Below are 72,089 nucleotides of genomic sequence, written 5' to 3' on the forward strand. Positions count from 1 at the left end.
TCACAGATACTCTCAGAGACCATCAAAGAGACTCTCAGAGCCTCACACAGAGACACTCACAGAGACTCTCAGAGATTCAGACTCTCAGAGAGACCATCAAAGAGACTCACAGAGACCATCAAAGAGACTCATACAGAGAATCTCACAGAAACTCACACAGAGACCATCAAAGAGACTCTCACAGAGATTCTCAGAGACGCACACATAGACACTCACAGAGACTCACACAGAGACTCACACAGAGACCATCAAAGAGACTCTCACAGAGATTCTCAGAGACTCACACAGAGACACTCACCGAGACTCTCAGAGACTCAGACTCTCAGAGAGACCATCAAAGAGAATCACAGAGACCATCAAAGAGACTCACACAGAGACTCTCACAGAGACTCACACAGAGACCATCAAAGAGACTCTCACAGAGATTCTCAGAGACTCACACAGAGACACTCACAGAGACTCACACAGAGACTCACACAGAGACCATCAAAGAGACTCTCACAGAGACGCTCACAGAGACTCTCACAGAGACTCACACAGAGACTCTCACAGAGACCCATACAGAGACTCATACAGAGACTCACAGAGACTCTCAGAGAGACCATCAAAGAGACTCACACAGAGGCTCTCGGAGACTCTCACACAGACTCACACACACACTCACAGATACTCTCACAGAGACCATCAAAGAGACTCTCACAGAGACTCTCAGAGACTCACACACAGAGACTCACGCAGAGACTCACACAGCGACACACACAGCGACACACACTGAGTCACGCAGAGACTCACGCAGAGACTCGCACAGAGACGCTCGCAGAAACACACACAGAGACTCACAGAGACCATCAAAGATACTCTCACAGAGACTCTCATAGAGCCTCTCAGAGACTCGCGGAGAGACTCACACAGATAATCACACAGAGACTCACACAGACTCTCACAGACGCTCACAGAGACTCATACAGAGACTCACAGAGACACATACAGAGACTCACAGAGACACTCACAGATACTCTCAGAGACCATCAAAGAGACTCTCAGAGACTCACACAGAGACACTCACAGAGACTCTCAGAGACTCAGACTCTCAGAGAGACCATCAAAGAGACTCACAGAGACCATCAAAGAGACTCTCACAGAGACTCTCACAGAAAATCTCACACACAGACTCACGCAGAGACTCGCGCAGACTCTCACAGAGACTCACACAGAGACACTCACAGAGAACATCAAATATACTCTCACGGAGACACTCACAGAGACCCACAGACGGACATGGAGACTCACAGAGACTCACAGACGGACATGGAGACTCACAGAGAACCCATAGATGGACATGGAGACTCACAGAGACCCAGAGAACATGGAGACTCACAGAGACTCACACAGACTCTCACACTCTCAGAGACCATAAAAGAGACTCTCACAGAGACTCACACAGAGACACTCACAGAGACTCTCACAGAGACCATCAAAAAGACTCTCACAGAAACTCACACAGAGACACTCACAAAGACTCTCAGAGAATCAGAAACTGTCAGAGAGACCATCAAAGAGACTCACAGAGACCATCAAGGAGACTCTCAGAGGCTCTCGGAGACTCACAAAGAGATTATCACAGAGACTCTCACAGACACTCACAGATACTCTCACAGAGACCATCAAAGAGATTCACAGAGACTCACACAGAGACTCTCGCAGAAACACACACAGAGACTCACAGAGACCACCAAAGATACTCTCACAGAGACTCTCATAGAGCCTCTCAGAGACTTGCGCAGAGACTCACACAAAGACTCACACAGAGACTCACACAGAGACTCACACAGACTCTCACAGAGACTCACAGAGACACTCACAGAGACTCTCAGAGACCATCAAAGAGACTCTCAGAGGCTAACACAGAGACACTCACAGAGACTCTCAGAGACTCAGACTCTCAGAGAGACCATCAAAGAGACTCACAGAGACCATCAAAGAGACTCTCACAGAGGCTCTCGGAGACTCAGAGACTCTCACAGAGACTCTCACAGAAAATACCACACACAGACTCACGCAGAGACTCGCGCAGACTCTCACAGAGACTCACACAGAGACAATCACAGAGAACATCAAATATACTCTCACGGAGACACTCACAGAGACCCACAGATGGACATGGAGACTCACAGAGACTCCGAGACGGACATGGAGACTCACAGAGACCCATAGACGGACATGGAGACTCACAGAGACCCAGACGACATGGAGACTCACAGAGACTCACAGAGACTCACACAGACTCTCACACTCTCAGAGAGACCATAAAAGAGACTCTCACAGAGACTCACACAGAGACTCTCACAGAGACCATCAAAGAGACTCTCACAGACACTCACACAGAGACACTCACAAAGACTCTCAGAGACTCACAGAAACTGTCAAAGAGACCATCAAAGAGACTCACAGAGACCATCAAAGAGACTCTCACAGAGGCTCTCGGAGACTCACAAAGAGATTCTCACAGAGACTCTCACACTCACAGATACTCTCACAGAGACCATCAAAGAGATTCACAGAGACTCACACAGAGACATTCACAGAGACTCACACGTACTCACACAGACTTTCACAGAGACTCTCACAGAGACACTCACAGAGACTCACAGACGGACATGGAGACTCGCAGAGACTCACGGACGGACATGGAGACTCACAGAGACTCACAGACGGACATGGAGACTCACAGAGACCCAAACGACATGGAGACTCAGAGACCCAGACGACATGGAGTCTCAGAGACCCACAGACGGACATGGAGACTCACAGAGACCCAAACACGGACATGGAGTCACAGATACTCACAGACGAACATGGAGATTCATAGTGACTCACAGACGGACATGGAGACTCACAGAGACCCATAGACGGACATGGAGACTCACAGAGACTCACACAGACTCTCACACTCTCAGAGAGACCATAAAAGAGACTCTCACAGAGACTCACACAGAGACTCTCACAGAGACCATCAAAGAGACTCTCACAGACACTCACACAGAGACACTCACAAAGACTCTCAGAGACTCACAGAAACTGTCAAAGAGATCATCAAAGAGACTCACAGAGACCATCAAAGAGACTCTCACAGAGGCTCTCGGAGACTCACAAAGAGATTCTCACAGAGACTCTCACAGACACTCACAGATACTCTCACAGAGACCATCAAAGAGATTCACAGAGACTCACACAGAGACATTCACAGAGACTCACACGTACTCACACAGACTTTCAGAGACTCTCATAGAGAGACTCACAGACGGACATGGAGACTCGCAGAGACTCACGGACGGACATGGAGACTCACAGAGACTCACAGACGGACATGGAGACTCACAGAGACCCAAACGACATGGAGACTCAGAGACCCAGACGACATGGAGTCTCAGAGACCCACAGACGGACTTGGAGACTCACAGAGACCCAAACACGGACATGGAGTCACAGATACTCACAGACGAACATGGAGATTCATAGTGACCCACAGACGGACAAGGAGAATCACAGAGACCCACAGACGCACATGGAGACTCACAGAGATTCACAGAGACCCACAGATGGGCATGGAGACTCACACAGAGACTCTCACAGAGATTCTCAGAGACACTCTCATAGACTCTCACAGAGACACTCACAGAGACTCTCACAGAGACCATCAAAGAGACTCTCACAGAGACACTCACAGAGACTCTCACAGAGACCATCAAAGAGACTCACACAGAGACACTCTCAGAGACTTTCAGAGAGACCATCAAAGAGACCATCAAAGAGACTCACACACATACTCACACAGACTCTCACAGAGACCCACAGACGGACATGGAGACTCACAGAGGGACATGGAGACTCAAAGAGACCCAGACGACATGGAGACTCAGAGAGATTCATAGACGGACATGGAGACTCACAGAAGCAGACGACATGGAGACTCACAGAGACCCATAGACGGACATGGAGACTCACAGACACTCACAGACGGACATGGAGACTCACAGACACTCACAGACGGACATGGAGACTCACAGACACTCACAGACGGACATGGAGACTCAGAGATCCAGACGACATGGAGACTCACAGAGACTCACAGACGGACATGGAGACTCACAGAGACTCACACAGAGACTCACAGATACTCTCACAGAGACCATCAAAAAGACTCTCACAGAGACTCTCAGAGACTCACACGCAGATACTCACACAGAGACTCTCACATAGACCATCAAAGAGACAATCAAAGAGACTCACACAGAGACTCTCAGAGAGACCATCAAAGAGACTCACAGAGACCATCAAAGAGACTCTCACAGAGGCCCTCACAGAGACCCTCACACACTCACACAGACACACAGATACTCTCACAGAGACCCACAGACGGACATGGAGACTCACAGACGGACATTGAGACTCAGAGACCCAGACGACATGGAGACTCAAAGAGACCCAGACGACATGGAGACACAGAGACTCACAGACGGACATGGAGACTCACAGAGACCCAGACGACATGGAGACTCAAAGAGACCCAGACGACATGGAGACTCACAGAGACTCAGACGGACATGGAGACTCACAGAGAGTCACAGACGGACATGGAGACTCACAGAGACCCAGACGACATGGAGACACACAGAGAGTCACAGACGGACATGGAGACTCACAGAGACCCAGACGACATGGAGACTCACAGAGACCCAGACGACATGGAGACGCAAAGAGACCCAGACGACATGGAGACTCACAGAGACTCACAGACGGACATGGAGACTCACATTCACAGACGGACATGGAGACACACAGAGACCCAGAGACGGACATGGAGTCATAGATACTCACAGACGAACATGGAGATTCATAGAGACCCACAAACGGACATGGAGACTCACAGAGATTCACAGAGACCCACAGATGGACATGGAGACTCTCACAGAGACTCACACAGAGACAATCAAAGAGACTCTCACAGAGACTCTCACAGAGACTCTCACAGAGACCATCAAAGAGACTCTCACACAGACACTTACAGATACTCTCACAGAGACCATCAAATAAACTCTCACAGAGACTCACACACAGAGACTCACGCAGCGACAAACACACTCACGCAGAGACTCTCGCAGAAACACACACAGAGACCATCAAAGATACTCTCACAGATACTCTCAGAGACTCGCGGAGAGCATCAGACAGAGACTAACACAGAGACTCACACAGACTCTCACAGAGACACATACAGAGACTCAAAGAGACACTCACAGATACTTTCACAGAGACCATCAAAGAGACTCGCAGAGACTCACATACTCTCAGAGAGACCATCAAAGAGACTCACAGAGACCATCAAAGAGACTCTCAAAGAGGCTCTCGGAGACTCACACAGAGACTCTCACACACAGACTCACGCAGAGACTCGCGCAGAGACTCACACAGAGATACTTACAGAGAACATCAAAAATATACACTCACAGAGACACTCACAGAGACTCACACAGATACTCACAGACTCTCACGGAGACACTCACAGAGACCCACAGACGGACCTGGAGACTCACAGAGACCCACAGACGGACATGGAGACTCACAGAGACTCTCACACTCTCAGAGAGACCATAAGAGACTCACAGAGACCATCAAAGAGACTCTCACAGAGACTCACACAGAGACACTCACAAAGACTCTCAGAGACTCACAGAAACTCTCAGAGAGACCATCAAAGATACTCTCACAGAGACTCTCACAGACACTCACAGATACTCTCACAGAGACCATCAAAGAGATTCTCAGAGACTCAGAGACACTCACAGAGACTCTCAGAGACCATCAAAGATACTCTCACAGAGACTCACACAGAGACATTCACAGAGACTCACACGTACTCACACAGACTTTCACAGAGACTCTCACAGAGACACTCACAGAGACCCACAGACGGACAGGGAGACTCACAGACGGACATGGAGACTCACGGAGACTCAGACGGACATGGAGACCCACAGACACTCACAGACGGACATGGAGACTAACAGAGACTCACAGACGGACATGGAGACTCACAGACACTCACAGACGGACATGGAGACACAGAGACCGACAGACGGACATGGAGTCAAAGAGACTCACAGACGGACATGGAGACTCATCGAGACCCACAGACGGACATGGAGACTCACAGAGACCCACAGACGAACATGGAGACTCACAGAGACTCACAGACACCCACAGATGGACATGGAGACTCTCACAGAGACTCACACAGATACTCTCACAGAGACTCACACAGAGACTCGCGCACAGAATCATACAGAGACTCACACAAAAAGACTCGCACAGAAACTCTCACAGAAACACACAGACTCACGCAGATACTCACAGAGACTCACACACACTCACAGAGACTCTCACATAGACCATCAAAGAGACTCAGAGACTCTCAGAGACTCACATAGAGACTCTCAGAGAGACCATCAAAGAGACTAACAGAGACCATTCAAGAGACTCTCACAGAGACTCACACAGAGACAGTCACAGAGACACTCACAGAGACACTCACAGAGACTCACAGACAGACATGGAGACTCACCAAGACTCAAGAAGGTGAACGATGGACAGCCGTAGGAATTTACCGGCTCACAAACCACAACAGCCTCATCACCGGTAGCTTTATTGTGCGAGTGGCTCTGTGTGTGTTTGCGCGAGTCAAAGCTGGACTAAGGAACTCAGAGAGATGCTCCCTTGGAATTACACCCGGACACAGTGAAGAGGGTCACGCGGACGAGACAGCACACACCACAGGTTAGAGACACGACCTCCACACGGTCAAGAAAAGTCATCACGGGCTCGAGGCAAGATGCGTCCACGATGGCCGACGGGGTCAAAAATGAGCGAACAGGAGAGGGAAAGCGCCCAAGGTGGCGTCCGATGGAGGTGCGGCAATGGAATCGACTCTGTGCGTGTGCGCGTGTGTGTGCATGTGTGTGCGTGTGTGTGTGTGTACGTGTGTGTGCGTGTGTGTGCGTTTGGAGAGCGGTAGTGTAGCGGTTAGCGCGCTGCGCTATGAACCTGGCGACCCGGGTTCGATTCCCGCTCACGGCCAACACCCAGTGACGATTATCTGAACCGGTCCCGGGCCTCCCCTAGGTCGACTCAGCCTCAAATGAGTACCTGGTGCGGTGTGTAAACATTGCCACTAGGGAGACAAAGGCGGTCGGGCGTGGTGCTGGCCACCCACCCCCTCGTGTACCGTTCCGGCCTTCATAGGTGCTCGCTAACAGCACTTGCCCCTACAGTCTGTTAAGGCTATATGGGGGATCTTTGTTGTGTGTGTGTGTGTGCGTGTGTGTGCGTGTGTGTGCGTGTGTGTGCTGCTAGGTGGTTCTCAGGATCACGAGGTGGTGGTGGCGGCAGCCTGGGGGGGGGGGGGTGGGGGTGGGGGGCGTCATCCTGCGGTGCACCGATCTTTCTCAACCCGTAACCCCGCCGCTTGCACGGCAGAGAGAAGGCAGCGACTCGACTCTCGGTATTCGCGAGGAGGCCGCCGCAGACAAAGAGGGATGCAGTCAAATCGGCAAGCCGACGGCAAAAAATACCCCCAAGCTCCGCGGTCCTCTGCAATGTTGAGGTGTCGTCGGCCAATTAACGGGCGTTAAGGCGTAGGAGGAAACCGGGAAAACCCACGCATGAGAGGGGGAAACACTCTATCCCGTACAGAACAGGTGCGGCCGCTGCCTCCGCCCAGTGCCGCATTACAGGCCACGTGCATAGCCAGCACGGCCCGGGCGATGGACGACAGGCGTGATGCTGATGCTGATGATGTGATGAGTAACAGGACGGGGGGGGGGGGGGGAGGCGTTCTACTCGGTGTCCCGGGGTGTCGGGGTGCCTGGACCCGCGCTTCATCCCGGCTCTCCGACCAATCCTCACGCTCGCTCGCAGGAAACCCGTGGGTAAATGACGTTGGGAGGGAAAACCAAAAAAATACGAACAGCGCCGTGCCAAGCGCCGCCGACGACGACGACAAAGGGGATCCCAAGGCTCCAGCTGTCCGTGTGTCCCCGTGTCGACTGGCACACCCAAACAGGGCCGGTGCGGGGCCTTGACCCGCACCGGCTGTTTGCCGTGCCGTGCCGGAACCGGAACCAAACCGCGACACGCCCGCCGGCCTCGACTTAAAAAACTCAAATTAGCATCCACGACGACCCTACGAATAATGTAACAAACCTCGCGAGGGTGTGTTAGCACAGAGGAGGAGATGCAGGGCCAGCCAGGGGCGGGGCTTCTCAATCGTTCGCGAGACGTCGGTCGGGACCGCAACCCGCCGCCTGAGGAGTCTGGAGGCCCCCAGCCCCCTTGGGGCGGGGGCAATGGGCTGCCAGCCAGTTCTGGGCGATGATTACCGACAATAATCCCAATTGGGGCAAGCAACATGCGGTGTAATTTTTTCCCCCAACTTCAGGTACATTTGGAGACGCGACGGCCCGCTCCTGCGAAGTGACGGGGATGGTGAACGTCCGCTTGCGAGCAAAGCAGACGGCACGTAGTAGTAGTAGCGGTAGTAAGTTTAATAAACCCGCGGTATTAACCAGGGCGGCCGCTGGTTCCGAACACCGGGGCCGAGTCACCGTCGCGTGGTTCGATTTGTGCGGTGGGGGAAAAGGGGAAAAAAAAAAGAAACAGCTTTTTAATATTTATATATATAATCGTCTTAAACCAAACTACAAACCATTGTACAAAGTGGCCGTGAAGCAAGCGATTTGTGCTAAACCTACCTCGAGCGACTCGCACGGCAACGGGCGAGACGGCGCCCCGGGGGGCAACGCGGCGACACGAGGGTGGGGGCGGCCGCAGCGCCCCTCAACCCGCGCCTCTCAACTCGCCCCTCTCAACTCGCGCCTCTCAACTGGCGCCTCTCAACCCGCGCCTCTCAACCCGCGCCTCTCAACCCGCGCCTCTCAACCCGCGCCTCTCAACCCGCGCCTCTCAACCGGCGCCTCTCAACCCGCGCCTCTCAACCGGCGCCTCTCAACTCGCGCCTCTCAACCCGCGCCTCTCAACTCGCCCCTCTCAACTCGCGCCTCTCAACTCGCGCCTCTCAACCCGCGCCTCTCAACTCGCCCCTCTCAACTCGCGCCTCTCAACCCGCGCCTCTCAACCGGCGCCTCTCAACTCGCGCCTCTCAACCCGCGCCTCTCAACTCGCCCCTCTCAACTCGCGCCTCTCAACTCGCGCCTCTCAACCCGCGCCTCTCAACTCGCGCCTCTCAACTCGCGCCTCTCAACTCGCGCCTCTCAACCCGCGCCTCTCAACTCGTCCTTCTCAACTGGAACCTCTCAACTCGCCCTTCTCAACCCGCGCCTCTCAACTCGCGCCTCTCAACTCGCGCCTCTCAACTGGCGCCTCTCAACTCGCGCCTCTCAACTGGCGCCTCTCAACTCGCGCCTCTCAACTCGCGCCTCTCAACCCGCGCCTCTCAACCCGCGCCTCTCAACCCGCGCCTCTCAACTCGCGCCTCTCAACTCGCCCCTCTCAACTCGCCCCTCTCAACTCGCGCCTCTCAACTCGCGCCTCTCAACTCGCGCCTCTCAACTCGCGCCTCTCAACTCGCCCCTCTCAACTCGCGCCTCTCAACTCGCGCCTCTCAAGGCACGCTTCTCAACTCGCGCCTCTCAACTCGCGCCTCTCAAATCCCGCTTCTCAACTCGCCCTTCTCAACTCAAGGCAGAGGGGAACCCCCCCCCCCCCCCAGCTGTGTGGGAATCGGCCACGGGACTACGGTATCTTCCGTTTGCCGAAAAACGATCGGACCTTTGGGGGGTTTGTCGAGACGGTGCGCGTGCGTGTGTGCGTGCGTGCATGCGTGTGCATGTGCGTGCGCGTGTGTGCATGCGTGTGTGTGCTCGCGAGCTGTGTGCGTGCATGTCACCTGGCCTTGGGCATAGCTGCCGCTGTGTGGAGGGGCCGCGTGATGGTCGACGCATTGCCCTACGAACCCAGCGACCCCAGTTCGATTCCCGCTCGCGGCCAACACCAGTGCCGCAAATCTGAACCGGTCCTGGACCTCCCTCCCCTAGGCCGACTCGGCCTCCAACGAGTACCTGGTGCGGGTGTGCAAACATCGCCACTGGGGAGACAAAGGCGGCTGGGAGTAGGTGCTGGCCACCCACCCCCTCGTGCGCCGTATCGGCCTTCGTAGGTGCTACTCGCCAACAGCACTTGCTCCTAATCTGTTGAGGCTACACGGGGGATCTTTGTCTTTGTACACGTGTGTGTGTGTGTGTGCGCGCGTATTATATCATTGTTCACAAATTTGACATTTCACAAAATGTACGAGACTGCATTGGCTGTGGGTGCACCAGCAAACAAACGACAAAAGCCTCAACCCATTCTTCAACAAGCACAGCGGTGCCATGAAGAGGGTCCGTTGCCCGAAACGTCACCGATTACACACGTGCGTATTTTTTAGCTTTCGCCTCGACGCGCGGCGTCATTCACAAGAGACGCGTGGAGCGCCCGCCCGCCCGCTCGCTCGCAGCGACGAAGTCTTCCTCGCGCTCGCCAAACTCGCCATCGTCCAGATCGCGGCGATGCGTTTAAACCCCCCCCCCCGAAAAAAAATTGAGTGAAAGCTTTCAAGGCCTCGGCTTTAAAACCCAGGAGACCTCCACCGCCTCCGCTGGGCGTGAAGTGCCTCTTGTGTTCAGCAGGCGATCGCTTTCACAGTCTACCCTAGCGAGTCGGATAGGCGGCGTTGTACTCCCCCCCCCCCCCCCCCCCCATCAGCGTCCACAATGAGCACCCCCACAACCCCCGAGTGGGTGAATGTCTCCACGATTACCGTGTTCTCCCGATACGAGACGCTCCGGAAAGTTGGGACGCGCCGCCAAAGACTTGTCCCGGTGGCAATGAAAGTCGCAAAGTTCTCTGGAGGACAAAGATCCCCCCCCCCCCCGTGTAGCCTTCAAGAGTCTGGGGCAAGTGCTGCCAGCGAGCATCTGACGAAGGCCGACGCGGCATAATGCGGTGGCGTGGTCAGAATCGTGCTCGACCACCTTGGCCCCACCAGTTGCTGACGTTTACACAGCACACCAGGTACTCGTTTCTTCAGCCTATCCCACCCTGGCTGAGGTCCAATAGTCGGGCTCAGATATTCGCCACCGATGTTGGCCGTGAGTGGGAATCGAACTCGAGTCGCCGGCTTTTGCAGCGCGGTGTGCTAACCACTGCGCCACCGCTCCCCGCAGCGCACACGCACCCCTCTTACCTGTCGAGTTAAAATACACGAAGAAGCACAGGCGAGAGGACTTTTGCGATCCAGAGACCCGACCCGACCCATCAAACGCAACTGCCGCAACCCAATTTGACGATGGCCCTGACCTGGTGCGAGCCCACAGCGGGGTAAGGCCCCCCCCCCCCCCCCCCCCGTGCCAACGAGTTCCCGACTCCCCGACGCTGAACGACGGACGGGGCCAATTATCTCCCCCCATCTTCCCCCCCACCACAGGAATCAAACCGTGCTACGCCGGCCTCACAAGACGTCATCCGAATCTGGGTGCGGGGGCGCGGGGGGGGGGGGGGGCGGGGGGTCGGGGGGGAGCCAAGCAGGGCCAGGGGGTGGGGCTAACGTGCGACGCAACTGCCGAGCGCGATGACGAGCGTGTCGGGGGGGGGGGGGGGGACGCGGCGACGTGTGGAAGTGACGCGGCGTTGCTAGCAGCCGTCGCCACCAGCGCGCGAGCGCTCTGCTGTCGACCAGAGCGAAGCGAAATGTTGCCGTTGTCGTTGCTGGAAAGGTCGCGAGGAGGTCGTGAGCTTGTGAACGCGAGGGATGCGCGCCTGTCCTGTTACTTGGGGTCCTTGGTGGGAGCGTAGTAGAGCTCCATGGGTTTGTTGACCTTCCAGTATTTCTCGTTCACCTTGTCCAGAGACAGGGAGCCGTTCAGGGTCTGTGCGCGTCGACACGGCAGACACGCACACGTTAGCACGTGCACCAGGGCAAACGCACATACGCGTACGCGCAGCTGTACGTACGCGCACGCACATACACGTAGCTATACAAGAAAGATCCCCCCGTGTAGTCAGCACCGCGCCCGGCCGCCTTTGTCTCCCCCAGTGGCGATGTTTACTACACACCGCGCCAGGTACTCGTTTGAGGCTGTGTCGACCTCGGGGAGGCCCAGGACCGGTTCAGATAATCGTCACTGTTGGTGTTGGTGGCCGTGAGCGGGAATCAAACTCGGGTGGCCGGGTTCGTAGCACAGCGCGCTAACTGCTACACTACTGCTCCCCAAAGACAAAGATGTCCCGTATAGCCTTAAGCGACTGTTGGGGCAAGTGCTGTTAGCGAGCACCTATAAAGGTCAGAATGGCACACGAGGGGGTGGGTGGCCAGCACCACGCCCGGCCGCCTTTGTCTCCCCAGTGGCGATGTTTTTACACACCGCACCAGGTACTCATTTGAGGCCGAGTCGACCTAGGGGAGGCCCGTGACCGGTTCAGATAATCGTCAACGGTGTTGGCCGTGAGCGGGAATCGAACCCGGATCGCCGGGTTCTTAGAGCAGCGCGCTAACCGCTACACCACCGCTCCCCGCTAACCGCTACACCACCGCTCCCCGCTAACCGCTACACCACCGCTCCCCACAAACGCATGCACGCACCATCTCTGCCCAGAGCCTTTCCTGGCCTCAGGCGGCTCACTTCCACACTCTCTCACACACTCACACAATCACACAATCACATGACACTCTCTCTAACTCACACACACAGTGCAGGGCCTCACAGTGAACTGCCCTCCCGTGGTGGCGATATAGATGGTGTACTGCTTCTCGCTGGCGCCCTCCACCGTGCCCGCCGCCTTGCCCGCCGGCCCCACCCTCTGCTGCTCCTCCAGCGCCAGCCGCATCGCCAGGTACTTGGACAGGTGGTCCACGGTGGCATTGGCGGTCGTCTTGATGAACCTGCCGAGACGGGGGGAGGGGGTGGGGGAGGAGGGTCGAAGCGGCGGAGTCAGGGGACAGAGAGCCGGGAGATCCCCACCGAGGGCGCCGTCGTGTCGAGCTCCGAGGGCCGGCCGGGGGCAATGGCGGCTTCCGCTGCCCCGGCGCCTGCGACGCACCTGAGGGGGAGGGGGTTGATGGATCACACACGCTTGTGACACTCCCGCAACTCCGGCACCCGTCAAGGGCACCGCCTTCTGACAAGAGCGTGATGATGGCAGGACGGCAAGTGGGTTCCCTTGCGTGTCTGTGTGCGGATTTGCCATCACCTGCCCACCCACCACCGCGGCGATGTGACCGCCACATAGCGGCGAGTGGCAGTTGTTGTTGTTGTGTGTGTGTGTGTGCATGTGTGTACTTTGCGGTTTCAGGAAAGGGCGGTCCTGCACAGATGCCATATTTTCTGTCCGTCTGCTACAGCAGAGGTGTAGGGAATTCCAACAAGACCTACATCTCTGCTTTATTGACCTGGTCAAGGCCTATGATACCATCAGTAGGCCTGGGCTCTGGGTCGTTCTTCGTGCTTTTGGAGTACCTGACCCTCTGCTCACGATCATTAAGGACCTTCATGATGGTGAGCGGGCCCGGGTAAAACTACGTGGCCGGGAGTCAGAGCCATTCCCTGTACACCTTGGGGTGCGACAGGGATGTCCTCTGGCTCCCACATTATTTAACATCTATTTTGACCACGTAGTTCGCGAAGCCTTCAATAGCTGTACCGGGGGAATCTCCATATGGTACAGATATAATGGGAGGCTGATCGATGCCCGGGTGCGGTCAAGGGATGTCTCCCTATTGGTCAACCACGTTATGTATGCTGATGATTTGGTAATAGCTGGTCAGTCAGAGGAGGAGTTGGAGACGCTGCTGCTGCTGAGACTGGAGCGTGCCACTAAGAGGTGGGGCCTTACCATCAGCCCCACCAAAACTAAGCACCTGCCTGGGTATTTTGTACCATCGGACACTCCACCCCCACAACTCCCAATCGGTGATGGGGCAGTTGTGGAGAGAGTGGAGAGTTTCCCATACCTGGGCAGTGTGCTTATGACTGGCTCCAGTTTAACAGCAGAGGTCTCACTCCGAATCAGTCGAGCGGCAATATCTTTTCATCGGTTGCGTAACGCTGTGTGGAAGCTACCTGGTCTGTCGCTCCACACAAAGCTTCGGGTCTTCTCAGCAACGGTCATTCCCTCCCTTCTCTACGCTTGCGAAACGTGGACCCCCCTAATGGAACATCTTCGCCGGTTAGAAACATTTAGGCTGGCCTGCCTACGATCCATCCTGGGTTTAACCAGACTGGATTGTGTGAGGAGCTCACAAATCCTTGAAAGATCTGGGCAAGGTCCCATCGGTGAGCTCCTCCGGCGGGCAAGGCTGCGATGGCTGGGTCATGTAGCCCGCATGCCCAGCCAACGCATGCTGAAACAGCTTTTGATCGGCCGGATTGAGGGGGCTAAGCGGGCGCGGCACGGGCTAGAGAAGAGATGGAGTGATGTGGTACAGGAGGACGTGGAGCTGAGTGGACTTGCCGATGACTGGTACCAGCGGTGTCAAGATCGACCTCTGTGGAGGAGGCTCGTGAAGGATGCTACTGGGCAGTTGGAGGAAGTCGCCCTCCAACAACAACGAAGGGCGGAGGAGAGACGCTCACAACAACGAGCGGAGCGCCGGGTGGCTGAAAGCACAGCAGGTTGGCACAGTAGGGGGCACAGGTGGTGCATCAGCCAGTCATCTCGGTCATCTCAGTCAGTCGACCCGTGGCACCTGGGTCTGCCCCGTGACCTCCTGCCAGCGGGCGTTCGACACTTGACGTGGCCTCAGCGTGCACATAGCCTGGCACAAGCGTCGTGGTGACGTCACCGCCACTTAGTGGCGAATGGCGGTTGTTGTTGTTGTTGTGTGTTAGTGTGTGAGTGTGTGTGTTAGTGTGTGAGTGTGTGTGTGAGTGTGTGTGTTAGTGTGTGTGTTAGTGTGTGGCGAATGGCGGTTGTTGTTGTTGTACCTTGCACTACTATCATGTTTTTGTGTTGTTTGCTGTTGTAACGTTCTCATAGCTCATCGGATTCCGTGTGTGTGTGTGCGTGCGCGTGGACCAAGACACTCCCCACCACCCACCCACCCACTCAACCCCCCTCCCGGAGCACTTCCGCACCGCCTCACCGCGTCTGCGACTGCTCCCGGTTCTCCACGAGCGTCGGGTGAGGCCTGAACACCAGCTCGATCTCGCTGGCGCCGGGGTCCCCCGAAGGGTCCCCGCCGCCCCCGACCGCCGCCGCCGCCACCTCCAGCGACAGCGCCGCCGCCGCCGCCGCCGCCGCCGCGGCCGCGGCCGCGCCGCCACCGCCGCCCGTGCTGCCGCCGCCGCCGCCACCACCGTGGCCGTGGCCCAGGCCAACGCACACGCCGAGGGCTTGGGCAGCGGCTCCTCCTCCTCCTCCTCCTCCTCCGGTCGTGCTCCCTCCGCCACCGCCGCCACCTAGGGTCGGGTGGGTGAACGCGACATCGAAAGTCGGACTCGTGCAAGCTCCTGCACGATTAAAGGCCCCCGCCCAACGCCGACCAGAAACGCCCGGTCACGCTCGCCGGCGCACCGCGGCAAACCGCACCGCGGCAAACCGCACCTCCGACTGCGCCGCCGCCGCCGCCGCCGGCACCGCCGCCGCCGCCGCCGCCGGCGCCGTGCGACGGGGCGTGGCCGTCCGAGAGCTCCGGGCCCGAGGCGTCCGAGTCGGCGCGCGAGCGCTTGCGGCTGGGCCCGGCCTCGGGCAGCGTGGAGTGCGTGGAGGCGTTGCTGGCGTGCGAGCTGTCGCCACCGTTCTCCTCGCCGCCACTGCACGCAGGGTTCTCGGCGTCCGCCTGCTGCTTGCGCACGCGCTGGGCGCTGCGGAGAAGGGGACGGACGGAGGGAGGGAGGTCAAGGCGGCGGGGTGGTGCCGACGACGCGGCGTCGCAGCGGCCGACCGGGTGGTGCGAGAGAGCGCGTGGGAACGAACGAACGAACGAACGAACGGACGAACGAACGAACGAACGGACGAACGAACGAACGAACGGACGGGTGAGAGGGGGAGCCGGCGAGGCAACGGGGGTGAGCGAACGAAGCGCTTCCAAGAGCGAGAGGAGCGCGTCGGCAAGCCAGCGACTGGCTAAAATGAGCGAGCAAGGCGACTGAACGAGCGAGCGAGCGAACGAGCGAGCGAGCGATCACGCGAGCGGGCGAGCGACTCCGCTCGGCACGCCGCCGATGGCGGCGTGCCGAGCGGTTACGCAAGCGGACAGGCGAGCGAACCAACGGGCGAGTGAAATTGTGCGAGCGAAAGGGCGAGGGGCGGTCGAGCGAGCGGCAGTCCGCACCGGTTCTGCGCCTGCATCTTGAGCCCCTCGGCGATGGAGACGCTGAGAGCATGCTGGTTGTGGTGCTTCTGCAGGCGGTTGAGCACGCGCTCCTGGATGGCCTCGTACTCCTCGCGGCTCGGGTAGATCTTCGAGATGAGAGCGTCGAAGTTGGGGTCGGGCCGCAGCGAGCGCTTCGACACCAGCTTCTTGCGGCACGTGGGGCATTCTTTGTTCCTGCGCGGGGCAACGGGAGGAACGTAACCAAGCGTTGGGACGCCACGACGCGGAGTGGAACGGAACAAAGAGTGGAACGGAACAGTGGATGGGAACCAATAGCGGAACGGTAACGAAGGGAGGAACAGAACGAAGAGTGTGATAAAGTAAATAGCGGAATAAGAACTCCGGTTGGAGTGATGAGAAGTGGCAATATCCTCGTCGTGCTTTGCGCCAGGCTTAATAGGCGCTCGCTCACGGCACTTTCCCCAACAGTCTACTCGGTGCTACACAGGAGACCTCAGTCCGTGTGTGCGAGTGTATATATGTGTTAGCATGCCAATTGTGCCCTTTAACACGGGTACCCCTTCGCGTACGTGGGCACGCGTGCGCGTGTACTAGCTGTCCCGTGACTGCCCGTCAGCGAGCCTTCGCCACATCACGTGGCCTCAAGGTGCACCCGAGCCTGGCTCAAGCAATGTGGTGCAGTCACCACCGCATAGTGGCAAATGGCTGCTGCTGTTGTTGCTGTGCGAGAGAGTTGTGAGCGGTGAAGGTGTGGCTAGTCGTGGTGTGAGTGGTGGTGGTGGTGGTGGTGGTGTGAGAGGTGGTGGTGTGAGTGGTGGTGGTGTGAGTGGTGGTGGTGGTGTGAGTGGTGGTGTGAGTGGTGGTGGTGGTGTGAGTGGTGGTGGTGTGGTGGTGGTGTGGTGGTGGTGTGAGTGGTGGTGGTGTGGTGGTGGTGTGAGTGGTGGTGTGAGTGGTGGTGCTGTGTGTGGTGGCGGTGGTGCTGTGTGTGGTGGTGGTGATGCTGTGTGTGGTGGTGTTGTGTGTGGTGGTGCTGTGTGTGGTGGTGCTGTGTGTGATGGTGCTGTGTGTGATACTGTGATTGTTGTGGTGCTGTGTGTGGTGGTGGTGATGCTGTGTGTGATGGTGGTGGTGCTGTGTGTGATGGTGGTGGTGGTGTTGTGTGTGGTGGTGGTGATGCTGTGTGTGATGGTAGTGGTGCTGTGTGTAATGGTGGTGGTGTTGTGTGTGGTGGTGGTGGTGCTGTGTTTGGTGGTGTTGTGTGTGGTGGTGTTGTGTGTGGTGGTCCTGTGTGTGGTGGTGCTGTGTGGTGGTGGTGGTGCTGTGTGTGGTGGTGGTGCTGTGTGTGGTGGTGGTGCTGTGTGTGGTGGTGGTGTTGTGTGTGGTGGTGCTGTGTGTGGTGGTGGTGTTGTGTGTGGTGGTGCTGTGTGTGGTGGTGCTGTGTGTGGTGGTGCTGTGTGGTGGTGCTGTGTGTGGTGGTGCTGTGTGTGATGGTGGTGGTGGTTCAGTGTGGTGTGAGTGGTGGTGGTGTGAGTGGTGGTGATGTGAGTGGTGGTGGTGGTGGTACTGTGTGTGGTGGTGGTGATGCTGTGTGTGATGGTAGTGGTGCTGTGTGTGGTGGTGGTGGTGTTGTGTGTGGTGGTGGTGGAGCTGTGTGATGGTGATGCTGTGTGTGATGGTGGTGCTGTGTGATGGTGGTGGTGGTGGTGCTGTGTGTGGTGGTGGTGGTGCTGTGTGTGGTGGTGCTGTGTGTGGTGGTGGTGGTGGTGCTGTGTGTGGTGGTGTGAGTGGTGGTGTGAGTGGTGGTGGTGTGAGTGGTGGTGGTGGTGTGAGTGGTGGTGTGAGTGGTGGTGGTGGTGTGAGTGGTGGTGTGAGTGGTGGTGGTGGTGGTGTGAGTGGTGGTGTGAGTGGTGGTGTGAGTGGTGGTGTGAGTGGTGGTGTGAGTGGTGGTGGTGTGAGTGGTGGTGGTGCTGTGTGTGATGGTGCTGTGTGATGATGGTGCTGTGTGTGATGGTGCTGTGTGTGATGCTGTGATTGATGTGGTGCTGTGTGTGATGGTGGTGATGCTGTGTGTGGTGGTGGTGGTGCTGTGAGTGGTGGTGCCGTGTGGTGGTGGTGGTGTGTGTGTGGTGGTGGTGGTGGTGCTGTGTGTGGTGGTGGTGGTGCTGTGAGTGGTGGTGCTGTGTGGTGGTGTGTGTGTGGTGGTGGTGGTGGTGGTGCTGTGTGTGGTGGTGGTGGTGCTGTGTGTGGTGGTGCTGTGTGTGGTGGTGGTGGTGGTGCTGTGTGTGGTGGTGCTGTGTGTGATGGTGCTGTGTGTGATGCTGTGATTGTTGTGGTGCTGTGTGTGATGGTGGTGGAGCTGTGTGTGATGGTGGTGGTGCGTGTGGTGGTGGTGGTGCTGTGTGGTGTGAGTGGTGGTGATGTGAGTGGTGGTGTTGTGTGTGGTGGTGGTGGTGCTGTGTGTGGTGGTCGTGGTGTTGCGTGTGGTGGTGGTGGAGCTGTGTGTGATGGTCGTGATGCTGTGTGTGGTGGTGTTGTGTGTGGTGGTGGTGGTGTTGTGTGTGGTGGTGGTGGTGTTGTGTGTGGTGGTGGTGGAGCTGTGTGTGGTGGTGGTGGTGATGCTGTGTGTGGTGGTGGTGGTGGTGCTGTGTGGTGTGAGTGATGGTGGTGTGAGTGGTGGTGTTGCTGTGTGTGATGGTGGTGGTGCTTTGTGTGGTGGTGCTGTGTGTGGTGTTATGTGTGGTGGTGGTGGAGCTGTGTGTGATGGTGGTAGTGCTGTGTGTGGTGGTGGTGGTGGTACTGTGTGTGGTGGTGGTGCTGTGTGTGGTGGTACTGTGTGTGAGTGGTGGTGGTGTGAGTGGTGGTGGTGTTGTGTGTGGTGGTGGTGTTGTGTGTGGTGGTGGTGGTGTTGTGTGTGGTGGTGCTGTGTGGTGGTGGTGCTGTGTGTGATGGTGGTGGTGCTGTGTGTGGTGGTGCTGTGTGGTGGTGGTGCTGTGTGTGGTGGTGCTGTGTGGTGGTGGTGGTGCTGTGTGGTGGTGGTGGTGGTGCTGTGTGTAATGGTGGTGGTGCTTTGTGTGGTGGTGGTGGTGCTGTGTGTGGTGGTGCTGTGTGGTGGTGGTGCTGTGTGTGATGGTGGTGGTGCTGTGTGTGGTGGTGCTGTGTGTGGTGGTGGGGGTGTTGTGTGTGGTGATGGTGGTACTGTGTGTGGTGGTGGTGGTGCTACTGGTTGTGGTGGTGGTGCTGTGTGTGGTGGTGGTGGTGCTGTGTGTGGTGGTGGTGGTGCTTTGTGTGGTGGTGGTGTGGTGAGTGCGTGCTGGTGGTCGGGAGTCTGTGTGAAAGCGAGTGTGTGTGAAGGTAGGTGCTTGTAGTCTCTTGTGGGCTATACAGGGGGATCTTTACCTGTGGGTACATGTATATAGATGTTTTATTAATGCCGATTAATATAGCGTTAATTATTGTTCGACTCTTATCTTTGTTTCACGTTTTGCTCGGCGGTTTGTTTTTGGCGCGCATTTCCTTTCGTCCGCGTGCGTGCGAGTCAATACGTGCCTCCGTACAGTATCCGTATTATTTGTCTGTGCATTATTTGCGTCCTCGTGTCTGTGCGCGCGTGTTCGTGCCTGTTTGTGTGTGCGTTGTATCGCTCTAATGTGGTGTACTGTGTGCAGCAGCGCGCGATGCAGACTCGTGTGGACAACCGTACAGTGCTCAACAGCGGGGTGTACTGTAGAGTGCGGTGTACTGTAGTCTGTGACTTGTATCGCGCGCGTGTAGTGCACTACAGTGTGTACAGTGTGGCGCAGGTGGTCTGCGCGTGGAGCCGGCCATGAGTGTGTAGCTGTCAGCGCCACGAACCCGGCGATCCGAGTTCGATTCCCACTCACGGCCAACACCGGTGACGATTATCTGAACTGGTCATGGGACAAAAGCGACCGGGCATGGTGGTGGCCACCCATCCCCTCGTGTGCTGTGTCAGCCCTAAAAGGTGCTCGCTAATAGGCTATGCGGGGATCTTTGTCCTTTGGTGCCGACGGGAGTGTGTGTAAGTGGTGCAGGCTGTGTGTGTGTGTGTGTATGGGCCGTAGTGGTGCGAGTGAGGGGTGTACATGTATAGCTAGATTAGTGCGTGCGAGGGGCTAGTAGCCCCTCCACCTGGAACCTTTGTTTGCCAAGGCGCCACAGTGGAAACACAGAAATAAACTCGTGCTAGAGACCAGACGACATCATGGGGGGCAAGGTGGGGACGACCCTGCTAGGGCTGCAGCGCCTCAAACACTGGCGGAAGCAGCCACCCCTTCTGAGTGGTTGGTTGAGGTTCCATCTGTGGAGGAAACGCGAGGGGCGATCTGGAGTCTGAGACCAGGAAAAGCGCCGGGCAGAGACGCTCTCCCAAGCGAAATGCTGAGGGAGGGTGGCATCTGCGCGCAGACTGTCCTACATGACATCATCACAATTGTCTGGACCACTGGACGGCTTTCCGCAGGATTGGAAGGATGTCCCTGGTGGTCCCCCCTCTTTAAGAGGAGTCGGAGCCATTCCCCCTGTTCACCTCTTTAAGAGGGGGCACCACCAGGTGGGGACTGCACACATTGTAACAACTACAGTGGCATCTCTCTTCTTGATATGCCGGGAAAGGTCCCGACAAGGATTATTCAACATCACCTTGCCAGCCACGCTGAGAAGAGACTTGCTGAGCCACAATGTGGTTTCAGACAAGGGCTGTCCTGCACGGACGCCAAATTCTCTGTCCGTCTGCTACAGTAGAGGTGTAGGGAATTCCAACAATACCTACATCTCTGCTTTATTGACCTGGTCAAGGCCTATGATACCCTCAACAGGCCAGGGCTCTGGACTGTTATTCGTGCTTTCGGGGTGCCTAACCCTCTGCTCACAATCATTAAGGCCCTTCGTGATGGTGGGCAGGCCCGGGTAAAGCTGCGTGGGCCAGGAGTCGGAGCCATTCCCTGTACACCTTGGGGTGTGACAGGGATGCCCTCTGGCTCCCACATTATTTAACATCACCTTTGACCACGTAGCTCGAGAAGCTTTCCATGGCTGTACCGGAGGAATTTCCATCTGGTAGAGATACAATGGGAGGCTGATCGATGCCTGGGTGTGGTCGTGGGATGGCTCCCTATTGGTCAACCATGCTATACATGCTGATGATCTGGCAATTGCTGCTCACGCAGTGGAGGAGTTGGAGGCATTGCTGCTGAACCTGGAGCGTGCTACTAAGAGGTGAGGTTTTACCATCAGCCCCACCAAAACTAAGCACCTGCGCCTGGGTATTTTGTGCCATCAAACACTCCACCCCCTCAGCTCCCCACTGGTGATGGAGCAGTTGTGGAGAGAGTGGTGAGTTTGCCATACCTGGACAGTTTCCTTATGACCAGCTCCGGTTTGACAGCAGAGATCTCACTCCGAATTAGTGGGGCGGCATTATCTAATCATTGACTGCGTAACGCTGTGTGGAAGCTACCTGGTCTGTCACTCCGCACTAAACTTCGGGTCGTCTCGGCCAACAGTCATTCCCTCCCTTCTCTATGCTTGCGAAACGTGGACCCCTCTAATCGAACATCTTAAGGAAGATTCAGGCTGGCCTGCCTACGATCCATCCTGGGTTTAACCAAGCTGGATTGTGTGAGGAGCTCATAAATCCTTGAAAGATCTGGGCACATTCCCATCAGTGAGCTTCTCCAACAGGCAAGGCTGCGTTGGCTGGGCCGTGTAGCCCGCACGCCCAGCCACCGCATGCCCAAGCAGCTCCTGTTTGGCTGAATAGAGGGGGCTAAACGGGGATGACACGGGCTGGAAAAGAGATGGACTGATGCAGTACAGGAGGATGTGGAGCTGTGTGAACTTGCCCAAAGCTAGTACCAGCGGTGTCAAGATCGGCATCGATGGAGGAGGCTCGTGAAGGACGCTACTGGGCAGTTGGAGGCAGTCGCCCTCCAACAACAACCGAGGGCGGAGGAGCAACGCTCACAACAAAGAGCGGAGCGCCGGGCGGCTAAAACACAGCAAGCTGGTGCATCTGCCAGTCATCTCAGTCAGCCAACCCATGACACCTGCTGGCTTTGTCCCGTGACCTCCTGTCACGTGGTCTCAAAGTGTACCTGGCCCGTCACTGAGTGGCGAATAGCGGGTACTGGTGAGTGCGAGCGAGTGTGTGAGTGCGAGCGAGCGAGCGAGCGTGAGTGGTCACCCGCTGCGCAGGGCTGTGATAATGCACTCGGAGCAGAAGCGGTGCAGGCACTCCTTGGTCGTCATCGTGTTCTTCAGCATGTCCAGGCAGATGGGGCACATGAGCTCGCTGTGCAGGCTGCGCGGAGACACGGCGATCTCCGTGCCATCCGTCAGCGCCTCCTGCACACACGCGCAAAGGCAAAGATTCCACCCACCCCACCCCCCACCGTGCGGCCTTTAACAGACTGGCGGGGCAAGAGGTGTCGGCGAGAACCAATGAAAGCCGCTTTCTAGCACAGTGAGATAACCACTACACTGCCACCCATGGACACAAACATACGTGTGCACACAGAGGCTCAGGGTGTGCATGAATGAACGAGAGAGCGAATGGCTGAGCGAGTGGGCGAGTAAGCGAGCGGGCGGACGAGTGGGCGAGTAAGCGAGCGGGCGGACGAGTGGGCGAGTAAGCGAGCGGGCGGACGAGCGACTGAGCGAGCAGTGCACCTGGGGCGTGCGGTGCAGCTCGTAGAGGCTGAGCTCCCAGGTCTTGTTGGACGGGACGATGCCGTTGCCTTGAGCTGCCTGAGCCATCGCTGCCGGCATCAACACCATAGGTGACGACGGGGGGAGGTCACGCCAGGACACTCAGGAACCCTGCGCAGCAGACACACAAGACAAAGCCCGCCCGTATAGCTTCAGCAAAAGGTTGGGGCAAGTGCTGTTAGCGAGCACCCACGAAGGCCGGCAAAGGCGTAAGTGGGGGTGGGTGGCCGGCACCACAGGCGGCCATCTTTGCCTCTGTAGTGGCGATGTTTACACATGGCACCGGGTACTCGTCTGCAGCTGAATGAACCCAGGGGAGGTCCAGGACCGGTTCAGATCATCGTCACTGACATTGGACGTGAGCGGGAACAGGATCTGGGTCACTGGGCTCGAAGCGCCGCGTGCTAACCACTACACTGCCGTTCCACGCAAAACCCACGTGCAGAACAGCACAAGCACAATGCAGCGTCGAAATCACTCATCGGCTACAAGATCCACCACGTTCTCGCCCCTAACCTCTCTCCTCTCATCCCGCTGCGGTTGCTGCTTTTTTTATTTTCCTTCCTCGATTTATATTTGCACAATTTTGCTGCTACATTATTTCTTTGGCAATTTTTCGTGAACCCGGGTCACACTCGCAAATGAGCCTACCCTGGCGCCTCGGGTTCTCACATTGGTGAAACAAAATCAGCTTGAAGACTGCCAATGAGTGTGCGAAAACTTGAAGTTGTCATTGATCTACAGCTCTTGTTGCCTTCTCACAATGTCAACTCCATGATAAAAGTTTTGTTGAGTTAGATCGTTTAAATTCAATTGGGTCGTTAAACCCACCACCACCCAACACGGCCAATTAGTAGTGAGGTTTGCCGTGTAAACAAAACATCAATTCGTTACTAGTACAGCAAAACACCGGCGTGTTGGAGAGCAAATTCACAATGTTGACAATCTGAAGTTACTACTTCAGCACACCAGTGCATTTGAGAGTGAACCCACAACATTTACAATTCGAGTATGTTGTTTTGCTGGTGATTACAGACAGATTCATCAGGCGATAGCCAGAAATGTTAAGAAATCTTCCTGCTTCGGTCTTATATAGACTAATAAAGGCGAGCTCATCAATGTGAGCTCACCTTTATGTGGACGATTTTTGACCCCTCCCCGCTCCCCCATCGTCACACGGCGTCACAAAAAGTGAGACGACCCCCCCCTCAAATATGACGTCACAAAGCCCTGCCCCCCCCCCAAAAAAAATATATAAACATGCTTCAAATCGCTTTAAACTATTGTCATTGTAGTGCGTGTTTAATGTGGCGCTGCACTCTGATGTTGTAGGAGAAAAAAACATTTATTAAAAAGTCAATTTAATAAAGTAGAACGTGTTGCACATATGTATTTATAAAGTTGCGCATTTTGATGTGACGTCACATTTCTCAAACCCCCCCCACCCTCGTCACACATCGTCACAGATGTCTGTGCAGCAACTATTATGGTTGGGTTATTCACAGTTAACGCACGTGCATTCACGTACGTCGCGCGTTACGTTGATCTGAAAATATGCAGTGCCCAATGTTGCTGCGCCGCTGATCAACGTAGAGTGGAATGTTTAACACGTGGTAGGCTTTCGCGACCAATATTATTCATAATAACGGTTTTTGGGTTAGAGCGCGTTTATTTATAAATGTGTCGTAACCCTCCACCACCCGACACGGCCAATCAGCAAGAAAAAAAGTGTCACGTTGACAAAAGACAAATAATTCACTACTTTAGCCCACCGGTGTGTTGAAGAGTGAATCCACATTTACAGTTTGAGTACGACGTTTCGCTGGTAAATACTTCCAGCATCATCGGGCAATTTACCATTCTCATCATCGGGCAATTTACCATTCTGGCGAATTGCCCGATGATGCTGGAAGTATTTACCAGCGAAACGTCGTACTACTCAAACTGTAAATGTGGATTCACTCTTCAACACACCGGTGGGCTAAAGTAGTGAACTGTTTGTCTTTTGTCAACGTGACACTTTTTTTTTGCTGATTGGCCGTGTCGGGTGGTGGAGGGTTACGACACATTTATAGCAGCCAAACACACACACACCAAGTCCCTGCATAGGCATGCGATTAGACAGCGCATCACTTGCTAAAACCCGTCAATCTGTGATATCGACTCCCCTGGCCAAGTCCAGGCTCAAGATCTTCCCTTTGGAGCCTCTACCTGTGGACGGACGGCCTCTCTCTAAACGAAATGCACCAAGTGTTTGTGTAGTGTCCGGAGCGAGGAAGATTATGGCCGATTTCTCCCACCCTGGACACTCTCTGTTTCAGCTACTCCCCTCCGGCAGAAGGCTTCGGTCCATCAGGACCAAAACCTCACGCCATAAAAACAGTTTCTTCCCATCTGCTGCTGGCCTGTTAAACAAGGCCAAGGGCTAACACTGTTTTTAACATTTCATCTACATAACGACACCTTGCCGATATTAACTATGTTACCCTATTTGTATTTTTTATTTTTAAATTATATCTTAAAGCTATTTTATATTCGATATTTATTTAATTTTATATACTTCAGCCCCTTGGTGTTAGACTTTTAACCCTTATTATAGTAAGACTTGTTTAAAACTTATTTAAGATTTTAGATTCCCATATGTTGAATGTATGCACCATCCTGCCAAAGTAAATTCCGTGTCGGTGTGAACTTACATGGCGAATAAAACCCTTTCTGATTCTGATTCTGATTAGATGCTGTATGACATTCATACTGGAGTGTACATTGTGTCATGCGGTTTTTACTCGTCAGGGGGATGGGAGAGCTATAACCAGAGCCACAAAGCCAGTTAACGATCATCTTTGCTTCTTTCGGTAAAGTCACGTAGAAGGGAAACAACATTTTCTTGCTGTGCTCTTCACACCTGATGATGATCGCTTGTGTTGCAGCAGTCAAAACGTCGTGAGAATTTTACCGTTTTATATTTTTATTATTTTATTGTTTCCCTTTCTACGTGGTGGTGACTTTACCGAAAGAACCAAGAATATGAATCCCCGCAGTCACGAAAGCTTTAAACCAGATGATGTTCAGTTATAAATTGTTTTATCGGTCACGATCCATCCACTGCTGGATGTAGGCCTCGCTAAGTCATCCACCACAGCACCCCCCCCCCCCGGCCCCCAATGCATAGCAACAATCCAGCCACCAAAAACGAATTCTAATTAAATTCATCGTTGATGCCGGGTTGGCAGTGGTGCATACAAACACCAATATCAAACACTCAGCACATTTGTCAATAACGCCGTGCGTGGCACTTAAAGAAAATAACATATACAAAGACGACAATTGAGATAATGGTCCTTCTTAAGACCACACAATTAACACCACGTTATTTACGGCCTATGGAGGCCCATTGCCAGAAACGTCGCCTCTGTTCTTACCGAAGGCCATTGTGTTTTCAGACGAATGTGGTGGAGGTTTTGTTGGTTGTTGCCGTTTGCCAATTGTAATCGAGGTGCTCCGACATGTCCACGTGCCGGGCAGGAGAGGCAGGGGCTGCACCGAGCCCCAATCCATCCTCTTTCTCAGGAGGTTCGTGCACTGTAGGGCCGCGGCAAATCCCACCCGGATCTTGCGAGGCCATCGCCTCGTCAGACCTCGGGGAAGCCAAGCAGCTCTGGGCCTGGCCGATTGCCCGCGGGCGCTGTCGGCCGCTACGTGGGACTGGCTACGTGGTTGGCGAACGGCGAGCAGTGCGGCAAATTCCAATGTTTGTACCGTACCTCTATGCTCCCGCGAACAGGTGGCTTTGTCCCCTGACGCACCGACCTGGTTGAGGGCTATGAAAAGAAGATGCCCCACGTGCAGGCCCGCACAGCGTGGCAGGAGAGATCCTAATCCAGCAGTGAGCGTGGCCTGACAACAAAAAAAACACATGACGGTGGATGGACGCAAGAGGTACCAAAGTTGGAAAGTGCTCAAAGGAAGCGGACTCAGCAGCATCAACATTAACAACATCAACAACATTCATAATCAAGTGATTTGAAGCTTTCTTGACTGCAGGAATAACTCATTGGTTCTTTCGGTAAAGTAACGTAGAAAGAAAATAAAATCTCTCTGAGCCACCCCCCTCCCTCCCTCTCTCTCTTTAAGGCCTCGACACAGAGGCATTGGGTCTCTTGTGTGTCTCTGTGTTGTCTCTGTGTGTGTGTCTATGTTGTGTGTCTCTCGCTGTGTGTCTCTGTGTTGTCTCTCTGTGTGTGTCTATGTTGTGTGTCTCTCGCTGTGTCTATGTTGTGTGTCTCTCTCTGTGTCTCTCTCTGTGTGTCTATGTTGTGTGTCTCTCTCTGTGTCTATGTTGTGTGTCTCTCTCTCTGAGTCTCTGTGTTGTCTCTCTCTGTGTGTCTCTGTGTTGTCTCTTTCTGTGTGTCTATATTGTGTGTCTCTGTGTTGTCTCTCTCTCTGTGTCTATGTTGTGTGTCTCTCGCTGTGTCTATGTTGTGTGTCTCTCTCTGTGTCTCTCTCTGTGTGTCTCTGTGTCTGTGTTGTTTATCTGTTATCTCTCTCTCTGTGTCTCTGTGTTGTCTCTCTCTGTGTCTCTCTGTGTTGTCTCTCTCTGAGTCTCTGTGTTGTCTCTCTCTGTGTCTCTGTGTTGTCTCTTTCTGTGTATCTATGTTGTGTGTCTCTCTCTCTGTGTCTCTGTGTTGTCTATTTCTGTGTGTCTATATTGTGTGTCTCTGTGTTGTCTCTCTCTGTGTGTCTATGTTGTGTGTCTCTCGCTGTGTCTATGTTGTGTGTCTCTCTCTGTGTCTCTTTCTGTGTTTCTGTGTTGTCTCTCTCTGTGTCTCTGTTGTGTGTCTCTCTCTGTGTCTCTGTCTTATCTCTCTCTGTGTGTCTATGTTGTGTGTCTGTCTCTGTGTCTATGTTGTGTGTCTCTCTCTGTGTGTCTATGTTGTGTGTCTCTCTCTCTGTCTCTGTGTTGTCTCTCTCTGTGTGTCTATGTTGTGTCTCTCTCTGTGTGTCTATGTTGTGTGTCTCTCTCTGTGTGTCTATGTTGTGTGTCTCTCTCTGTGTGTCTATGTTGTGTGTCTCTCTGTGTCTCTGTTGTGAGTCTCTCTCTGTCTGTCTCTGTGTTCTCTCTCTCTCTGTGTCTCTGTGTTGTGTCTCTCTCTCTGTGTCTCTGTGTTGTCTCTCACTGTGTGTCTCTGTGTTGTGTATCTCTCTCTGTGTCTCTGTGTTGTCTCTGTGTTGTCTCTCTCTCTGTGTGTCTCTGTGTTGTCTCTCTCTGTGTGTCTCTGTGTATTTCTCTCTCTGTGTCTCTGTTGTGAGTCTCTGTCTTTGTGTTGTCTCTCTCTGTGTGTCCCTGTGTTGTCTCTCACTGTGTGTCTATGTTGTGAGTCTCTCTCTGTGTGTCTATGTTGTGTCTCTCTTTATGTCTATGTTGTGTGTCTCTCTCTGAGTCTCTGTGTTGTCTCTGTGTTGTCTCTCTCAGTGTGTCTCTGTGTTGTCTCTCTGTGTTTGTTGTGTCTCTCTCTGTGTGTCTATGTTGCGTGTCTCTCTCTGTGTGTCTATGTTGTGTGTCTCTGTGTTGTCTCTCTGTGTTTATGTTGTGTCTCTCTCTGTGTGTCTATGTTGTGTGTCTCTCTCTGTGTGTCTATGTTGTGTGTCTCTGTGTTGTCTCTGTGTGTATGTTGTGTGTCTCTCTCTCTGTGTCTATGTTGTGTGTCTCTCTATGTGTGTCTCTGTTTTGTCTCTGAGTGTCTATGTTGTGTGTCTCTCTCTGTGTGTCTCTGTGTTGTCTCTCTCTGTGTGTCTCTGTGCTGTCTCTCTCTGTGTGTCTGTGTTGTGTCTCTCTCTGTGTGTCTCTGTGTCTGTGTTGTTTATCTGTGTTATCTCTCTCTCTGTGTCTCTGTGTTGTCTCTCTCTGTGTCTCTCTGTGTTGTCTCTCTCTGTGTGTCTCTGTGTTGTCTCTCTCTGTGTTTCTCTGTGTTGTCCCTCTCTGTCTATGTTGTGTCTCTGTGTCTCTCTCTGCGTGTCTCTGTGATGTGTGTCTCTCTCTGTGTCTATGTTGTGTGTCTCTCTGTGTGTCTCTGTGTTCTCTCTCTCTCTGTGTCTGTGTTGTCTCTCTCTGTGCGTCTCTGTGTTGTCTCTCTCTGTGTCTATGTTGTGTGTCTCTCTGTGTTGTCTCTCTGTGTGTCTGTGTTGTCTCTCTCTGTGCGTCTCTGTGTTGTCTCTCTCTGTGTGTCTATGTTGTGTGTCTCTCTCTGTGTCTCTATGTGTCTGTGTGTCTATGTTGTGTATATCTGTGTGTGTGTTTCTCTCTGTGTGTCTCTGTGTTGTCTCTCTCTGTGTCTGTGTTGTCTCTCTCTGTGTGTCTCTGTGTTGTCTCTCTCGGTGTCTCTGTGTTGCCTCTCTCTGTGTCTCTCTGTGTTGTCTCTCTGTGTGTGTCTATGTTGTGTGTCTGTGTGTCTCTGTGTGTCTCTGTGTCTATCTCTGTGTCTGTGTTGTCTCTCTCTGTGTCTTTGGGTTGTCTCTCTCTGTGTGTCTATGTTGTGTCTCTGTGTGTCTATGTTGTGTGTCTCTCTGTGTGTGTCTGTGTTGTCTCTCTCTGTGTGTCTATGTTGTGTGTCTCTCTCTCCGAGTCTCTGTATTGTCTCTCTGTGTCTATGTTGTATGTCTCTCTGTGTCTCTGTGTTGTCTGTGTTGTCTCTCACTGTGTGTCTATGTTGTGTGTGTCTCTCTCTCTGTGTCTCTGTGTTGTTTATCTCCGTGTGTCTCTGTGTTGTCTCTCTCTGTGTCTCTATGTTGTCTCTCTCTGTGTGTCTATGTTGTGTGTCTCTCTCTCTGTGTCTCTGTGTTGTCTATTTCTGTGTGTCTATATTGTGTGTCTCTGTGTTGTCTCTCTCTGTGTGTCTATGTTGTGTGTCTCTCGCTGTGTCTATGTTGTGTGTCTCTCTCTGTGTCTCTCTGTGTTTCTGTGTTGTCTCTCTGTGTGTCTCTGTCTTGTCTCTCTCTGTGTGTCTTTGTGTCTCTCTCTGTGTGTCTATGTTGTGTGTCTCTCTCTGTGTGTCTCTGTGTGTCTCTCTCTCTGTGTCTGTGTTGTCTCTCTGTGTCTCTGTGTTGTCTCTCTCTGTGTGTCTCTCTCTGTGTGTCTCTGTGTTGTCTCTGTGTCTGTGTGTCTCTGTGTTCTCTCTGTGTCTCTGTGTCTCTCTCTGTGTGTCTATGTTGTGTGTCTCTCTCTGTGGTCTCTCTCTGTGTGTCTATGTTGTGAGTCTCTCTCTGTGTGTCTGTGTTGTCTCTCTGTCTCTGTGTTGTCTCTCTGTCTCTGTGTTGTGTATCTCTGTCTGAGTCTGTGTTGTCTCTCTGTGTGTCTGTGTTGTCTCTCTCTCTGTGTCTCTGTGTTGTCTCTCTCTGTGTCTGTGTTGTCTCTGTGTTGTCTCTGTGTGTCTCTGTGTTGTCTCTGTTTCTGTGTTTATGTTGTGTGTCTCTCTGTGTGTCTATGTTGTGTGTCTCTCTCTGTGTGTCTATGTTGTGTGTCTCTGTCTTGTCTCTCTCTGTGTCTATGTTGTGTCTCTCTCTGTGTGTCTATGTTGTGTGTCTCTCTGTGTGTCTCTGTTTTGTCTCTGAGTGTCTATGTTGTGTGTCTCTCTCTGTGTGTCTCTGTGTTGTCTCTCTCAGTGTGTCTCTGTGTTGTCTCTCTCTGTGTTTATGTTGTGTGTCTCTCTCTGTGTGTCTATGCTGTTTGTCTCTGTGTTGTCTCTCTCTGTGTCTGTGTTGTGTGTCTCTCTCTGTGTCTGTGTTGTCTCTCTGTGCGTCTCTGTGTTGTCTCTCTGTGTCTGTGTTGTCTCTCTCTCTGTGTCTCTGTGTTGTCTCTCTGTGTGTGTCTATGTTGTGTGTCTCTGCGTGTCTATGTTGTCTGTCTCTCTCTGTGTGTCTCTATGTTGTCTCTCTCTGTGTGTCTATGTTGTGTGTCTCTCTCTGAGTCTCTGTGTTGTCTCTCTGTGTCTATGTTGTGTGTCTCTCTGTGTCTGTGTTGTCTCTCACTGTGTGTCTATGTTGTGTGTCTCTCTCTCTGTTGTCTCTCTCTGTGTCTATGTTGTGTGTTGCTGAGTCTCTGTGTTGTCTCTCTCTGTCTCTGTGTTGTCTCTCTCTGTGTGTCTCTGTGTTTTCTCTCTCTGTGTCTCTGTGTTGTCTCTGTGTCTATGTTGTGTCTCTGTGTCTCTCTCTGCGTTTCTCTGTGTTGTCTCTCTCTGTGTCTCTGTGATGTGTGTCTCTCTCTGTGTCTATGTTGTGTGTCTCTCTGTGTCTCTGTGTTGTCTCTCTCTGTGTCTGTGTTGTGTCTCTCTGTGTGTCTGTGTCTCTCTACATGTCTATGTTGTGTGTCTCTCTCTGTGTCTCTGTGTTGTCTCTGTGGTGTCTCTCTGTGTCTCTGTGTTGTGTATCTCTGTCTGAGTCTGTGTTGTCTCTCTCTGTGTCTGTGTTGTCTCTCTGTGTGTCTATGTTGTGAGTCTCTCTGTGTGTGTGTCTATGTTGTGTCTCTCTCTGTGTGTCTCTGTGTTGTCTCTCTCTGTGTGTGTCTGTGTTGTCTTTGTGTCTCTCTCTCTGTGTCTCTGTGTTGTCTCTGTGTCGTCTCTCTCTGTGTGTCTCTGTGTTGTCTCTGTGTTGTCTCTCTCTCCCTGTGTCTGTGTGTCTCTGTGTTGTTTCTCTGTGTCTCTGTGTGTCTCTCTCTGTGTGTCTATGTTGTGTCTCTCTCTGTGTGGTCTCTCTCTGTGTGTCTATGTTGTGAGTCTCTCTCTGTGTGTCTCTGTGTTGTCTCTCTCTGTGTGTCTCTCTCTGTGTCTCTGTGTTGTCTGTGTCTGTGTTGTCTCTCTCTGTCTCTCTCTGTGTGCCTCTGTGTTGTCTCTGTGTTGACTCTGTGTTGTCTCTCTCTGTCTCTGTGTCTCTGTGTTGTCTCTCTGTGTGTCTCTGTGTTGTGTGTCTCTGTCTGAGTCTCTGTGTTGTCTCTCTGTGTCTGTGTTGTCTCTCTCTGTGTGTCTGTGTTGCCTCTCTGTGTGTATATGTCGGGTGTCTCTCTCTGTGTGTCTCTCTCTCTGTCTGTGTTGTCTCTCTCTGTGTCTATGTTGTGTGTCTCTCTCTGTGTGTCTCTCTCTCTGTGTCTGTGTTGTCTCTCTCTGTGTCTGTGTTGTCTCTCTGTGTGTCTGTGTTGTCTCTCTGTGTGTCTATGTTGTGTGTCTCTCTATGTGTGTCTCTCTCTCTGTGTCTGTGTTGTCTCTATCTGTGTCTCTGTGTTGTTTCTCTCTGTGTCTCTGTGTTGTCTCCCTGTGTATCTGTGTTGTCTCTCTCTGTGTCTATGTTGTGTGTCTCTCTCTGTGTGTCTCTCTCTCTGTGTCTGTGTTGTCTCTCTGTGTGTCTCTGTGTTGTCTCTCTGTGTGTCTCTGTGTTGTCTCTCTGTGTGTCTATGTTGTGTGTCTCTATGTGTGTCTATGTTGTGTCTCTCTCTGTGTGTCTATGTGTGTGTCTCTCTCTGTGTGTCTATGTTGTGTGTCTCTCTGTGTCTCTGTTTTGTCTCTGAGTGTCTATGTTGTGTGTCTCTCTCTCTGTGTCTCTGTGTTGTCTCTCTCAGTGTGTCTGTGTTGTCTCTCTCTGTGTCTATGTTGTGTGTCTCTCTCTTTGTCTATGTTGTGTTTATGTGCGTCTCTGTGTTGTCTCTCTCTGTGTCTGTGTTGTCTCTCTCTGTGTGTCTCTGTGTTGTCTCTCTCTGTCTGTCTATGTTGTGTGTCTCTGCGTGTCTATGTTGTCTGTCTCTCTCTGTGTGTCTCTGTGTTGTCTCTCACTGTGTGCTATGTTGTGTGTCTCTCTATCTGTGTTGTCTCTCTCTCTGTGTCTATGTTGTGTGTCGCTGAGTCTCTGTGTTGTCTCTCTCTGTGTCTCTGTGTTGTCTCTCTCTGTGCGTCTCTGTGATGTGTGTCTCTCTCTGTCTATGTTGTGTGTCTCTCTGTGTGTCTCTGTGTTGTCTCTCTCTGTGTCTGTGTTGTGTGTCTCTCTGTGTGTCTCTGTGTGTCTCTCTGAATGTCTATGTTGTGTGTTTCTCTCTGTGTGTCTCTGTGTTGTCTCTCTCTGTGTGTCTCGGTGTCTCTGTGTCTCTCTGCGTGTCTCTGTGTTGTCTCTCTCTGTGTGTCTCTGTGATGTGTGTCTCTCTCTGTCTATGTTGTGTGTCTCTGTGTTGTCTCTCTCTGTCTGTGTTGTGTGTCTCTCTGTGTGTCTCTGTGTGTCTCTCTGAATGTCTATGTTGTGTGTTTCTCTCTGTGTGTCTCTGTGTTGTCTCTCTCTGTGTGGTCTGTCTCTGTGTGTCTATGTTGTGTGTCTCTCTGTGTCTCTGTGTTGTCTCTCTGTGTCTCTGTGTTGTGTATCTCTGTCTGAGTCTGTGTTGTCTCTCTCTGTGTCTGTGTTGTCTCTCTCTGTGTGTCTATGTTGTGAGTCTATCTCTGTGTGTCTATGTTGTGTCTCTCTCTGTGTGTCTCTGTGTTGTCTCTCTCTGTGTGTCTCTGTGTTGTCTCTGTGTCTCTCTCTGTCTCTGTGTTGTCTCTGTGTTGTCTCTCTCTCTGTGTGTCTCTGTGTTGTCTCTGTGTTGTCTCTTTCTCCCTGTGTCTGTGTGTCTCTGTGTTGTCTCTCTGTGTCTCTGTGTCTCTCTCTGTGTGGTCTCTCTCTGGATGTCTATGTTGTGAGTCTCTCTCTGTGTGTCTGTGTTGTCTCTCTCTGTGTGTCTCTCTTTGTGTGTCTCTGTGTCTGTGTTGTCTCTCTCTGTGTCTCTGTGTTGTCTCTCTCTGTCTGTCTATGTTGTCTCTCTCTGTGTCTATGTTGTGTGTCTCTGTGTGTGTCTCTCTCTCTGTGTCTGTGTTGTCTCTCTCTGTGTCTATGTTGTGTGTCTCTCTCTGTGTCTCTCTCTCTCTGTGTCTGTGTTGTCTCTCTCTCTGTCTCTGTGTTGTCTCTCTGTGTGTCTCTGTGTTGTCTCTGTGTGTCTATGTTGTGTGTCTCTCTGTGTGTCTATGTTGTGTGTCTCTCTCTGTGTCTCTGTGTTGTCTCTCTCTGTCTCTGTGTTGTCTCTCTCTGTGTCTATGTTGTGTGTCTCTCTCTGTGTGTCTCTCTCTGTGTCTGTGTTGTCTCTCTCTGTGTCTCTGTGTTGTCTCTCTCTCTGTGTCTCTGTGAAGTGTGTCTCTCTGTGTGTCTCTGTGTTGTCTCTCTGTGTGTCTGTGTTGACTCTGTGTGTCTGTGTTGTCTCTCTCTGTGTCTGTGTTGTCTCTCTGTGTGTCTCTGTGTTGTCTCTCTCTGTGTCTGTGTGTGTGTCTCTCTCTGTGTCTATGTTGTGTGTCTCTCTGTGTGTCTCTGTGTTGTCTCTCTCTGTGTGTCTGTGTTGTCTCTCTCTGTGCGTCTCTGTGTGTCTCTCTCTATGTGTCTATGTTGTGTGTCTCTCTCTGTGTGTGTCTCTGTGTTGTCTCTCTGTGTCTCTGTTGTCTCTCTCTGTGTGTCTATGTTGTGAGTCTCTCTCTGTGTGTCTATGTTGTGTCTCTCTCTCTGTGTGTCTCTGTGTTGTCTCTCTCTGTGTGTCTCTGTGTTGTCTCTCTCTGTGTCTGTGTTGTCTCTGTGTCTCTGTGTTGTCTCTCTCTCTGTGTTGTCTCTCTCTCTGTGTTCTCTCTCTCTCTCTGTGTGTCTCTGTGTTGTCTCTCTGTGTGTTTCTGTGTTGTGAGTCTCTCTCTGTGTGTCTATGTTGTGTCTCTCTCTGTGTGTCTATGTTGCGTGTCTCTCTCTGTGTGTCTCTGTGTTGTCTCTCTCTGTGTCTCTGTGTTGTCTCTCTCTCTGTGTCTGTGTTGTCTCTCTCTGTGTCTCTGTGTTGTCTCTCTCTGTGTGTCTATGTTGTGTGTCTCTCTCTGTGTGTCTATGTTGTGTGTCTCTCTCTGTGTGTCTATGTTGTGTGTCTCTCTCTGTGTGTCTCTGTGTGTCTCTGTGTTGTCTCTCTGTCTCTGTGTCTCTGTGTTGTCTCTGTGTGTCTCTGTATTGTCTCTCTCTGTGTGTCTCTGTGTTGTCTCTCTCTGTGTGTCTGTGTTGTCTCTCTCTGTGTGTCTCTGTGTTGTCTCTGTCTGTGTCTCTGTGTTGTCTCTGTGTTGTCTCTCTCTGTGTCTCTATGTTGCGTGTCTCTGTGTGTCTACGTGTTGTCTCTCTCTTTGTGTCTCTGTGTTGTGTCTCTGTGTTGTCTCTCTCTGTCTGTGTCTCTGTGTTGTCTCTCTCTGTGTGTGTGTTGTCTCTCTCTGTGTGTCTCTGTGTTGTCTCTCTCTGCGTGTCTCTGTGTTGTCTCTCTCTGCGTGTCTCTGTGTTGTCTCTGTCTGAGTCTCTGTGTTGTCTCTCTCTGTGTGTCTCTGTGTTGTCTCTCTCTGTGTCTCTGTGTTGTCTCTGTGTTGTCTCTCTCTGTGTCTCTGTGTTGTCTCTCTCTGTGTGTCTATGTTGTGTGTCTCTCTCTGTGTGTCTATGTTGTCTGTCTCTCTCTGTGTGTCTCTGTGTTGTCTCTCTCTGTGTGTCTATGTTGTGTGTCTCTCTCTGAGTCTCTGTGTTGTCTCTCTGTGTCTATGTTGTGTGTCTCTCTGTGTCTCTGTGTTGTCTCTCACTGTGTGTCTATGTTGTGTGTCTCTCTCTCTGTTGTCTCTCTCTGTGTCTATGTTGTGTGTTGCTGAGTCTCTGTGTTGTCTCTCTCTGTCTCTGTGTTGTCTCTCTCTGTGTGTCTCTGTGTTTTCTCTCTCTGTGTCTCTGTGTTGTCTCTGTGTCTATGTTGTGTCTCTGTGTCTCTCTCTGCGTTTCTCTGTGTTGTCTCTCTCTGTGTCTCTGTGATGTGTGTCTCTCTCTGTGTCTATGTTGTGTGTCTCTCTGTGTCTCTGTGTTGTCTCTCTCTGTGTCTGTGTTGTGTCTCTCTGTGTGTCTCTGTGTGTCTCTCTACATGTCTATGTTGTGTGTCTCTCTCTGTGTCTCTGTGTTGTCTCTGTGGTGTCTCTCTGTGTCTCTGTGTTGTGTATCTGTCTGAGTCTGTGTTGTCTCTCTCTGTGTCTGTGTTGTCTCTCTGTGTGTCTATGTTGTGAGTCTCTCTCTCTATGTGTCTATGTTGTGTCTCTCTCTGTGTGTCTCTGTGTTGTCTCTCTCTGTGTGTGTCTGTGTTGTCTTTGTGTCTCTCTCTGTGTCTCTGTGTTGTCTCTGTGTCGTCTCTCTCTGTGTGTCTCTGTGTTGTCTCTGTGTTGTCTCTCTCTCCCTGTGTCTGTGTCTCTGTGTTGTTTCTCTGTGTCTCTGTGTGTCTCTCTCTGTGTGTCTATGTTGTGTCTCTCTCTGTGGTCTCTCTCTGTGTGTCTATGTTGTGAGTCTCTGTGTTGTCTCTCTCTGTGTGTCTCTCTCTGTGTCTCTGTGTTGTCTGTGTCTGTGTTGTCTCTCTCTGTCTCTCTCTGTGTGCCTCTGTGTTGTCTCTGTGTTGTCTCTGTGTTGTCTCTCTCTGTCTCTGTGTCTCTGTGTTGTCTCTCTGTGTGTCTCTGTGTTGTGTGTCTCTGTCTGAGTCTCTGTGTTGTCTCTCTGTGTCTGTGTTGTCTCTCTCTGTGTGTCTGTGTTGCCTCTCTGTGTGTATATGTCGGGTGTCTCTCTCTGTGTGTCTCTCTCTCTGTCTGTGTTGTCTCTCTCTGTGTCTATGTTGTGTGTCTCTCTCTGTGTGTCTCTCTCTCTGTGTCTGTGTTGTCTCTCTCTGTGTCTGTGTTGTCTCTCTGTGTGTCTGTGTTGTCTCTCTGTGTGTCTATGTTGTGTGTCTCTCTATGTGTGTCTCTCTCTCTCTGTGTCTGTGTTGTCTCTATCTGTGTCTCTGTGTTGTTTCTCTCTGTGTCTCTGTGTTGTCTCCCTGTGTCTCTGTGTTGTCTCTCTCTGTGTCTATGTTGTGTGTCTCTCTCTGTGTGTCTCTCTCTCTGTGTCTGTGTTGTCTCTCTCTGTGTCTCTGTGTTGTCTCTCTGTGTGTCTCTGTGTTGTCTCTCTGTGTGTCTCTGTGTTGTCTCTCTGTGTGTCTATGTTGTGTGTCTCTATGTGTGTCTATGTTGTGTCTCTCTCTGTGTGTCTATGTGTGTGTCTCTCTCTGTGTGTCTATGTTGTGTGTCTCTCTGTGTCTCTGTTTTGTCTCTCTCTCTGTGTTGTCTCTCTCTCTCTCTGTGTGTCTCTGTGTTGTCTCTCTGTGTGTTTCTGTGTTGTGAGTCTCTCTCTGTGTGTCTATGTTGTGTCTCTCTCTGTGTGTCTATGTTGCGTGTCTCTCTCTGTGTGTCTCTGTGTTGTCTCTCTCTGTGTCTCTGTGTTGTCTCTCTCTCTGTGTCTGTGTTGTCTCTCTCTGTGTGTCTCTGTGTTGTCTCTCTCTGTGTGTCTATGTTGTGTGTCTCTCTCTGTGTGTCTATGTTGTGTGTCTCTCTCTGTGTGTCTATGTTGTGTGTCTCTCTCTGTGTGTCTCTGTGTGTCTCTGTGTTGTCTCTCTGTCTCTGTGTCTCTGTGTTGTCTCTGTGTGTCTCTGTATTGTCTCTCTCTGTGTGTCTCTGTGTTGTCTCTCTCTGTGTGTCTGTGTTGTCTCTCTCTGTGTGTCTCTGTGTTGTCTCTGTCTGTGTCTCTGTGTTGTCTCTGTGTTGTCTCTCTCTGTGTCTCTATGTTTTGTGTCTCTGTGTTGTCTCTGTCTGAGTCTCTGTGTTGTCTCTCTCTGTCTGTGTCTCTGTGTTGTCTCTCTCAGTGTGTGTGTTGTCTCTCTCTGTGTGTCTCTGTGTTGTCTCTCTCTGCGTGTCTCTGTGTTGTCTCTCTCTGCGTGTCTCTGTGTTGTCTCTGTCTGAGTCTCTGTGTTGTCTCTCTCTGTGTGTCTCTGTGTTGTCTCTCTCTGTGTCTCTGTGTTGTCTCTGTGTTGTCTCTCTCTGTGTCTGTGTTGTCTCTCTCTGTGTGTCTATGTTGTGTGTCTCTCTCTGTGTGTCTATGTTGTGTCTCTCTCTGTGTGTCTATATTGTGTCTCTCTCTGTATCTCTGTGTGTCTCTGTGTGTCTCTCTGTGCGTCTCTCTCTGCTTGTGTGCGTCTGTGTTTAGTCTCTCTCAAATTTAGTTCTACCTGACGACGGCTGCTTGTGTTGCATTCGAAACGTCGTACTATATTATTTAATTAACTTTCTTTCGACGTGACCTTACCGAAAGAACCAAAGACTCATTCATAATAAAGTTTTTTTCTTTGGGGGGTTAGATCGCGTAACCATAAATGTGTCGCTAAATCCGCCACCGCCCGACACGGCCACCGAATAGTAGGGTTTGTCACGTAAACAGAACTTGTCAATTCGTTACAAACACAGCACACACCGGTTGTGTGTTGGGACAGCAAATCCACAACGTTGACATCAACATAATTTTGACACGTAGGCTTTCGCGAACAATGTCACCCATAATACAGTTGTTTTTTTTTTTTGGGGGGGTGAGATCGTGTAAGGAACGAGACAGGAAGACTTCTCCACAAATCTGGCTGTCGCCTGATGAAGCTGGTTGTAATTACTGGCGAAACGTCGTACTTTAGATTGTAAATGTCGTGGCTTGGCTCTCCAACACACCAGTGTGCTGTACTAGTACACTATACACTACACTATACACTACTATACACTAATATACACTACACTATACACCACTACTATACACTACACTACTATACACTACACTATACACTACACTATATACTACACTATACACTACTATACACTACACTATGCACTACACTGTGCACTACACTATACACTACACTATACACTACACTATACACCACTACTATACACTACACTATACACTACTATACACTACACTATACACTACTATACACTACACTATACACTACTATACTCTACTATACACTACACTACTATACACTACACTATACTCTACTATTTACTACACAATACACTACACTACTATACACTACACTACACACTATACTCTACTATATACACTACTCTATACACTACACTACAATACACTACACTATACACTAGTGCTGTACTAGTGACGAATTGGCTACGTTCTGTGTACAAACTTTACTAATTGGCCGTGTCGGGTGGTGGCGGGTTTAACGACACAACATTTATATATTTAATACGCGACCTAACCCCGAACAAAAACCCGCCTCTATTATGCATCAACAACATCGACAACATCAACATCGACAACATCAACAACATCAACAACACCAACAATATCAACAACATCAACAACAATATCAACAACATCAACAACATCAACAACATCAACAATATCAACATCAACAACAACAACATCAACAATATCAACATCAACAACATCAACAATATCAACAACAACAACATCGACAACAAGAACAACATCAACATCGACAACAACAACAACATCAACAACAAGAACAACATCAACAATATCAACAACAATATCAACAACAACAACATCAACAACAACATCAACAATATCGACAACATCAACAACATCAACAACATCACCGATTGTTTGTTTGAAGTGGCGGTGGGGGGGGGTGACAACGACCACGGGTTGGACGACATTCCCGGCGGGAATTCCCGACTGGAATTCCCGATTGGAATTCCCGACCCCCCACCCCCTCCCCGGGTACGGCGCCCGCAGGAGACGGAGCGACGAAGCCGGCTCCTGGCACCGACGGCTCTCGTGGGGCTGTGGCACGGAGCGACGGACAATGGCTGAGAAGGAGTTGATGAGAAGGAGTTGATGGGCTGAGAACGAGTTGATGAGAAGGAGTTGATGGGCTGAGAACGAGTTGATGGGCTGAGAAGGAGTTGATGAGGAGTTGATGAGAAGGAGTTGATGGGCTGAGAAGGAGTTGATGGGCTGAGAACGAGTTGATGGGCTGAGAAGGAGTTCATGGGCTGAGAAGGAGTTGATGGGCTGAGAAGGAGTTGATGGGCTGAGAAGGAGTTGATGAGAACGAGTTGATGGGCTGAGAAGGAGTTGATGGGCTGAGGAGTTGATGGGCTGAGAAGGAGTTCATGGGCTGAGAAGGAGTTCATGGGCCGAGAACGAGTTGATGGGCTGAGGAGTTCATGGGCTGAGGAGTTCATGGGCTGAGAACGAGTTGATGGGCTGAGGAGTTCATGGGCTGAGAACGAGTTGATGGGCTGAGGAGTTGATGGGCAGAGAAGGAGTTGATGGGCTGAGAAGGAGTTGATGGGCTGAGGAGTTGATGGGCTGAGGAGTTGATGGGCTGAGAAGGAGTTCATGGGCTGAGAAAGAGTTGATGAGAACGAGTTGATGGGCTGAGGAGTTCATGGGCTGAGAAGGAGTTGATGAGAACGAGTTGATGGGCTGAGAAGGAGTTCATGGGCTGAGGAGTTGATGGGCTGAGAAGGAGTTCATGGGCTGAGAAGGAGTTCATGGGCTGAGAAGGAGTTGATGGGCTGAGAACGAGTTGATGGGCTGAGAAGGAGTTCATGGGCTGAGAAGGAGTTGATGGGCTGAGAAGGAGTTGATGGGCTGAGAAGGAGTTGATGAGAACGAGTTGATGGGCTGAGAAGGAGTTGATGGGCTGAGGAGTTGATGGGCTGAGAAGGAGTTCATGGGCTGAGAAGGAGTTCATGGGCCGAGAACGAGTTGATGGGCTGAGGAGTTCATGGGCTGAGGAGTTCATGGGCTGAGAACGAGTTGATGGGCTGAGAAGGAGTTCATGGGCTGAGAACGAGTTGATGGGCTGAGGAGTTGATGGGCAGAGAAGGAGTTGATGGGCTGAGAAGGAGTTGATGGGCTGAGAAGGAGTTGATGGGCTGAGGAGTTGATGGGCTGAGAAGGAGTTCATGGGCTGAGAAAGAGTTGATGAGAACGAGTTGATGGGCTGAGGAGTTCATGGGCTGAGAAGGAGTTGATGAGAACGAGTTGATGGGCTGAGAAGGAGCTCATGGGCTGAGGAGTTCATGGACTGAGAACGAGTTGATGGGCTGAGAACGAGTTGATGGGCTGAGGAGTTCATGGGCTGAGAACGAGTTGATGGGCTGAGAAGGAGTTCATGGGCTGAGGAGTTCATGGGCTGAGGAGTTCATGGGCTGAGAACGAGTTGATGGGCTGAGGAGTTCATGGGCTGAGAACGAGTTGATGGGCTGAGAAGGAGTTCATGGGCTGAGAACGAGTTGATGGGCTGAGGAGTTCATGGGCTGAGAAGGAGTTGATGGGCTGAGAAGGAGTTCATGGGCTGAGAACGAGTTGATGGGCTGAGAACGAGTTCATGGGCTGAGAACGAGTTGATGGGCTGAGAAGGAGTTGATGAGAAGGAGTTGATGGGCGGGGTGGAGGGACGACGGAGACGTTCGATGAAGAGGCGACAGACACCATGGCTGACGATGTTAGTGGTGCCCGCGTTAGACAAAGATCCCCCGTGTAGCCTGATCAGGCTGGAGGGGCAAGTGCTGTTAGCGAGCAGCACCTATAAAGGCCGGCACGGCACACGATGAGGGGGTGGGTGGCCAGCACCACGCCCGACCGCCTTTGTCTCCCCAGTGGCGATGTTTACACATCGCACCAGGTTCTCATTTGAGGCTGAGTCGACCTAGGGGAGGCCCAGCAGGACCGGTTCAGATAATCGCCACTGATGGTATTGGCAGTGAGCGGGAATCGAACCCGCGTGGCCAGGTTCATAGCGCAGCGTAGCGCTAACCACTACACCACCGCTCCCCGCTAGAACACACACACACTAACACACACACTAACACACACACTAACACACACTAACAACAACAACAACAACCGCCATTCGCCACTAAATGGCGGTGACGTCACCACGACGCTTGTGCCAGGCTATGTGCACCCTGAGGCCACGTGAAGTGTCGAACGCCCGCTGGCAGGAGGTCACGGGGCAGACCCAGGTGCCACGGGTCGACTGACTGAGTTGACTGGCTGATGCACCACCTGTGCCCCCTACTGTGCCAACCTGCTGTGCTTTAGCCACCCGGCGCTCCGCTCGTTGTTCTGAGCGTCGCTCCTCCGCCCTCCGTTGTTGTTGGAGGGCGACTGCCTCCAACTGCCCAGTAGCATCCTTCACGAGCCTCCTCCACAGAGGCCGATCTTGACACCGCTGGTACCAGTCATCGGCAAGTCCACTCAGCTCCACGTCCTCCTGTACCACATCACTCCATCTCTTCTGTAGCCCGTGCCGCGCCCGCTTAGCCCCCTCAATCCGGCCAAACAAAAGCTGTTTCGGCATGCGGTGGCTGGGCATGCGGGCTACATGACCCAGCCATCGCAGCCTTGCCTGCCGGAGGAGCTCACCGATGGGACCGTGCCCAGATCTTTCAAGGATTTGTGAGCTCCTCACACAATCCAGTCTGGTTAAACCCAGGATGGATCGTAGGCAGGCCAGCCTAAATGTTTCTAACCGGCAAAGATATTGCATTTCAATTAATTACCACGAAACCACGAGTTAACACACACACGCACTAACACACACACGCACTAACACACACACGCACTAACACACACACAATAACACACACACACGCACTAACACACACACACGCACTAACACACACACGCACTAACACACACGCACTAACACACACACGCACTAACACACACGCACTAACACGCACACACTAACACGCACACACACACTAACACGCACTAACACACACGCACGCACTAACACTCACGCACTAACACTCACGCACTAACACACACGCACTAACACACACGCACTAACACTCACGCACTAACACACACACACGCACGCACTAACACACACACACTAACACGCACACACACACTAACACGCACTAACACACACGCACGCACTAACACTCACGCACTAACACTCACGCACTAACACTCACGCACTAACACACACGCACTAACACACACGCACTAACACTCACGCACTAACACACAAGCACTAACACAAACACACACGCACTAACACGCACTAACACACACTAACACACACTAACACACGCACTAACACACACACGCACTAACACACACACGCACTAACACACGCACTAACACACACGCAGTAACACACACTAACACACACACGCACTAACACACACACGCACTAACACACACACGCACTAACACAAACACACACTAACACACACACTCACTCACTAACACACACACGCACTAACACACACTAACACACGCACTAACACACACTAACACACGCACTAACACACACACACTAACACACACACAATAACACACACAAACACACACACAATAACACACACAATAACACACACTAACACACACACACGCACTAACACACACACAAGCACTAACACACACGCACGCTAACACACACAAACACACACGCACTAACAAACGCACTAACACACACGCACTAACACTCACGCACTAACACACAAGCACTAATACACACTAACACACGCACTAACATACACTAACACACGCACTAACACACACTAACACACGCACTAACACACACTAACACACGCACTAACACACACACGCACTAACACACACACGCACTAACACACACGCAGTAACACACACTAACACACACACGCAGTAACACACACTAACACACACACGCACTAACACACACGCACTAACACACACACGCACTAACACACACGCACTAACACTAACACACACGCACTAACACTAACACACTCACTAACACACACACGAACTAACACACACTAACACACGCACTAACACTAACACACACACACACTAACACACACACACTAACACACACACAATAACACACACTAACACACACAATAACACACTAACACAATAACACACAATAACACACAATAACACACACACACTAACACACACACACTAACACACACTAACACACGCACTAACACACACACGCACTAACACACACACTAACACACACACTAACACACTCACGCACTAACAAACACGCACTAACAAACACACACTAACTCACACGCACTAACACACGCACTAATACACACGCACTAACACACACTAACACACGCACTAACAAAGACAAAGATCCCCCATATAGCCTGTAACAGACTCTAGGGGCAAGTGCTGTTAGCGAGCACACTAACACACTAACGCACACCCTAACGCACACACTAACACACGCACACACTAACACACGCACACACTAACACACGCACACTAACACACACACACTAACACACACAACACACACACACTATAACACACTAACACAATAACACACACACACACAATAACACACACACAATAACACATTAACACACACACACATTAACACACACACGTTAACACACACAATTAACACACACATTAACACACACAATTAACACACACACATTAACACACACACACTAACACACACACTAACACACACACACTAACACAAAATAACACACACACTAACACACACACTAACACACACACTAACACACACAATAACACACACACACACACTAACACACACTAACACAATAACACACACTAACACACACACTAACACACAATAACACACACTAACACACACACACTAACACACACACACTAACACACACACACTAACACACACAATAACACACACACTAACACACAATAACACACTAACATTAACACACACACACTAACACACACACACAAACACACTAACACACACAATAACACACACTAACACACACACTAACACACTAACACAAACACTATAACACACTAACAAAGATAAAACAAAGATCCCCCATATAGCCTTAACAGACTGTAGGGGCAAGTGCTGTTAGCGAGCACCTATGAAGGCCGGAACGGTACACGAGGGGGTGGGTGGCCAGCACCACGCCCGACCGCCTTTGTCTCCCTAGTGGCAATGTTTACACACCGCACCAGGTACTCATTTGAGGCTGAGTCGACCTAGGGGAGGCCCGGGACCGGTTCAGATAATCGTCACTGGTGTTGGCCGTGAGCGGGAATCGAACCCGGGTCGCCAGGTTCATAGCGCAGCGCGCTAACCGCTACACTACCGCTCCCCACATAACACGCTAACACACACTAACACACACACCAACACACACACCAACACACACACCAACACACACACAATAACACACACAACCACACACACACAACCACACACACAACCACACACTAACACACACTAACACAATAACACAAACACACACACTAACACACTAACACACACTCGCTCCACTACTACGTACGGCGCGCGGCGTGTCTGCAGACGGTGTTCGCGGCAAGTCTCTCTGGCTTGCTCGCGGAGCCTTACGAAGAAGGAGGCCCATCGCCCGGAACGTCGTCTATCGCGACATTGTTATATTGTGTGTCGTGTTCTAATCGGGCGTCGTGTGGAGCTACCACGACGAAGCGTGCGGCCCCTGAGGGGAGAGCCGCGCGACTGTCGAGTGACCCTGTTGTTGATGATGTTGTTGATGATGATGTTGTTGTTTATGTTGATGTTGTTGTTTTACCTCGAGACGCGACGATGAAAGCTGGGGGAGAGCGGCGAGAGGAGAGGAGAGAGAGCGGGGAGAGAGGTGAGCGCGGGGAGAGAGGGCGGAGAGAGCGGGGAGAGAGAGCGTGGAGAGAGAGCGGGGAGAGGAGAGAATGGAGAGCGGGGCGAGGTGAGAGCGAGCGAGGAGAGAGGGGAGAGAGAGAGAGGAGAGAGCGGGGAGAGAGGGCGGAGAGAGAGGAGGGCTGAGAGAGAGCTGAGAGAGAGCGAGGAGAGAGGGGAGAGAGGGCGGAGAGAGAGAGGGAGGGCGGAGAGAGAACGAGGAGAGCGGGTAGAGAGAGGTGAGAGAGAGCGGGGAGAGAGAGGAGAGAGCGTGGAGAGAGAGCTGAGAGAGGAGAGAGAGAGAGGGCTGAGAGGGCGGGGAGAGCGAGAGGGCTGAGAGAGAGCTGAGTGAGAGAGAGAGAGGAGGGCTGAGAGAGAGCTGAGATAGAGAGGGCGGAGAGAGAACGAGGAGAGCGGGTAGAGAGAGGGCTGAGAGAGAGCGGGGAGAGAGACAGCTGAGAGAGAGCTGAGAGAGGGCTGAGAGAGAGCGAGGGCGACGCGCGGCCTCCTCAGTCCGCCTCAGTCGCTCGCACGGCCCCACAGGGCCAATGGCGACTCCCCCCCTACCCCCACCATGGCACGACGATCGCCATTGGCTCGATCTCGTCACGTGGCCATCCCGCGGACTCAGTCGTAGAGCTCCCTTGCCCCCCCAGCCCCCCACCCCATAGCCCCCCTCCCCCTCTCCCCCCCTAGCCCCCTAGCCCCCACCGCCAAGCCCCCCACCCCCTAGCACCCCCCACTTCTAGCCCCCCCCCTCACTTAGACAATGGTGGTGGGGAGGGATAATGCCTTGGTTCGTGACGTCATCGACGAGCGCGGGTGACGTTTCGCGAATAATTTTTTTTCACCAAGCGATGATGTCATCACCCAGAAAAAATGTAGGGATGAGTTCGAAACGATATGACGTCACGGGAACAATTTTATTAAGAGATGACGTCATCGCCCAGCATGAATTGGGGCGAATGCGCTCGTAACGAAATGACGTCACGATTTTTTGTGCAGAGGTGACGTGGTCGCCCAACGTGATTTTGGGGGGGATGCGCTCGTAACGAGATGACGCCACACACATTTTTTTAAACATGGGATGACGTCATCACCCAACGTTATGGGGGGGGGGCGGTCGTAACAAGATGACGCCACAGTCTTCTTTGGTTCTTTCGGTAAAGTTGAAATTTATGATGCAGAAGATTTATGACGCCACAGATTTATTTTTCCATCGGATGACGTCATCGTCCAACATGATTGGGGGGTGGGCGCTCGTAACGAATTGATTCGGCGTTGCGATGACGTCATCTAGTAAAAAACAGATTTTATTTGGAACATTATTAAATTGGCTATTGACGCGCCAAGGGGCCGTCCATAAATGACGTCACACGATTTTGGACCATTTTTGACCCCCCCCCTCCCATCGTCACACGGTGTCACAAAAAGTCAGACCTCACCCTCAAATATGACGTCACAAAGCTCTGCCCCCCTCCCCCCCCCCAAAAAAAATATAAAACATGCTTCACAAATCGCTTTAAACTATTGTCATTGTAGCGCGTGTTTAATGTGGCGCTGCAGTCTAATGTTGTAGGAGAAAACATTTATTAAAAAGTATATTTAATTAAGTAGAACATATTCTTGGTTCTTTCGGTAGAGTCACGTAGCTTCTCACGACGTTTCGACTGCAGCACAAGCAATCATCATCAGGTGTGAAAACCACAGCAAGAAAATTTGAAGAAAGTGGCGGGTTTGTTTTAACGTTAGCACCACGGAGAGCGATTTGGCGCTGACGTTAAAAAAAAACCCGCCACTTTTCTTCAGTCACGAAAGCTTTAAATCAGAATTTAAGTAGAACGTGTTGTCTATATTTATTTTAAGTTGCGCATTTTGATGTGACGTCACATTTATCCCCCCCCCCCCTCCTCTTCGCGTCACACATCGTCACAAATGTCTGAACCCCACCCCCCCTAGATGCATGACGTCATTTATGGACGACTACCAATAAAAAAGTGGCTCATATAGAAAATATGAATGATGGTCGTGTGTCAGGCTCGCTTATTTCGCGGTAGGGGGCGATGATTGACGCGCCCGCTGCAGAACTCTTGCGAATGACGTCACTCGACCTTGAACGTGCACAGGGAGAGCGTGGCATGACGAGTTTGAGGCCCTGTTCGTCTTCGTGACAGCTTGGGGAGTGAGACATTCATCCAGCAGTGGAGAGACTCTGGCTGATGACGCTGATAGTGATTTAGAGGTGGGGGGGAGTGAGACATTCATCCGGCAGCGGAGAGACTCTGGCTGATGACACTGATAGTGAATTAGAGGTAGGGGGGAGTGAGACATTCATCCAGCAGTGGAGAGACTCTGGCTGATGACACTGATAGTGAATTAGAGGTAGGGGGAGTGAGACATTCATCCAACAGTTGAGAGACTCTGGCTGATGACGCTGATAGTGAATTAGAGGTAGGGGGAGTGAGACATTCATCCAGCAGTTGAGATACTCTGGCTGATGACACTGATAGTGAATTAGAGGTGGGGTGGGGAGACATTCATCCAGCAGTAGAGAGACTCTGGCTGATGACACTGATAGTGAATTAGAGGTGGGGGGAGTGAGACATTCATCCAGCAGTAGAGAGACTCTGGCTGATGACGCTGATAGTGAATTAGAGGTGGGGAGGAGACATTCATCCAGCAGTAGCGAGACTCTGGCTGATGACACTGATAGTGAATTAGAGGTGGGGGGGTAGTGAGACATTCATCCAGCAGTAGAGAGACACTGCCTGATGACGATGATAGTGAATTAGAGGTGGGGGGAGTGAGACATTAATCCAGCAGTAGAGAGACTCTGGCTGATGACACTGATAGTGAATTAGAGGTAGGGGGGAGTGAGACATTCATCCAGCAGTAGAGAGACTCTGGCTGATGACACTGATAGTGAATTAGAGGTGGGGGGAGTGAGACATTCATCCAGCAGTAGAGAGACTCTGGCTGATGACGCTGATAGTGAATTACAGGTGGGGGGAGTGAGACATTCATCCAGCAGTAGAGAGGCTCTGGCTGATGACATTTATAGTGAATTAGAGGTGGGGGGAGTGAGACATTAATCCAGCAGTGGAGAGACTCTGGCTGATGACACTGATAGTGAATTAGAGGTGGGGGGGGAGACATTCATTCAGCAGTGGAGAGACTCTTGCTGATGACACTGATAGTGAATTAGAGGTGGGGGGAGACATTCATCCAGCAGTAGAGAGACTCTGACTGATGTCACTGATAGTGAATTAGAGGTGGGGGAGTGAGACATTCATCCAGCAGTGGAGAGACTCTGGCTGATGACACTGATAGTGAATTAGAGGTGGGGGGAGACATTCATCCAGCAGTAGAGAGACTCTGACTGATGTCACTGATAGTGAATTAGAGGTGGGGGGAGTGAGACATTCATCCAGCAGTGGAAAGACTCTGGCTGATGACACTGATAGTGAATTAGAGGTGGGGGGAGTGAAACATTCATCCAGCAGTAGAGAGACTCTGGCTGATGACGCTGATAGTGAATTAGAGGTAGGGGGAGTGAGACATTCATCCAGCAGTGGAGAGACTCTGGCTGATGACGCTGATAGGGAATTAGAGGTGGGGGGGAGTGAGACATTCATCCAGCAGTAGAGAGACTCTGGCTGATGACACTGATAGTGAATTAGAGGTAGGGGGGAGTGAGACATTCATCCAGCAGTAGAGAGACTCTGGCTGATGACACTGATAGTGAATTAGAGGTGGGGGGAGTGAGACATTCATCCAGCAGTAGAGAGACTCTGGCTGATGACGCTGATAGTGAATTACAGGTGGGGGGAGTGAGACATTCATCCAGCAGTAGAGAGGCTCTGGCTGATGACATTTATAGTGAATTAGAGGTGGGGGGAGTGAGACATTCATCCAGCAGTAGAGCGACTCTGGCTGATGACACTGATAGTGAATTAGAGGTGGGGGGAGTGAGACATTAATCCAGCAGTGGAGAGACTCTGGCTGATGACACTGATAGTGAATTAGAGGTGGAGGGAGACATTCATCCAGCAGTAGAGAGACTCTGACTGATGTCACTGATAGTGAATTAGAGGTGGGGGGAGTGAGACATTCATCCAGCAGTGGAAAGACTCTGGCTGATGACACTGATAGTGAATTAGAGGTGGGGGGAGTGAAACATTCATCCAGCAGTAGAGAGACTCTGGCTGATGACGCTGATAGTGAATTAGAGGTAGGGGGAGTGAGACATTCATCCAGCAGTAGAGAGACTCTGGCCGATGACACTGATAGTGAATTAGAGGTGGGGGAGTGAGACATTCATCCAGCAGTAGAGAGACTCTGGCTGATGACACTGATAGTGAATTAGAGGTGGGAGGAGTGAGACATTCATCCAGCAGTAGAGAGACTCTGGCTGATGACGCTGATAGTGAATTAGAGGTGGAGAGGAGACATTCATCCAGCAGTAGCGAGACTCTGGCTGATGACACTGATAGTGAATTAGAGGTGGTGGGGGGAGACATTCATCCAGCAGGGGAGAGACTCTGGCTGATGACACTGATAGTGAATTAGAGGTGGGGGGATGAGACATTCATCCAGCAGTAGAGAGTCTCTGGCTGATGACACTGATAGTGAATTAGAGGTAGGGGGGAGTGAGACATTCATCCAGCAGTGGAGAGACTCTGGCTGATGACGCTGATAGGGAATTAGAGGTGGGGGGGAGTGAGACATTCATCCAGCAGTACAGAGACTCTGGCTGATGACACTGATAGTGAATTAGAGGTGGGGGGGTAGTGAGACATTCATCCAGCAGTAGAGAGACACTGCCTGATGACACTGATAGTGAATTAAAGGTGGGGGGAGTGAGACATTCATCCAGCAGTGGAGAGACTCTGGCTGATGACGCTGATAGTGAATTCGAGGTAGGGGGAGTGAGACATTCATCGAGCAGTAGAGAGACTCTGACTGATGACGATGATAGTGAATTAGAGGTGGGGGGAGTGAGACATTAATCCAGCAGTAGAGAGACTCTGGCTGATGACACTGATAGTGAATTAGAGGTAGGGGGGAGTGAGACATTCATCCAGCAGTAGAGAGACTCTGGCTGATGACACTGATAGTGAATTAGAGGTGGGGGGAGTGAGACATTCATCCAGCAGTAGAGAGACTCTGGCTGATGACGCTGATAGTGAGAAACAGGTGGGGGGAGTGAGACATTCATCCAGCAGTAGAGAGGCTCTGGCTGATGACATTTATAGTGAATTAGAGGTGGGGGGAGTGAGACATTCATCCAGCAGTAGAGCGACTCTGGCTGATGCCACTGATAGTGAATTAGAGGTGGGGGGAGTGAGACATTCATCCAGCAGTAGAGAGACTCTGGCTGATGACACTGATAGTGAATTAGAGGTGGGGGAGTGAGACATTCATCCAGCAGTAGAGAGACTCTGGCTGATGACGCTGATAGTGACTTAGAGGTGGGGGGAGTGAGGCATTCATCCAGCAGTGGAGAGACTCTGGCTGATGACACTGATAGTGAATTAGAGGTAGGGGGAGTGAGGCATTCATCCAGCAGTGGAGAGACTCTGGCTGATGACACTGATAGTGAATTAGAGGTGGGGGAAGTGAGACATTCATCCAGCACTAGAGAGACTCTGGCTGATGACGCTGATAGAGAATTAGACGTAGGGGAGTGAGACATTCATCCAGCAGTAGAGAGACTCTGGCTGATGACGCTGATAGTGACTTAGAGGTGGGGGGGAGTGAGGCATTCATCCAGCAGTGGAGAGACTCTGGCTGATGACACTGATAGTGAATTAGAGGTAGGGGGAGTGAGGCATTCATCCAGCAGTGGAGAGACTCTGGCTGATGACACTGATAGTGAATTAGAGGTAGGGGGAGTGAGGCATTCATCCAGCAGCGGAGAGACTCTGGCTGATGACAATGATAGTGAATTAGAGGTGGGGGGAGTGAGACATTCATCCAGCAGTGGAGAGACTCTGGCTGAAGACACTGATAGTGAATTAGAGGTGGGGGGAGTGAGACATTCATCCAGCAGTAGAGAGACTCTGGCTGATGACACTGATAGTGAATTAGAGGTGGGGGAGTGAGACATTCATCCAGCACTAGAGAGACTCTGGCTGATGACGCTGATAGTGAATTAGAGGTAGGGGGAGTGAGACATTCATCCAGCAGTGGAGAGACTCTGGCTGATGACGCTGATAGGGAATTAGAGGTGGGGGGGAGTGAGACATTCATCCAGCAGTAGAGAGACTCTGGCTGATGACACTGATAGTGAATTAGAGGTAGGGGGGAGTGAGACATTCATCCAGCAGTAGAGAGACTCTGGCTGATGACACTGATAGTGAATTAGAGGTGGGGGGAGTGAGACATTCATCCAGCAGTAGAGAGACTCTGGCTGATGACGCTGATAGTGAATTACAGGTGGGGGGAGTGAGACATTCATCCAGCAGTAGAGAGGCTCTGGCTGATGACATTTATAGTGAATTAGAGGTGGGGGGAGTGAGACATTCATCCAGCAGTAGAGCGACTCTGGCTGATGACACTGATAGTGAATTAGAGGTGGGGGGAGTGAGACATTAATCCAGCAGTGGAGAGACTCTGGCTGATGACACTGATAGTGAATTAGAGGTGGGGGGAGACATTCATCCAGCAGTAGAGAGACTCTGACTGATGTCACTGATAGTGAATTAGAGGTGGGGGGAGTGAGACATTTATCCAGCAGTGGAAAGACTCTGGCTGATGACACTGATAGTGAATTAGAGGTGGGGGGAGTGAAACATTCATCCAGCAGTAGAGAGACTCTGGCTGATGACGCTGATAGTGAATTAGAGGTAGGGGGAGTGAGACATTCATCCAGCAGTAGAGAGACTCTGGCCGATGACACTGATAGTGAATTAGAGGTGGGGGAGTGAGACATTCATCCAGCAGTAGAGAGACTCTGGCTGATGACACTGATAGTGAATTAGAGGTGGGGGGAGTGAGACATTCATCCAGCAGTAGAGAGACTCTGGCTGATGACGCTGATAGTGAATTAGAGGTGGAGAGGAGACATTCATCCAGCAGTAGCGAGACTCTGGCTGATGACACTGATAGTGAATTAGAGGTGGTGGGGGGAGACATTCATCCAGCAGGGGAGAGACTCTGGCTGATGACACTGATAGTGAATTAGAGGTGGGGGGATGAGACATTCATCCAGCAGTAGAGAGTCTCTGGCTGATGACACTGATAGTGAATTAGAGGTAGGGGGGAGTGAGACATTCATCCAGCAGTGGAGAGACTCTGGCTGATGACGCTGATAGGGAATTAGAGGTGGGGGGGAGTGAGACATTCATCCAGCAGTACAGAGACTCTGGCTGATGACACTGATAGTGAATTAGAGGTGGGGGGGTAGTGAGACATTCATCCAGCAGTAGAGAGACACTGCCTGATGACACTGATAGTGAATTAAAGGTGGGGGGAGTGAGACATTCATCCAGCAGTGGAGAGACTCTGGCTGATGACGCTGATAGTGAATTCGAGGTAGGGGGAGTGAGACATTCATCGAGCAGTAGAGAGACTCTGACTGATGACGATGATAGTGAATTAGAGGTGGGGGGAGTGAGACATTAATCCAGCAGTAGAGAGACTCTGGCTGATGACACTGATAGTGAATTAGAGGTAGGGGGGAGTGAGACATTCATCCAGCAGTAGAGAGACTCTGGCTGATGACACTGATAGTGAATTAGAGGTGGGGGGAGTGAGACATTCATCCAGCAGTAGAGAGACTCTGGCTGATGACGCTGATAGTGAGAAACAGGTGGGGGGAGTGAGACATTCATCCAGCAGTAGAGAGGCTCTGGCTGATGACATTTATAGTGAATTAGAGGTGGGGGGAGTGAGACATTCATCCAGCAGTAGAGCGACTCTGGCTGATGCCACTGATAGTGAATTAGAGGTGGGGGGAGTGAGACATTAATCCAGCAGTGGAGAGACTCTTGCTGATGACACTGATAGTGAATTAGAGGTAGGGGGAGTGAGACATTCATCCAGCAGTGGAGAGACTCTGGCTGATGACACTGATAGTGAATTAGACGTAGGGGAGTGAGACATTCATCCAGCAGTAGAGAGACTCTGGCTGAAGACACTGATAGTGAATTAGAGGTGGGGGGAGTGAGACATTCATCCAGCAGTAGAGAGACTCTGGCTGATGACACTGATAGTGAATTAGAGGTGGGGGAGTGAGACATTCATCCAGCAGTAGAGAGACTCTGGCTGATGACGCTGATAGTGACTTAGAGGTGGGGGGAGTGAGGCATTCATCCAGCAGTGGAGAGACTCTGGCTGATGACACTGATAGTGAATTAGAGGTAGGGGGAGTGAGGCATTCATCCAGCAGTGGAGAGACTCTGGCTGATGACACTGATAGTGAATTAGAGGTAGGGGGAGTGAGGCATTCATCCAGCAGTGGAGAGACTCTGGCTGATGACAATGATAGTGAATTAGAGGTGGGGGGAGTGAGACATTCATCCAGCAGTGGAGAGACTCTGGCTGATGACACTGATAGTGAATTAGAGGTGGGTGGAGTGAGACATTCATCCAGCAGTGGAGAGACTCTGGCTGATGACACTGATAGTGAATTAGACGTAGGGGAGTGAGACGTTCATCCAGCAGTAGAGAGACTCTGGCTGAAGACACTGATAGTGAATTAGAGGTGGGGGGAGTGAGACATTCATCCAGCAGTAGAGAGACTCTGGCTGATGACACTGATAGTGAATTAGAGGTGGGGGAGTGAGACATTCATCCAGCAGTAGAGAGACTCTGGCTGATGACACTGATAGTGAATTAGAGGTGGGGGGAGTGAGACATTCATCCAGCAGTAGAGAGACTCTGGCTGATGACGCTGATAGTGAATTAGAGGTGGAGAGGAGACATTCATCCAGCAGTAGCGAGACTCTGGCTGATGACACTGATAGTGAATTAGAGGTGGTGGGGGGAGACATTCATTCAGCAGGGGAGAGACTCTGGCTGATGACACTGATAGTGAATTAGAGGTGGGGGGATGAGACATTCATCCAGCAGTAGAGAGTCTCTGGCTGATGACACTGATAGTGAATTAGAGGTAGGGGGAGTGAGACATTCATCCAGCAGTGGAGAGACTCTGGCTGATGACGCTGATAGGGAATTAGAGGTGGGGGGGAGTGAGACATTCATCCAGCAGTACAGAGACTCTGGCTGATGACACTGATAGTGAATTAGAGGTGGGGGGGTAGTGAGACATTCATCCAGCAGTAGAGAGACACTGCCTGATGACACTGATAGTGAATTAAAGGTGGGGGGAGTGAGACATTCATCCAGCAGTGGAGAGACTCTGGCTGATGACGCTGATAGTGAATTCGAGGTAGGGGGAGTGAGACATTCATCGAGCAGTAGAGAGACTCTGACTGATGACGATGATAGTGAATTAGAGGTGGGGGGAGTGAGACATTAATCCAGCAGTAGAGAGACTCTGGCTGATGACACTGATAGTGAATTAGAGGTAGGGGGGAGTGAGACATTCATCCAGCAGTAGAGAGACTCTGGCTGATGACACTGATATTGAATTAGAGGTGGGGGGAGTGAGACATTCATCCAGCAGTAGAGAGACTCTGGCTGATGACGCTGATAGTGAGAAACAGGTGGGGGGAGTGAGACATTCATCCAGCAGTAGAGAGGCTCTGGCTGATGACATTTATAGTGAATTAGAGGTGGGGGGAGTGAGACATTCATCCAGCAGTAGAGCGACTCTGGCTGATGCCACTGATAGTGAATTAGAGGTGGGGGGAGTGAGACATTAATCCAGCAGTGGAGAGACTCTGGCTGATGACACTGATAGTGAATTAGAGGTGGGGGAGTGAGACATTCATCCAGCAGTGGAGAGACTCTGGCTGATGACACTGATAGTGAATTAGAGGTGGGGGGAGACATTCATCCAGCAGTAGAGAGACTCTGACTGATGTCACTGATAGTGAATTAGAGGTGGGGGGAGTGAGACATTCATCCAGCAGTGGAGAGACTCTGGCTGATGACACTGATAGTGAATTAGAGGTGGGGGGAGTGAAACATTCATCCAGCAGTAGAGAGACTCTGGCTGATGACGCTGATAGTGAATTAGAGGTAGGGGGAGTGAGACATTCATCCAGCAGTGGAGAGACTCTGGCTGATGACACTTATAGTGAATTAGACGTAGGGGAGTGAGACGTTCATCCAGCAGTAGAGAGACTCTGGCTGAAGACACTGATAGTGAATTAGAGGTGGGGGGAGTGAGACATTCATCCAGCAGTAGAGAGACTCTGGCTGATGACACTGATAGTGAATTAGAGGTGGGGGGAGTGAGACATTCATCCAGCAGTAGAGAGACTCTGGCTGATGACACTGATAGTGAATTAGAGGTGGGGGAGTGAGACATTCATCCAGCAGTAGAGAGACTCTGGCTGATGACACTGATAGTGAATTAGAGGTGGGGGGAGTGAGACATTCATCCAGCAGTAGAGAGACTCTGGCTGATGACGCTGATAGTGAATTAGAGGTGGAGAGGAGACATTCATCCAGCAGTAGCGAGACTCTGGCTGATGACACTGATAGTGAATTAGAGGTGGTGGGGGGAGACATTCATCCAGCAGGGGAGAGACTCTGGCTGATGACACTGATAGTGAATTAGAGGTGGGGGGATGAGACATTCATCCAGCAGTAGAGAGTCTCTGGCTGATGACACTGATAGTGAATTAGAGGTAGGGGGGAGTGAGACATTCATCCAGCAGTGGAGAGACTCTGGCTGATGACCCTGATAGGGAATTAGAGGTGGGGGGGAGTGAGACATTCATGCAGCAGTACAGAGACTCTGGCTGATGACACTGATAGTGAATTAGAGGTGGGGGGGTAGTGAGACATTCATCCAGCAGCAGAGAGACACTGCCTGATGACACTGATAGTGAATTAAAGGTGGGGGGAGTGAGACATTCATCCAGCAGTAGAGAGACTCTGGCTGATGACGCTGATAGTGAATTCGAGGTAGGGGGAGTGAGACATTCATCGAGCAGTAGAGAGACTCTGACTGATGACGATGATAGTGAATTAGAGGTGGGGGGAGTGAGACATTAATCCAGCAGTAGAGAGACTCTGGCTGATGACACTGATAGTGAATTAGAGGTAGGGGGGAGTGAGACATTCATCCAGCAGTAGAGAGACTCTGGCTGATGACACTGATATTGAATTAGAGGTGGGGGGAGTGAGACATTCATCCAGCAGTAGAGAGACTCTGGCTGATGACGCTGATGGTGAGAAACAGGTGGGGGGAGTGAGACATTCATCCAGCAGTAGAGAGGCTCTGGCTGATGACATTTATAGTGAATTAGAGGTGGGGGGAGTGAGACATTCATCCAGCAGTAGAGCGACTCTGGCTGATGCCACTGATAGTGAATTAGAGGTGGGGGGAGTGAGACATTAATCCAGCAGTGGAGAGACTCTGGCTGATGACACTGATAGTGAATTAGAGGTGGGGGGAGACATTCATCCAGCAGTAGAGAGACTCTGACTGATGTCACTGATAGTGAATTAGAGGTGGGGGGAGTGAGACATTCATCCAGCAGAGGAGAGACTCTGGCTGATGACACTGATAGTGAATTAGAGGTGGGGGGAGTGAAACATTCATCCAGCAGTAGAGAGACTCTGGCTGATGACGCTGACAGTGAATTAGAGGTAGGGGGAGTGAGACATTCATCCAGCAGAGGAGAGACTCTGGCTGATGACACTGATAGTGAATTAGACGTAGGGGAGTGAGACATTCATCCAGCAGTAGAGAGACTCTGGCTGAAGACACTGATAGTGAATTAGAGGTGGGGGGAGTGAGACATTCATCCAGCAGTAGAGAGACTCTGGCTGATGACACTGATAGTGAATTAGAGGTGGGGGAGTGAGACATTCATCCAGCAGTAGAGAGACTCTGGCTGATGACGCTGATAGTGACTTAGAGGTCGGGGGGAGTGAGGCAGTCATCCAGCAGTGGAGAGACTCTGGCTGATGACACTGATAGTGAATTAGAGGTGGGGGGGGAGACATTCATCCAGCACTAGAGAGACTCTGGCTGATGACACTGATAGTGAATTAGAGGTAGGGGGAGTGAGGCATTCATCCAGCAGTGGAGAGACTCTGGCTGATGACGCTGATAGTGAATTAGAGGTGAGGGGAGTGAGACATTCATCCAGCACTAGAGAGACTCTGGCTGATGACGCTGATAGTGAATTAGAGGTAGGGGGAGTGAGACATTCATCCAGCAGTGGAGAGACCCTGGCTGATGACACTGATAGTGAATTAGACGTAGGGGAGTGAGCCATTCATCCAGCAGTAGAGTGACTCTGGCTGATGATACTGATAGTGAATTAGAGGTAGGAAAGTGAGACATTCATCCAGCAGTGGAGAGACTCTGGCTGATGACGCTGATAGTGAATTAGAGGTGGGGGAGTGAGGCATTCATCCAGCAGTAGAGAGACTCTGGCTGATGACACTGATAGTGAATTAGAGGTAGGGGGGAGTGAGACATTCATCCAGCAGTAGAGAGACTCTGGCTGATGACACTGATAGTGAATTAGAGGTAGGGGGGAGTGAGACATTCATCCAGCAGTAGAGAGACTCTGGCTGATGACACTGATAGTGAATTAGAGGTGGGGGGAGTGAGACATTCATCCAGCAGTAGAGAGACTCTGACTGATGACACTGATAGTGAATTAGAGGTAGGGGGGAGGGAGACATTCATCCAGCAGTAGAGAGACTCTGACTGATGACGCTGATAGTGAATTAGAGGTGGGGGGGAGTGAGACATTCATCCAGCAGTGGAGAGACTCTGGCTGATGACACTGATAATGAATTAGAGGTGGGGGAGTGAGACATTCATCCAGCAGTGGAGAGACTCTGATTGATGACGCTGATAGTGAATTAGAGGTAGGGGAGTGATGCATTCATCCAGCAGTGGAGAGACTCTGACTGATGACGCTGATAGTGAATTAGAGGTGGGGGGGAGTGAGACATTCATCCAGCAGTGGAGAGACTCTGGCTGATGACACTGATAGTGAATTAGAGGTGGGGGAGTGAGACATTCATCCAGCAGTGGAGAGACTCTGGCTGATGACACTGATAGTGAATTAGAGGTGGGGGGAGACATTCATCCAGCAGTAGAGAGACTCTGACTGATGTCACTGATAGTGAATTAGAGGTGGGGGGAGTGAGACATTCATCCAGCAGTGGAGAGACTCTGGCTGATGACACTGATAGTGAATTAGAGGTGGGGGGAGTGAAACATTCATCCAGCAGTAGAGAGACTCTGGCTGATGACGCTGATAGTGAATTAGAGGTAGGGGGAGTGAGACATTCATCCAGCAGTGGAGAGACTCTGGCTGATGGCACTGATAGTGAATTAGACGTAGGGGAGTGAGACATTCATCCAGCAGTAGAGAGACTCTGACTGATGACACTGATAGTGAATTAGAGGTGGGGGGAGTGAGACATTCATCCAGCAGTAGAGAGACTCTGGCTGATGACGCTGATAGAGAATTAGACGTAGGGGAGTGAGACATTCATCCAGCAGTAGAGAGACTCTGGCTGATGACGCTGATAGTGACTTAGAGGTGGGGGGGAGTGAGGCATTCATCCAGCAGTGGAGAGACTCTGGCTGATGACACTGATAGTGAATTAGAGGTGGGGGAGTGAGACATTCATCCAGCAGTGGAGAGATTCTGGCTGATGACACTGATAGTGAATTAGAGGTGGGGGGAGTGAAACATTCATCCAGCAGTAGAGAGACTCTGACTGATGACACTGATAGTGAATTAGAGGTGGGGGAGTGAGACATTCATCCAGCAGTGGAGAGACTCTGGCTGATGACACTGATAGTGAATTAGAGGTGGGGGGAGACATTCATCCAGCAGTAGAGAGACTCTGACTGATGTCACTGATAGTGAATTAGAGGTGGGGGGAGTGAGACATTCATCCAGCAGTGGAGAGACTCTGGCTGATGACACTGATAGTGAATTAGAGGTGGGGGAAGTGAGACATTCATCCAGCACTAGAGAGACTCTGGCTGATGACGCTGATAGAGAATTAGACGTAGGGGAGTGAGACATTCATCCAGCAGTAGAGAGACTCTGGCTGATGACGCTGATAGTGACTTAGAGGTGGGGGGGAGTGAGGCATTCATCCAGCAGTGGAGAGACTCTGGCTGATGACACTGATAGTGAATTAGAGGTGGGGGAGTGAGACATTCATCCAGCAGTAGAGAGACTCTGACTGATGTCACTGATAGTGAATTAGAGGTGGGGGGAGTGAGACATTCATCCAGCAGAGGAGAGACTCTGGCTGATGACACTGATAGTGAATTAGAGGTGGGGGGAGTGAAACATTCATCCAGCAGTAGAGAGACTCTGGCTGATGACGCTGATAGTGAATTAGAGGTAGGGGGAGTGAGACATTCATCCAGCAGTGGAGAGACTCTGGCTGATGGCACTGATAGTGAATTAGACGTAGGGGAGTGAGACATTCATCCAGCAGTAGAGAGACTCTGGCTGAAGACACTGATAGTGAATTAGAGGTGGGGGGAGTGAGACATTCATCCAGCAGTAGAGAGACTCTGACTGATGACACTGATAGTGAATTAGAGGTGGGGGAGTGAGACATTCATCCAGCAGTAGAGAGACTCTGGCTGATGACGCTGATAGAGAATTAGACGTAGGGGAGTGAGACATTCATCCAGCAGTAGAGAGACCCTGGCTGATGACGCTGATAGTGACTTAGAGGTGGGGGGGAGTGAGGCATTCATCCAGCAGTGGAGAGACTCTGGCTGATGACACTGATAGTGAATTAGCGGTGGGGGAAGTGAGACATTCATCCAGCACTAGAGAGACTCTGGCTGATGACGCTGATAGAGAATTAGACGTAGGGGAGTGAGACATTCATCCAGCAGTAGAGAGACTCTGGCTGATGACGCTGATAGTGAATTAGAGGTAGGGGGAGTGAGACATTCCTTCAGCAGTGGAGAGACTCTGGCTGATGGCACTGATAGTGAATTAGACGTAGGGGAGTGAGACATTCATCCAGCAGTAGAGAGACTCTGGCTGAAGACACTGATAGTGAATTAGAGGTGGGGGGAGTGAGACATTCATCCAGCAGTAGAGAGACTCTGACTGATGACACTGATAGTGAATTAGAGGTGGGGGAGTGAGACATTCATCCAGCAGTAGAGAGACTCTGGCTGATGACGCTGATAGAGAATTAGACGTAGGGGAGTGAGACATTCATCCAGCAGTAGAGAGACTCTGGCTGATGACGCTGATAGTGAATTAGAGGTAGGGGGAGTGAGGCATTCATCCAGCAGTGGAGAGACTCTGGCTGATGACACTGATAGTGAATTAGAGGTGGGGGAAGTGAGACATTCATCCAGCACTAGAGAGACTCTGGCTGATGACGCTGATAGAGAATTAGACGTAGGGGAGTGAGACATTCATCCAGCAGTAGAGAGACTCTGGCTGATGACGCTGATAGTGACTTAGAGGTGGGGGGGAGTGAGGCATTCATCCAGCAGTGGAGAGACTCTGGCTGATGACACTGATAGTGAATTAGAGGTAGGGGGAGTGAGGCATTCATCCAGCAGTGGAGAGACTCTGGCTGATGACGCTGATAGTGAATTAGAGGTAGGGGGAGTGAGGCATTCATCCAGCAGTGGAGAGACTCTTTCTGATGACACTGATAGTGAATTAGAGGTGGGGGAGTGAGACATTCATCCAGCAGTAGAGAGACTCTGGCTGATGACGCTGATAGAGAATTAGACGTAGGGGAGTGAGACATTCATCCAGCAGTAGAGAGACTCTGGCTGATGACGCTGATAGTGACTTAGAGGTCGGGGGGAGTGAGGCATTCATCCAGCAGTGGAGAGACTCTGGCTGATGACACTGATAGTGAATTAGAGGTAGGGGGAGTGAGGCATTCATCCAGCAGTGGAGAGACTCTGGCTGATGACACTGATAGTGAATTAGAGGTGGGGGGAGTGAGACATTCATCCAGCACTAGAGAGACTCTGGCTGATGACGCTGATAGTGAATTAGAGGTAGGGGGAGTGAGACATTCATCCAGCAGTGGAGAGACTCTGGCTGATGACACTGATAGTGAATTAGACGTAGGTCAGTGAGCCATTCATCCAGCAGTAGAGTGACTCTGGCTGATGACACTGATAGTGAATTAGAGGTAGGGGAGTGAGCCATTCATCCAGCAGTAGAGTGACTCTGGCTGATGATACTGATAGTGAATTAGAGGTAGGAAAGTGAGACATTCATCCAGCAGTGGAGAGACTCTGGCTGATGACAGTGATAGTGAATTAGAGGTAGGGGGAGTGAGGCATTCATCCAGCAGTGGAGAGACTCTGGCTGATGACACTGATAGTGAATTAGAGGTAGGGGGGAGTGAGACATTCATCCAGCAGTAGAGAGACTCTGGCTGATGACACTGATAGTGAATTAGAGGTAGGGGGGAGTGAGACATTCATCCAGCAGTAGAGAGACTCTGGCTGATGTCACTGATAGTGAATTAGAGGTGGGGGGAGTGAGACATTCATCCAGCAGTGGAGAGACTCTGGCTGATGATACTGATAGTGAATTAGAGGTGGGGGGAGTGAAACATTCATCCAGCAGTAGAGAGACTCTGGCTGATGACGCTGATAGTGAATTAGAGGTAGGGGGAGTGAGACATTCATCCAGCAGTGGAGAGACTCTGGCTGATGGCACTGATAGTGAATTAGACGTAGGGGAGTGAGACATTCATCCAGCAGTAGAGAGACTCTGGCTGAAGACACTGATAGTGAATTAGAGGTGGGGGGAGTGAGACATTCATCCAGCAGTAGAGAGACTCTGACTGATGACACTGATAGTGAATTAGAGGTGGGGGAGTGAGACATTCATCCAGCAGTAGAGAGACTCTGGCTGATGACGCTGATAGAGAATTAGACGTAGGGGAGTGAGACATTCATCCAGCAGTAGAGAGACTCTGGCTGATGACGCTGATAGTGACTTAGAGGTGGGGGGGAGTGAGGCATTCATCCAGCAGTGGAGAGACTCTGGCTGATGACACTGATAGTGAATTAGAGGTGGGGGAAGTGAGGCATTCATCCAGCAGTGGAGAGACTCTGGCTGATAACGCTGATAGAGAATTAGACGTAGGGGAGTGAGACATTCATCCAGCACTAGAGAGACTCTGGCTGATAACGCTGATAGAGAATTAGACGTAGGGGAGTGAGACATTCATCCAGCAGTAGAGAGACTCTGGCTGATGACGCTGATAGTGACTTAGAGGTGGGGGGGAGTGAGGCATTCATCCAGCAGTGGAGAGACTCTGGCTGATGACACTGATAGTGAATTAGAGGTAGGGGGAGTGAGGCATTCATCCAGCAGTGGAGAGACTCTTTCTGATGACACTGATAGTGAATTAGAGGTGGGGGAGTGAGACATTCATCCAGCAGTAGAGAGACTCTGGCTGATGACGCTGATAGAGAATTAGACGTAGGGGAGTGAGACATTCATCCAGCAGTAGAGAGACTCTGGCTGATGACGCTGATAGTGACTTAGAGGTCGGGGGGAGTGAGGCATTCATCCAGCAGTGGAGAGACTCTGGCTGATGACACTGATAGTGAATTAGAGGTGGGGGGAGTGAGACATTCATCCAGCACTAGAGAGACTCTGGCTGATGACGCTGATAGTGAATTAGAGGTAGGGGGAGTGAGACATTCATCCAGCAGTGGAGAGACTCTGGCTGATGACACTGATAGTGAATTAGACGTAGGTGAGTGAGCCATTCATCCAGCAGTAGAGTGACTCTGGCTGATGACACTGATAGTGAATTAGAGGTAGGGGAGTGAGCCATTCATCCAGCAGTAGAGTTACTCTGGCTGATGATACTGATAGTGAATTAGAGGTAGGAAAGTGAGACATTCATCCAGCAGTGGAGAGACTCTGGCTGATGACGCTGATAGTGAATTAGAGGTGGGGGAGTGAGGCATTCATCCAGCAGTGGAGAGACTCTGGCTGATGACACTGATAGTGAATTAGAGGTAGGGGGGAGTGAGACATTCATCCAGCAGTAGAGAGACTCTGGCTGATGACACTGATAGTGAATTAGAGGTAGGGGGGAGTGAGACATTCATCCAGCAGTAGAGAGACTCTGGCTGATGACACTGATAGTGAATTAGAGGTGGGGGGAGTGAGACATTCATCCAGCAGTGGAGAGACTCTGGCTGATGACAGTGATAGTGAATTAGAGGTAGGGGGAGTGAGGCATTCATCCAGCAGTGGAGAGACTCTGGCTGATGACACTGATAGTGAATTAGAGGTAGGGGGGAGTGAGACATTCATCCAGCAGTAGAGAGACTCTGGCTGATGACACTGATAGTGAATTAGAGGTAGGGGGAAGTGAGACATTCATCCAGCAGTAGAGAGACTCTGGCTGATGACACTGATAGTGAATTAGAGGTGGGGCGAGTGAGACATTCATCCAGCAGTAGAGAGACTCTGACTGATGACACTGATAGTGAATTAGAGGTAGGGGGGAGGGAGACATTCATCCAGCAATAGAGAGACTCTGACTGATGACGCTGATAGTGAATTAGAGGTGGGGGGGAGTGAGACATTCATCCAGCAGTGGAGAGACTCTGGCTGATGACACTGATAGTGAATTAGAGGTGGGGGAGTGAGACATTCATCCAGCAGTGGAGAGACTCTGACTGATGACACTGATAGTGAATTAGAGGTGGGGGGAGACATTCATCCAGCAGTAGAGAGACTCTGATTGATGACACTGATAGTGAATTAGAGGTGGGGGAGTGATGCATTCATCCAGCAGTGGAGAGACTCTGACTGATGACGCTGATAGTGAATTAGAGGTGGGGGGGAGTGAGACATTCATCCAGCAGTGGAGAGACTCTGGCTGATGACACTGATAGTGAATTAGAGGTGGGGGGAGTGAAACATTCATCCAGCAGTAGAGAGACTCTGGCTGATGACGCTGATAGTGAATTAGAGGTAGGGGGAGTGAGACATTCATCCAGCAGTGGAGAGACTCTGGCTGATGACACTGATAGTGAATTAGACATAGGGGAGTGAGACATTCATCCAGCAGTAGAGAGACTCTGGCTGAAGACACTGATAGTGAATTAGAGGTGGAGGGAGTGAGACATTCATCCAGCAGTAGAGAGACTCTGACTGATGACACTGATAGTGAATTAGAGGTGGGGGAGTGAGACATTCATCCAGCAGTAGAGAGACTCTGGCTGATGACGCTGATAGAGAATTAGACGTAGGGGAGTGAGACATTCATCCAGCAGTAGAGAGACTCTGGATGATGACGCTGATAGTGACTTAGAGGTGGGGGGGAGTGAGGCATTCATCCAGCAGTGGAGAGACTCTGGCTGATGACACTGATAGTGAATTAGAGGTGGGGGAGTGAGACATTCATCCAGCAGTAGAGAGACTCTGGCTGATGACACTGATAGTGAATTAGAGGTGGGGGAGTGAGACATTCATCCAGCAGTAGAGAGACTCTGGCTGATGACGCTGATAGAGAATTAGACGTAGGGGAGTGAGACATTCATCCAGCAGTAGAGAGACTCTGGCTGATGACGCTGATAGTGACTTAGAGGTGGGGGGGAGTGAGGCATTCATCCAGCAGTGGAGAGACTCTGGCTGATGACACTGATAGTGAATTAGAGGTGGGGGAAGTGAGACATTCATCCAGCACTAGAGAGACTCTGGCTGATGACGCTGATAGAGAATTAGACGCAGGGGAGTGAGACATTCATCCAGCAGTAGAGAGACTCTGGCTGATGACGCTGATAGTGACTTAGAGGTGGGGGGGAGTGAGGCATTCATCCAGCAGTGGAGAGACTCTGGCTGATGACACTGATAGTGAATTAGAGGTAGGGGGAGTGAGGCATTCATCCAGCAGTGGAGAGACTCTGGCTGATGACACTGATAGTGAATTAGAGGTGGGGGGAGTGAGACATTCATCCAGCAGTGGAGAGACTCTGGCTGATGACACTGATAGTGAATTAGAGGTGGGTGGATTGAGACATTCATCCAGCAGTAGAGAGACTCCTGCTGATGACACTGATAGTGAATTAGAGGTGGGGGGGGAGACATTCATCCAGCAGTGGAGAGACTCTGACTGATGGCACTGATAGTGACTTAGACGTAGGGGAGTGAGACATTCATCCAGCAGTAGAGAGACTCTGGCTGAAGACACTGATAGTGAATTAGAGGTGGGGGTAGTGAGACATTCATCCAGCAGTAGAGAGACTCTGGCTGATGACACTGATAGTGAATTAGAGGTGGGGGAGTGAGACATTCATCCAGCAGTAGAGAGACTCTGGCTGATGACGCTGATAGTGACTTAGAGGTGGGGGGGAGTGAGGCATTCATCCAGCAGTGGAGAGACTCTGGCTGATGACACTGATAGTGAATTAGAGGTGGGGGAGTGAGACATTCATCCAGCAGTAGAGAGACTCTGGCTGATGACGCTGATAGAGAATTAGACGTAGGGGAGTGAGGCATTCATCCAGCAGTGGAGAGACTCTGGCTGATGACACTGATAGTGAATTAGAGGTGGGGGAGTGAGACATTCATCCAGCAGTAGAGAGACTCTGGCTGATGACGCTGATAGAGAATTAGACGTAGGGGAGTGAGACATTCATCCAGCAGTAGAGAGACTCTGGCTGATGACGCTGATAGTGACTTAGAGGTCGGGGGGAGTGAGGCAGTCATCCAGCAGTGGAGAGACTCTGGCTGATGACACTGATAGTGAATTAGAGGTAGGGGGAGTGAGGCATTCATCCAGCAGTGGAGAGACTCTGGCTGATGACGCTGATAGTGAATTAGAGGTGGGGGGAGTGAGACATTCATCCAGCACTAGAGAGACTCTGGCTGATGACGCTGATAGTGAATTAGAGGTAGGGGGAGTGAGACATTCATCCAGCAGTGGAGAGACCCTGGCTGATGACACTGATAGTGAATTAGACGTAGGGGAGTGAGCCATTCATCCAGCAGTAGAGTGACTCTGGCTGATGATACTGATAGTGAATTAGAGGTAGGAAAGTGAGACATTCATCCAGCAGTGGAGAGACTCTGGCTGATGACGCTGATAGTGAATTAGAGGTGGGGGAGTGAGGCATTCATCCAGCAGTGGAGAGACTCTGGCTGATGACACTGATAGTGAATTAGAGGTAGGGGGGAGTGAGACATTCATCCAGCAGTAGAGAGACTCTGGCTGATGACACTGATAGTGAATTAGAGGTAGGGGGGAGTGAGACATTCATCCAGCAGTAGAGAGACTCTGGCTGATGACACTGATAGTGAATTAGAGGTGGGGGGAGTGAGACATTCATCCAGCAGTAGAGAGACTCTGACTGATGACACTGATAGTGAATTAGAGGTAGGGGGGAGGGAGACATTCATCCAGCAGTAGAGAGACTCTGACTGATGACGCTGATAGTGAATTAGAGGTGGGGGGGAGTGAGACATTCATCCAGCAGTGGAGAGACTCTGGCTGATGACACTGATAATGAATTAGAGGTGGGGGAGTGAGACATTCATCCAGCAGTGGAGAGACTCTGACTGATGACACTGATAGTGAATTAGAGGTGGGGGGAGACATTCATCCAGCAGTAGAGAGACTCTGATTGATGACGCTGATAGTGAATTAGAGGTAGGGGAGTGATGCATTCATCCAGCAGTGGAGAGACTCTGACTGATGACACTGATAGTGAATTAGAGGTGGGGGGGGAGACATTCATCCAGCAGTAGAGAGACTCTGACTGATGACGCTGATAGTGAATTAGAGGTGGGGGAGAGTGAGACATTCATCCAGCAGTGGAGAGACTCTGGCTGATGACACTGATAGTGAATTAGAGGTGGGGGGAGACATTCATCCAGCAGTAGAGAGACTCTGACTGATGTCACTGATAGTGAATTAGAGGTGGGGGGAGTGAGACATTCATCCAGCAGTGGAGAGACTCTGGCTGATGACACTGATAGTGAATTAGAGGTGGGGGGAGTGAAACATTCATCCAGCAGTAGAGAGACTCTGGCTGATGACGCTGATAGTGAATTAGAGGTAGGGGGAGTGAGACATTCATCCAGCAGTGGAGAGACTCTGGCTGATGGCACTGATAGTGAATTAGACGTAGGGGAGTGAGACATTCATCCAGCAGTAGAGAGACTCTGGCTGAAGACACTGATAGTGAATTAGAGGTGGGGGGAGTGAGACATTCATCCAGCAGTAGAGAGACTCTGACTGATGACACTGATAGTGAATTAGAGGTGGGAGAGTGAGACATTCATCCAGCAGTAGAGAGACTCTGGCTGATGACGCTGATAGAGAATTAGACGTAGGGGAGTGAGACATTCATCCAGCAGTAGAGAGACTCTGGCTGATGACGCTGATAGTGACTTAGAGGTGGGGGGGAGTGAGGCATTCATCCAGCAGTGGAGAGACTCTGGCTGATGACACTGATAATGAATTAGAGGTGGGGGGGGAGACATTCATTCAGCAGTGGAGAGACTCTTGCTGATGACACTGATAGTGAATTAGAGGTGGGGGGAGTGAAACATTCATCCAGCAGTAGAGAGACTCTGACTGATGACACTGATAGTGAATTAGAGGTGGGGGAGTGAGACATTCATCCAGCAGTGGAGAGACTCTGGCTGATGACACTGATAGTGAATTAGAGGTGGGGGGAGACATTCATCCAGCAGTAGAGAGACTCTGACTGATGTCACTGATAGTGAATTAGAGGTGGGGGGAGTGAGACATTCATCCAGCAGTGGAGAGACTCTGGCTGATGACACTGATAGTGAATTAGAGGTGGGGGGAGTGAAACATTCATCCAGCAGTAGAGAGACTCTGGCTGATGACGCTGATAGTGAATTAGAGGTAGGGGGAGTGAGACATTCATCCAGCAGTGGAGAGACTCTGGCTGATGACACTGATAGTGAATTAGAGGTAGGGGGGAGTGAGACATTCATCCAGCAGTAGAGAGACTCTGGCTGATGACACTGATAGTGAATTAGAGGTAGGGGGGAGTGAGACATTCATCCAGCAGTAGAGAGACTCTGGCTGATGACACTGATAGTGAATTAGAGGTGGGGGGAGTGAGACATTCATCCAGCAGTAGAGAGACTCTGACTGATGACACTGATAGTGAATTAGAGGTAGGGGGGAGGGAGACATTCATCCAGCAGTAGAGAGACTCTGACTGATGACGCTGATAGTGAATTAGAGGTGGGGGGGAGTGAGACATTCATCCAGCAGTGGAGAGACTCTGGCTGATGACACTGATAGTGAATTAGAGGTGGGGGGAGACATTCATCCAGCAGTAGAGAGACTCTGATTGATGACGCTGATAATGAATTAGAGGTGGGGGAGTGAGACATTCAACCAGCAGTGGAGAGACTCTGACTGATGACACTGATAGTGAATTAGAGGTGGGGGGAGACATTCATCCAGCAGTAGAGAGACTCTGATTGATGACGCTGATAGTGAATTAGAGGTAGGGGAGTGATGCATTCATCCAGCAGTGGAGAGACTCTGACTGATGACGCTGATAGTGAATTAGAGGTGGGGGGGAGTGAGACATTCATCCAGCAGTAGAGAGACTCTGACTGATGTCACTGATAGTGAATTAGAGGTGGGGGGAGTGAGACATTCATCCAGCAGTGGAGAGACTCTGGCTGATGACACTGATAGTGAATTAGAGGTGGGGGGAGACATTCATCCAGCAGTAGAGAGACTCTGACTGATGTCACTGATAGTGAATTAGAGGTGGGGGGAGTGAGACATTCATCCAGCAGTGGAGAGACTCTGGCTGATGACACTGATAGTGAATTAGAGGTGGGGGGAGTGAAACATTCATCCAGCAGTAGAGAGACTCTGGCTGATGACGCTGATAGTGAATTAGAGGTAGGGGGAGTGAGACATTCATCCAGCAGTGGAGAGACTCTGGCTGATGGCACTGATAGTGAATTAGACGTAGGGGAGTGAGACATTCATCCAGCAGTAGAGAGACTCTGGCTGAAGACACTGATAGTGAATTAGAGGTGGGGGGAGTGAGACATTCATCCAGCAGTAGAGAGACTCTGACTGATGACACTGATAGTGAATTAGAGCTGGGAGAGTGAGACATTCATCCAGCAGTAGAGAGACTCTGGCTGATGACGCTGATAGAGAATTAGACGTAGGGGAGTGAGACATTCATCCAGCAGTAGAGAGACTCTGGCTGATGACGCTGATAGTGAATTAGAGGTAGGGGGAGTGAGACATTCATCCAGCAGTAGAGAGACTCTGGCTGATGACACTGATAGTGAATTAGAGGTGGGGGAGTGAGACATTCATCCAGCAGTGGAGAGACTCTTGCTGATGACACTGATAGTGAATTAGAGGTGGGGGGAGACATTCATCCAGCAGTAGAGAGACTCTGACTGATGTCACTGATAGTGAATTAGAGGTGGGGGGAGTGAGACATTCATCCAGCAGTGGAGAGACTCTGGCTGATGACACTGATAGTGAATTAGAGGTGGGGGGAGTGAAACATTCATCCAGCAGTAGAGAGACTCTGGCTGATGACGCTGATAGTGAATTAGAGGTAGGGGGAGTGAGACATTGATCCAGCAGTGGAGAGACTCTGGCTGATGACACTGATAGTGAATTAGAGGTAGGGGGAGTGAGGCATTCATCCAGCAGTGGAGAGACTCTGGCTGATGACACTGATAGTGAATTAGAGGTGGGGGAAGTGAGACATTCATCCAGCACTAGAGAGACTCTGGCTGATGACGCTGATAGAGAATTAGACGTAGGGGAGTGAGACATTCATCCAGCAGTGGAGAGACTCTGACTGATGACGCTGATAGTGAATTAGAGGTGGGGGGGGGGAGTGAGGCATTCATCCAGCAGTGGAGAGACTCTGGCTGATGACACTGATAGTGAATTAGAGGTGGGGGGGGAGACATTCATTCAGCAGTGGAGAGACTCTTGCTGATGACACTGATAGTGAATTAGAGGTGGGGGAGTGAGACATTCATCCAGCAGTGGAGAGACTCTGGCTGATGACACTGATAGTGAATTAGAGGTGGGGGGAGACATTCATCCAGCAGTAGAGAGACTCTGACTGATGTCACTGATAGTGAATTAGAGGTGGGGGGAGTGGGACATTCATCCAGCAGTGGAGAGACTCTGGCTGATGACACTGATAGTGAATTAGAGGTGGGGGGAGTGAAACATTCATCCAGCAGTAGAGAGACTCTGGCTGATGACGCTGATAGTGAATTAGAGGTAGGGGGAGTGAGACATTCATCCAGCAGTGGAGAGACTCTGGCTGATGGCACTGATAGTGAATTAGACGTAGGGGAGTGAGACATTCATCCAGCAGTAGAGAGACTCTGGCTGAAGACACTGATAGTGAATTAGAGGTGGGGGGAGTGAGACATTCATCCAGCAGTAGAGAGACTCTGACTGATGACACTGATAGTGAATTAGAGGTGGGGGAGTGAGACATTCATCCAGTAGTAGAGAGACTCTGGCTGATGACGCTGATAGAGAATTAGACGTAGGGGAGTGAGACATTCATCCAGCAGTAGAGAGACCCTGGCTGATGACGCTGATAGTGACTTAGAGGTGGGGGGGAGTGAGGCATTCATACAGCAGTAGAGAGACTCTGGCTGATGACGCTGATAGAGAATTAGACGTAGGGGAGTGAGACATTCATCCAGCAGTAGAGAGACTCTGGCTGATGACGCTGATAGTGACTTAGAGGTGGGGGGGAGTGAGGCATTCATCCAGCAGTGGAGAGACTCTGGCTGATGACACTGATAGTGAATTAGAGGTGGGGGAGTGAGACATTCATCCAGCAGTGGAGAGACTCTGGCTGATGACACTGATAGTGAATTAGAGGTGGGGGGAGACATTCATCCAGCAGTAGAGAGACTCTGACTGATGTCACTGATAGTGAATTAGAGGTGGGGGGAGTGAGACATTCATCCAGCAGTGGAGAGACTCTGGCTGATGACACTGATAGTGAATTAGAGGTGGGGGGAGTGAGACATTCATCCAGCAGTGGAGAGACTCTGGCTGATGACACTGATAGTGAATTAGAGGTGGGGGGAGTGAAACATTCATCCAGCAGTAGAGAGACTCTGGCTGATGACGCTGATAGTGAATTAGAGGTAGGGGGAGTGAGACATTCCTTCAGCAGTGGAGAGACTCTGGCTGATGGCACTGATAGTGAATTAGACGTAGGGGAGTGAGACATTCATCCAGCAGTAGAGAGACTCTGGCTGAAGACACTGATAGTGAATTAGAGGTGGGGGGAGTGAGACATTC

General features: G+C 51.3%; 1 protein-coding gene across 4 annotated transcripts; it reads right to left on the reverse strand.

The window, feature by feature from the left end:
- Positions 1–6,654: 6,654 nt before the first annotated feature.
- On the reverse strand, positions 6,655–46,251 carry LOC116955304 (E3 ubiquitin-protein ligase RING2). Of its 4 annotated transcripts, none has more exons than XM_076053069.1 (9): positions 45,580–46,248; positions 26,878–27,010; positions 23,075–23,224; positions 22,590–22,750; positions 16,385–16,600; positions 15,655–15,914; positions 15,194–15,509; positions 12,796–12,994; positions 6,655–11,981 (listed from the first exon to the last, which is right to left on the reverse strand). In XM_076053069.1, the coding sequence occupies exons 3-9, from the start codon at positions 23,180–23,182 to the stop codon at positions 11,880–11,882; spliced, it is 1,362 nt and encodes a 453-aa protein (XP_075909184.1). In that variant the 5' UTR covers positions 23,183–23,224; positions 26,878–27,010; positions 45,580–46,248; the 3' UTR covers positions 6,655–11,879. The 4 variants fall into 4 exon arrangements, with proteins under 4 accessions (XP_075909184.1, XP_075909187.1, XP_075909185.1 ...); XM_076053072.1 differs by having other exon boundaries at positions 12,817–12,994; positions 45,580–46,244; XM_076053070.1 differs by lacking the exon at positions 45,580–46,248 and adding an exon at positions 45,313–45,555.
- Positions 46,252–72,089: the final 25,838 nt, after the last annotated feature.

The sequence above is a fragment of the Petromyzon marinus genome, chromosome 59 (assembly GCF_048934315.1).
Source record: "Petromyzon marinus isolate PM22_M1 ecotype Great Lakes invasive population chromosome 59, UKy_Petmar_22M1.pri1.0, whole genome shotgun sequence".
Classification (NCBI taxonomy): Eukaryota; Metazoa; Chordata; class Hyperoartia; order Petromyzontiformes; family Petromyzontidae; genus Petromyzon; species Petromyzon marinus.

Coding starts and splice junctions, on each gene's coding strand:
- LOC116955304 (XM_076053071.1), bottom strand. CDS start 23,182: ATGGTGTTGATGCCGGCAGCGATGGCTCAGGCAGCTCAAGGCAACGGC. Junction 22,751..23,074: donor AGCTGCACCGCACGCCCCAG/GTGCACTGCTCG, acceptor GCGTGTGTGCAG/GAGGCGCTGACGGATGGCAC. Junction 16,601..22,589: donor ATCACAGCCCTGCGCAGCGG/GTGACCACTCAC, acceptor TGCCCCGCGCAG/GAACAAAGAATGCCCCACGT.